At 41.8% G+C, this 71,609-nt stretch overlaps 3 protein-coding genes across 4 annotated transcripts; 2 read left to right on the forward strand and 1 right to left on the reverse strand.

The window, feature by feature from the left end:
* The first annotated feature begins 1,228 nt into the window (after positions 1-1,228).
* Positions 1,229-8,248, forward strand: LOC125320540 (purpurin). Its single transcript, XM_048292945.1, has 6 exons — positions 1,229-1,337; positions 2,231-2,348; positions 3,823-3,959; positions 5,429-5,541; positions 6,602-6,814; positions 8,007-8,248. Exons 2-6 carry the CDS (start codon positions 2,232-2,234, stop codon positions 8,015-8,017), a joined length of 591 nt encoding a protein of 196 aa, XP_048148902.1. The 5' UTR covers positions 1,229-1,337; position 2,231; the 3' UTR covers positions 8,018-8,248.
* A 2,528-nt stretch (positions 8,249-10,776) lies between these two features.
* Positions 10,777-56,913, reverse strand: IDUA (alpha-L-iduronidase). The gene is made up of 14 exons (XM_048292944.1): positions 56,725-56,913; positions 53,540-53,680; positions 24,453-24,535; positions 23,765-23,872; positions 23,031-23,126; positions 22,270-22,472; positions 21,669-21,848; positions 19,844-20,060; positions 19,016-19,231; positions 18,271-18,392; positions 16,917-17,042; positions 16,222-16,298; positions 15,365-15,465; positions 10,777-13,717 (listed from the first exon to the last, which is right to left on the reverse strand). The coding sequence occupies exons 1-14, from the start codon at positions 56,847-56,849 to the stop codon at positions 13,617-13,619; spliced, it is 1,896 nt and encodes a 631-aa protein (XP_048148901.1). The 5' UTR covers positions 56,850-56,913; the 3' UTR covers positions 10,777-13,616.
* SLC26A1 (solute carrier family 26 member 1) lies at positions 13,642-51,253 on the forward strand. Of its 2 annotated transcripts, XM_048292943.1 has the most exons (6): positions 13,642-13,731; positions 14,098-14,199; positions 31,421-31,524; positions 34,297-34,379; positions 44,364-45,014; positions 46,384-51,253. In XM_048292943.1, exons 5-6 carry the CDS (start codon positions 44,394-44,396, stop codon positions 47,902-47,904), a joined length of 2,142 nt encoding a protein of 713 aa, XP_048148900.1. In that variant the 5' UTR covers positions 13,642-13,731; positions 14,098-14,199; positions 31,421-31,524; positions 34,297-34,379; positions 44,364-44,393; the 3' UTR covers positions 47,905-51,253. The 2 variants fall into 2 exon arrangements, with proteins under 2 accessions (XP_048148900.1, XP_048148898.1); XM_048292941.1 differs by lacking the exon at positions 31,421-31,524.
* Positions 56,914-71,609: the final 14,696 nt, after the last annotated feature.

Here is a 71,609-nt window from a genome sequence, read left to right on the forward strand (position 1 = left end):
TAGCATGGACAGGGTATGTTCAGTCACCATGCTGCATGCAAAGTACCACTGCCTCCCTCCAAAGTGTAGATGGAAGCTGCACAGAGGCCAGATCAAAGTTTCCTCTGGCAGCAAGCAAGGACAGCGTTTTCCAGACAATGGCCAGCCCTAAATAAGCTGCCTGGAAAGCAACACAGTTCACACCAGCTACACAGCAAAATTGTGTGCTTCTGTTCAGGAAGTCCTGGGCAAGAGAGGGTAAGTGATCACTGGACCAAGCTGAAAACATCCAGAAGGCTTTAGCCTCACTCTGGAAGTCCAGACTGTTGGATCTGAACCAAAAGCTTCCGGACTTCCTGGGCTCACTCCACAGGAATAACAGGGTTGTCTCTAGTGGCTATGTCCAAGGCTCCCCAGCACTTAGCACCCAGTGTGAAGAGTAACTGCTAATACTGGGAACTCCTACTTCAGTGTCTGAAGTCTTAGAGCTCCCAGATGAGACTGGGACGAAGAGTACAGGAGCAGCCTTTGCATTTGGAGAAATTCTTCAGGTGCTTGAGAATGACAGGCATGGTTTGCTCCCAAAAGTACTCCTCTAGTGATTTCTGCCTTCTTGTCTTTTTGCGATGTATTGTATCCCCATGAAAGGCTACTAGAAGGAACATTTTAGGTAGGAGAGAGCTGTAGTATTTATGTAACTGGAAATGTTGACAAGATTAACTAGGAAAAATGTACATAAAACTGTTTCAGTGCACAGGAGAACCGACGACTCCCAAGATTTTGATACAAACATGAGGGCAAAACTGCAATTTTGCAACTTTTTGTCCCCTCTCACATGTCGGTAATGCGCAATGTCTTCCTCCTCTTGCAAGGATCACCTTAATTTGATGATGCCAGTATCGGAAGAGCTAATTATGTACCTGCTCCATGCAAGTTGTCAAACTTGAGCATGTGTCTATGCAGATGTGTGTGTATAGTCCAAGTGTCTCTCTAATTAATGCTCTGTGCTTATTCTCCTAACGTGTTAGAAGCAGAAAGACTTCAATGAGACAAAGCAGTGGTACAATCAAATCAGCAGATTTATTAGCTTTCTGGGCAGCTTTTTCCATTATGTAAAAGCTGTGTTTGTATTAGCATAGCAGTCAGACCCACCAGCGTGAGGATTACACTTGGTTTTTACATAATGGATTATCCAAGATTAAGTGTTTTATTCAGGCACATGAGCAAAAATAACCAATTAGTGACTTTGCAGATTCCTTATTTAAAGGGAGCTGGAGGACAATTGACACAAAACTCTCCTGCAGCCCAAAGACTGAAGCAGAGTAGTCTCAAGGATCTCCAACATCTCTACTCAGCAGGTAGGTCTCTCTTCAGCAGAGGTGGATCAGACTGGCATCTCTTGCAGCAGGGAAGTGCAGCTTGCATGGCAGCAGCTAGAAACAGAGTAGCTGCTTGGGTTTTTGGGCTCTGGGTTAGTAGCTCAGCTCGGATGGTGCTGACAAGCATCAGGTAACTGTTTTATCTTGGCATCAGGACAGCTATTCAGGGTCAAATACTCTGCAAGAACGTATCATGAAGGTGCTCTCTTCCCAAACTCTGAGAAACAAATATACTGGGATATGGATGAGTAGGGATACCCAACAAGAAAAATAAAGCCATGGGCACCTAGTGGTTGTGCTGCAGTGACAGACCAAGCCTTTAGAAAATTAATATTATTTGTCATGTTTGTTGAAGGAATGGTCAGAGGACAGCCAATACCAAGGTGTACTATGCCATTAGAGTAGGCACCTAGAAAAGGCCTGCTTTGGTGATGAGAACACAGATTTGCTGCTTCGAAAGCAAAGTGGACATTCACTATGAAATAATTAGAAAAAAACATCTTTACAATGTACAGTGCTTTACCAGAGCTCATCAGAATATTTTTCTTCTTGTGAAAACAAAATTCAAAACATTTCAATTTTTTACCAATTCTTACCAACCTTATCCATAGTCTGGCTTGATTTATAATACAAAAATACCATGAACTGCATTACTACTACTGGCAAGCAAAATACTCTTGCAAAGTAATTGTCACTGATGTTCAGTTTTGGCTGAATTTAGGCACCACAATGACTCAGTATCAGTGGAAGAGTTGGTTGTCTACTTAGCATGGAAAGAAACTAGTTTTAAAATGATGGACATGCATCTGTAGCACTAGCTACCTCCACCTACTGCATGAAATAAACCCCTCATGTCTGCTTTTGTCTTGCAGAATGAAATACGCACAGTATGTTTTCCTGGCCTCGGTCTTCTATACTGTTGAATACAGCCTAGCTCAGACCTGTGCAGTGGAGTCCTTTGCTGTGAAAGACAATTTTGATCCAAAAAGGGTAATTATGGTTATTTCAATAGTACATATGAAGAAGCTTTACATATAAACTGGTTTTCCAGGTTATGAGTTTTGTTCATCTAAACAGGTTCTTCACAAAAAAGTTAACTTCTTTCATAAGCTGTCTTGCAAATGCTGTTCCTGTTGTTTGCTCTCCTCAGTACTGTTTAACCTTCTGAACATTATGTTAAAACTGGTCTTGAAAGCCAGGGATGTTACTCAGTTAGAGGTCATCTTCTCTTAGCTCAGCACAGCTTTGAGCTTTGAGCAGTTCCGTGAAAGAAACAATTTAGAGCCACATCAGAGAGGAAGATCAAGCACAAGCCCTAGGGTACTTGCATCCACCACTAGTCATTCTTGGGAGTCATAGCAAAGAGAAATCTTACCTAGTCTGGTATCCTGAACACTGACTCTTGTTTAGACACATTATCTGTGCTTCTGAGGAGGAAATGAGGGCTAACTTGCTGTTGGGAAGGTCAAGACATATGTGTCAGTACTGATTTTAACTAATGGTCAGCAAACACTGACCACTGACCACCACAGCAAACACTACAATTCCAGGGGCAGCTGGGATGTGGCAAACACTTTATACAAGATTGGCTTTGCTGGAAACAAACCATGTCCAGGGAAAGCTTTGGGAATATCCCACTTTTAAAAAGTCAAAGTTTTTGCTCTGGCTCCTGTATTTGGAAATTAAGGGCTTGCAGGCTTAAGCATATAACTTGCCTAATAGATTTCATTAGCTTCACTGCAGAATCAAATTTAACATAGCTAGATCCTGCTCTCCTCAGCATTTCTACTGATAATGTTAACTTTTAAGGGTCTTCCTCTCTGTCAGTCATCTGTTCAGATCTTGTTTTCATTTCACTAGATACTTCTTGTATATTTTCCAGGGGCCATTTTTTGCATGAACATATTCTTTCTCTTAATCTCATCCGATTTCTCTCTGTTGTTACTCTCCCCAGCACATCATCTTCTTGTTTTGAATACATAGTCGTCACTTTCTGCCTTGCTGGGTAGAGCCTTTTCCTTGTCAGAGATCAGCTGTGGCCCCTGGAAGCCACAAAGATTGTCCCCAGCCAGCTTGCTACAGTCTTTGCACCTGCAATTTGATATTGTTGAATTTGGTATGGTATTTCATGGAAGAGCAGGGGCTTGAACAGGAACAGGGAAGAACCAGTCTCTCAGAAGATGTCTTAGGATGGGAGATGCTTTTGGTGTGGGGTTACTGTGACAGGAACGTCTCACTTGACGAGTAGACACACACAGCAGTGCAGAGCTGCTAGACCCACTCCCTCTGGCACAGAGGGCTCATCAGGCAGCACTGTAGGATCTGTGTGCTACATTCCCACCCAAACTCAGACTGGCATTTATCAGGCAATGGGAAGTTAGAAAGGCACTTTGATCACAAAATGGTTTTTGTGCTAATCTTGCCATGGTGATTAACCCAGATATTAATACACTTTTCATGACAGTATGCAGGAAAATGGTATGCTCTGGCCAAGAAGGATCCAGAAGGCCTTTTCCTTCAGGACAACATTTCTGCTGAATACACCGTGGAGGAAGATGGCACAATGACAGCGTCCTCCAAAGGCCGAGTGAAGCTTTTTGGGTAAGCTCTCTTGACTTTCAGCTCTAGCTGCTGCCATGAGGTACTGGATGAGGGGGACATGGATAGTGATCTATCCTGAACACACAACATGGCTGGGTTTTCTTCATTAAAAAGAGAAGTTTATCCAGGGTGTTAGTTTAGAAGCTAGAGGTTAGACACTTTTAAGTACTGAATTTCTTCTCAGCCTTGCTCAGGTTTGGGTCTATCACAAAACTACTGTGTAAAGTCAATTATTAAGTCAAATCTTGATTGATGGAATGGTTAGATAAATTCATTGCAATCAAGTAAAGGAGCTAATGAAGGCTGTGGCGCTGCAAGGGCAGGACAACCCTCACTTCACTGAGAGGTATGGGAAAGGGGAGGAGCATTACTTTCACAGGTATCTCAACACAATGTTGGACAGGTTTCTGAGGAGAACATGTGGTTAACTCTTAGATGTAATTGCAATGCCTGAACGGACAGATGGCAGGAAGCTTAGAGTTTTGCCTCTTGGTCATGATTACTACAAGGAATTACAGCATGTAAAGAGATTAAATAGCTTTCTGAGTGCAGAAAAGAAAATCTGTGGCTTCCAATAGGCTAGCACTAGCAGGTTGCTATGAACCTTTGTACATCTCAACAGTGCAGCACTCCAGGATATTTTGGGAATGGGCAAATGAAGCTTTGCAGGCATGCCACACAGTGCAAGTGGGAAGATTCCCAGAAGGACTCTTCAGAAAACAAGTGGGGTCTCAAGGCTGCTGCAAATTTTATTTCTGCAAAGCCAGGATAAGGGGAAGCACAGCCTGAGCAAGGAGGGGAATGAAGACCCTTCCACTGTTTCACAAATCCAGGTAATGCTTGATGAACAGTGTTGAAATATGGGTGGCATTCAAAGCAAACAGATACCAAACAGAGAAGGATATTGGAACAAATGGACTCCCACGGGGTGTCTCAAAGGCTGTGTGATGGCTTTTCACAAGCTTAGCAGAGGGGCTGTAACTATTACTGTGCTTGTAACAGACATCCCTGTGCTCATATTGCTGGGAAAGGTTAGACAGGGGAGAGCCAATTCCCTTCCTCTGCCTGGGGCACAGCTACTGACCCCAAGTGAGCCCAAATGCAGGTCAGCTCACCCTGCAGACTGCTAGCAGGGAACCAAGAAACCATGTTCATTATTGTTCTTGGTGGCTGTCTGCTTGTACAGAAATGGGTGGTAAAACACCCACCGAACTGAAGGAGGGTCAGGGCACTGCCCCAGCCACAGTATAGCCGTACAGCAGAGTTGGGGACCAGACAGCAGCAGCAACCACCAGCAGTGACTGGGGGGTGTCGCAGATTTGCATTACTCAGTGACAAAGAGTGACTTTGCACTATGGAAAACCATGCCCATGCCTGAGGCAGCTGTACCCAAGTCCTGAGTGTGGGACACCCATCTGAAGCTCTCATGCTGCCAAGTTTTACCTTGAGTCTTATGGATCTCATTGCAGTTTCTGGGTGATCTGTGCTGACATGGCTGCTCAGTATACGGTACCTGACCCAACCACTCCAGCAAAAATGTATATGACCTACCAGGGACTGGCCAGCTACCTCTCCAGTGGTGGTGAGTGAAATTCTCCAGCCCCCTGATGCTAGTCAATTGCTTACAGCTGTCCAGATGTGTGTTTCAACATACAAGCAGGAAAAACAGTTCAGCTCAGATTGCTCCAAGTGAAGACAAAACATCCTTTTTTGGGGTGCATGCTTTATCCAAGCAGTGAATTTTATGTCCACAGAAAGGGCAGCATCCAGAGACCTCCCAGAGATCCCTCTTATCCACCATGTATGTTAACATGGAGGCTCAGAGGCAGTGGGCCACACGCATGGATTTTGTACAGCCAAGTGTGGTGTTGAACCTGGGGAAGCAGTACTTCCTGCACCCCACTGTGGGCATTGTATAAGTGCTGAGGTCCATCATCCTTGTACTCCTCATAGCTAAATAGAGGAGACAGGTGGACCCACAACTGCACCCCAGCAACAAGACATTTCTCCTCAGGCAGACAGAGCTGGACTCAAGAAATGGAGCTGTTAAGTCCTGCTCTCAGAAACTGCTCATGCTGAACCTCATTTATGCACCCCTCAAAGCCCATCCTTTGTGCCTGAGTCTCCCATAGCTGTGGCTCTTCAGCTGTAGAAGTTGGGGAGGACTTCTAGTGTGTAAGAAAGAAATACATTCACTTAGTACTGCCAGATAAGCCACACAAAAAAAAACTTAGTTGAGCAAGGCTAGAACACAGGAGGAATGTTTTACTGAGGCTTCCTGTATAGGAAATGTAATCTGTACTGTATGTCCTTCCTTCCACCTATGTTGCTTGAGCCAGCAACATAGAGATATTTTGTCATTGAAAACCTAGAAAATCCTAGTCCTCCTAATACTTCTAGCCTAAGAAACTAAAGGTGAAAATGCACTGAGCATCATGGGGAAAAACATGGTCTCAAGATGCCCTGTGCTTGTCCCAGTTCTTCCCTTTATGGTGTGGAGACAAGCTGGATGTGTGACATGATTATAGGTTCTTTGGAAAGCTATCCTTGCCATGTGTTGAAATTTGTCATCTCCGTGCTGAAGGATCTACCTCTGCTCTGTTTTGCCCAGTGTGACAAACGCATGTGTTCTGATGTTTCAGGGGACAACTACTGGGTGATTGACACCGACTACGATAACTATGCTATCACCTACGCCTGCCGCAGCCTGAAGGAGGATGGCTCCTGTGACGATGGCTATTCCCTGATCTTCTCGCGCAATCCCCGTGGCCTCCCCCCAGCCATCCAGCGCATTGTGCGCCAGAAGCAGGAAGAAATCTGCATGTCTGGCCAGTTCCAGCCTGTGCTTCAGTCAGGTACTTGGGGCTACTTAGCAAACTCACTGAGCTGTACATTAGGTGATTGCATTTGCTTTAAATGTGACAGAACCACAGCAAACACAGTTGTTCTTTTTTAGCAACTGTTTCTTAATGTTAGATCTATTAGAAAAAGAGCTACAAAGGGAAATCCATGCAAGGGCAAGAGCCTGCTACAGGCTGGTTCTGCAGCCTTCAGATTGCTACTTACAGGAATCCTGTGTGTTGAAACTGGTACACTACCAGAAGATGATCAGCCTTGTTACTGTAGTAGACAGGACAGGGATAGATGCAACAAGCCAGTGTTTCTGCACTTGGAAACGTGTGTCTTGGCCACTTGCATAATAGTATCTTACCCTGGGTCTGTGCAGTGTCCTCCACGAAAGGATGAGAAGGTGCCTCCAGGAAGGACCACTCTCGCACTTCTTAGTTCCATCATGACTTGTGTCCTGTGCGGTCTGAGTAGCAGGGGTGAGGGGCTCTGAGCAGCATTTCTGACTGTGTCTGCTGGCAGTGGGAGTCAACAGTTGCACCACATACATGCAAACAGACCATGTCTAAGGCTCATTTTGAGAACATTTTTCCAGAGGTACAGGAATTGATCTCCTAGTTCAAATGCTGTCCATGAGATAGGCAGATACTTTTTCAGGGCTATGCTGGAGGCAGAAATTCCTCTTTGTTGGCAGTTGAGTACCCACACCCTTCACATCCTCAATTTCAAAGCCTTGCCTTGACCCTTTACTAAGCCAGGTAACACATGCATTCCGCACTGTGGGACAAGGAATGGCAGCTAAAACTTCCTGAACAGCACATCGTTGTGTCAGCCAGTCCTCCACTACAGAGCAGGTACTGGCATCATCCAAGGCTGTGGCGATGGCATGGGCAGCCCTGCACCATTCCGCTCTGTACTGTTCCCTGTGGCAGAGGGAAGGCAGCTGGTTTGCAGGGTCATGGCCGGGAACTCAGGAAAGCTGAAAGCCCATGGCTAGCTGGGAAAGGCTGCCTGAGTCTGTGCCAATAGACACAGAACAATGCAAACAGCAACTTTTGCACCCCACATCCTAGTCTTGTACTGTGATTCAGAAGTATCCTAGGAAGGTTGTAACTATAGATTCACTGGAGACTAAAAGGTTGTTAAAGCACTTTGCAAATTTACTTACACAGACTAAAGTTTACTTTTCTTTCATTGCAGGGGCCTGCTAAAAGTACGCTTCTGATCCTATCCTTAAGCACAGAAACCAGACCTCTTCATCTTGAAGTTGCCACTCAACTAACAATAAAAAAAATCATAGTATGGAATAGTGTGTTTTTCCTCAAAAACACATGAAAATATTGGGGGATCTGTAAACTGTGTGCAATATAATAGTAATATTTGAATTTTCAGTGGAATACCTAATGTGGCATTTGTCAATAAATGTTTTGGAAAAAAAGGCACCTCTGGAATTGGTTTTTATTATCTGCTGTCCTCTCTGTTGGGGAGCAGAAAGACTAAGGATGCTCACTGAGGACAGGTGAGACAGCAGCCAAGGGTGTTCCCAGCTCACACAGGGCATGTCGCTCCCCAGCAGAGGAGCAGGGCAAGGATGGTGAGAGGGGCAGGTCCCCTGATAGTGCATGTCATCAGACAAGAGCATGGTGACAGGGCAAGTCTGCGATTCACCTCGGAAGTCCAGCCAGCAAGTGAGGGGAACAAGGCACAGGGCAGGGCACAGGCACGCCAGTGAGATGGCTCCAGCCAAAACCAGGACTGGAGAGCATGTCTGAGGCAGAGCTACCTGCAGCAAGGCTCCCAAGGGGAGAAACACAAATTCAATAAAACAGATGCTACTTTCAATAACTCTGGACATTGCTTAAATGAGCAGGTGCTTGCATTTCTAATGACATTACCAGTAATTTGCTCCCCTCCACCTTCATAATCCAGTTTTCAGTATCTGAAAGGTATAGAACTGAAAGATACAGAACAGACTGGTTTTATGGCCAAGAATTTCACAGGTAGAGAACACCAGAAGAAGAGTACCTAGAAATCTCCAGGTAGAAAAAGGGTAACCCGAGCCAGCATTATTGAGATGTATTTCCCACTGCTTTTAGTAAAATGGCATTCACTTTGTGTTTCCTAGTAATAAAAATACCTCTAGAACACCCCAGCACCGTGCTGAACCCTGCAGTTTGTCAACTACACAAATTTTTACAAGTTATAATTACCAAGCACAGAGGTAAGACCAAGGTGAACAGCCCCTGCTGATAAGGCTTCCAAAAGGTGTGTGGCACGAGGCTGATGTTGACTGAAGACCTCCAGAGCACTGCACTGTTAAACAGCTTCTGCAAGATGCTTGCACAATCTTACCTAGAGTAACTAGAAAGAACATAGAAACCAAAGACCAGAGACACTCTCCAGGACCAGAGACATCATCCCAGGGATGCAGCAAATCTCTCAAACTAGTATTTCCCAGGATTTCCTGGCAATACTCGTAAGGCTCTCAACCCACTTGAACAAAGGTGTCCTTGCTCTTCAGGTCTAGGGAAATCTACCCTGACAGGGAACAAGATTGTAAACTACCACCTAAAGCTAAGGACAGAAACAGAGGAGCACTAGCAGGCAATGCTAACAAAAGCCCACACAGATAGAGAACTACTGAGCATTGAAAAAATATCAGCCTTTTCTGCTGGACTAAGTGCAAGGTCAGTGCATTGATTGAATGTTCTCCACTAGCACCCTTCTCCCAGAAGGAAGTATTGGGGTGGAATCTGTGAACTTAGGACTTGTATAACAACTGATTAGACAACACTAACCCTTAGCTGAAGAAGCATGGCCTTTGGCCAGAACTTTCAGACCAATACTACCAGTCTTAGAGAAGTGGGATTTTTAATGTCTATGGTTATGGTAATTGTATGACCAAAGCAGATGAGAGTTGTAGCAAGAAGAGACAATCAACATGCAGGAACAAATGCATCCTTATTGTGCTTGGTGTAGTCTGTCTAGATGAGATAAGCAGTGAAATTCCTCCTCAGCTGCAAGAGGCAAAGCCTGCAGAATCATAGAAACATAGTGGCAATTCTGGTTGAATACACCACAGAGTTCAAATGCCCCAGGAATTGTACTTGGGAGAGCATGTTTCCATCAGGACCACAAGCAGGTCCTCATTGTGATGTGGTGAGTTAATGAACAGATGGGAGTTACCTCATATCCATTTCTCTCCAATGAGTGCAGGAAATGTGAAAGACAAGGTAGGGTAGGGGAGGCAGCCATAAATGTATTCTGATGAGATTTACACTTCTCTTGAGATTCTCTTGAGTTCAACATGAAACATCTCCGGTATATCTAGAGGCAGACATCTTCTGTCTGCTGTTTGAGCTGGCTGATGAAAAGCAGTCTATTATTCCTGGGTTTAAGTGTGTGCATAGGTCCCAAGTCATAATCTCTTGTCCTGAACAAACTTTCCACTAACAAGACAAAATAAAAAAATTGTTTATGCATTAAAAGGACTGTTGTTTTGTCCTCAGAAGGTCCTTTAGTGCTGGCAGAAAGACTATGACTGCGCAACAGCAGGAGGGACCCTGCAAGGATATTGTCCTTCACACACCAGTGAACCTCCTCCAGCAAGGACACTGCAACTCCTGAGATCAGGCACTATGATACCACCCTGAGTTTGACCAGTTTTCCCCAGGTTGTGGTAACTGAAGCAATCTATGCATTTAGGTTTCTACTTCAGCCTTGACATTTTTTATGGTAAAGTTCCCTTTATGCTTTAGTTTTATGTAATGTTGGAACTTCCATGAGTCAAGCTACCTTTTACCCCTTGTGCTGGTAGCCACTGTGAGAAGCTGTGTGGTACTTGGTTGTTGTCTGAGGTTAAAACATGACAGTGCTTGAGAACAGTCTTCACAAGATTAAGTTGTTGACGTAAGAGTTTTAAGCAGTTTCTACAACACAATGATCAGATCCTGTTTTTACAGGGTTCATATGAAAGATTAAAAACCGGTTTTATTGACTAGCACAAAAGATGGTAACAAATGTAGCATATACACAATTAGACAATGTAAAATACTCAGTTGAAAGGTTCTTTCAGTTGCAAAATGGTTATATAGCCTCACAAGCTTTTGTTTGAAGCGCAGGCAAACAATCACATGTTGCAGTTGCAGTTACATATTCTTATTTGGATTAATGAACAGCAAGAGAAATACATGAGTGCTCTGCAGTCTTGCTTTGGTTATGATACTACAGAACACCTAGTGCTATGGATGATTGGCACTTCTGAAAACTCAAACTGTAATGGGAGGCTGATCACTACATGTAACAGAGGAGATTAGTTAAACATGCAATTTTGGAAACACTGTCAGAATCAGCAACAGATGGTTACAGAAATCTCAAGTTTCAAGTACTAAATAGCGTTTTTCTGTACACATTAAATGATAAGAAAAGAAAACGCCATTTCAAAACTTTTATACTTTGTTAGAAATAAACTCATACCTGGAAATAACAACTTCTCTTCTCTCTGTAATTGCTAATACATGTTAATTTCTTAAGGGCATGAGTTTACATCATAGCAGCAAAGAAGATTTTCAGAAGAAATCTTCTATTTTTCATGGTTTGCACATCTATACATTTTCATCCCTGCACAAAATCAATACTACTCACTACAGCTTTTTTTTTTTTTTTTTTTTTTTTTTTTTTCTGGTTTTGTTTTTTTGTTTTGGGGTTTTTTTTGTTTAATACACCTGTAACTAGTGCATAGTCCTCGGTTTGATAAAGACTGCTATATTCTGATTGCCAGGGTGGGAAAATTTTAAAGCAGAAGGGGTACTCAACTAGGACATCCTAACACACTAAACTGTCCTCTCCAGCTCCTGCATCTTCCCCTGCTTCAGACACACTAAAATCTCTCAAGACCCTATACTTAGTATTTCTGAAAATAATTTTATTCGTGGTTCCACCTCATACTAGCAAAACAACATGTGTTAACTGCTAGATTTTACTTAACTGTTCTTCACTCAGGGGCTATTATCACAACTTTAAAATGTATTTTTACTATCCCCATCCGAGTAGAATGTCTCAGTAACTTTTCTTAAATTGAGAGGGTTTTCAATTCTGTGGAGTCCATGGCCCTTTTCTGCTCTGCCTGTAGGGACAAGGAACTGGAGGACTAGGATGCAACAAGTGCCCCTTATTAAAGGAGACAAGAAATATTTCTTCTGAATTCTGTGACAGAATGCATCTTTTAAGGCTAATTTTCAGTACAGGCACAAGAACAAGTAACCAGCAGGTGAGGAGATACAAGGCCACATCTCACATACACTGCCTTTTTGCATATGCTTCTTTTCTGCGCTGTAAAAGTTGAGGGTATTTGAGGTAGTTCACCTCTCTCCTACTGTGCAAACTTGGGCACTTCTTTTTTCTGAGACCTGAATGTTTCATCAAATATGCAGTTTTTGTTGTTATGTTGCTGAGGTGGCTGATGTCAGCAAAGAGAGCAGTAGGGGACTTGTTTGTGTGACAGTCACTCCTCTTACGGAAAACACTCTGGCTGTTTTCACTGGCATTATCCTTCTCTCTGCAAGCCTGTTAAAGGCACAGCTCAAACTGTGCCAGTTGTGAAAAGCGAAGAATAAAACAGCACCCCCTGCAATTTCAGGGAACTTTGCTGTTTACACAAAGTGTTTGGCAGCTGCAAGCACAGCCAGTGGTGATCCGTAGCCCATGATCTAGGGCTGTCACACGCTTGTGCACATGCTTTGCAAAGCACAGGAGCTCAAACTGTTCTTTGTTAACTTCCTAAGTGTCCTAAGTAGCTGCCCTGCTACATTCAAGAGTGTGCTGTTCTGTCACATGAAAACACAAAAGGCTCTAACTAGTGTTTCTGCTTTCTCCTGGCCATGCAGAGCTGAGTGGTCACTTACATTCTGTGAGGGGAGGTGCTAGCTCTAAGGCCTGAAGGACACCAGGCTAGGTGACAGCAACGGAGAGAAAGAGGGACTTTCAGGGTTAGAGCCTCCTCCACAAAGAGGCAGCAGCTGACGGCCAGAGTCCAAACAGGTGACTTGGACAAAAACTAAAAAGAGAAAAGGCCGGGAAGTCTGGAGGCTAGGGCTTTCTGTGCCTTCTCCCCTCTGAGAATGAGCTGATAGCCCTTCCTCTGAGTATGGGAAATAGCTCTGGCATCATGTAATAGTCACAAATACTGAGAGAGTTGGGTGGAAACCCCTCTGTGAGAGAATGAAGTACCTCATACACCTGAAGACATGGCAAGTGTTCTGAAATAACCCACTGTGACTAACCAGCAGGGAATAAGGGATCCTTCACTTCATGCTCTGAATGTGTCTGGTTGCCGTGCACTTTTCCATCAAACCCTTATGTCACGACAGCCTGGCAGCTAAGGCAGGCAGTTCACTCTTAGACAGGTCCTCCATGTGCCTTTGCTACCATCCTCACTCACACAGTGAAGCAATGGTCTTGTTCCTGTTACAGTCTGCGACCTCTATAAATCTCAGCTTGCCCTGGCTGTTAGCTCAGTGTAATAATAGGGAATAATAAATATTTATCCCCGTGATTCCTAGTTACCAGGCTCAATCCCTGTCCTACAGCAGCCTCCTACCAGCTGGGTTGGCAGTCGTGGTTGTTTGATAATGCTGTCTTTTGTGCTGTGAAGAGTTAATAGGGGCAGTTGCTTCTAACTTGCATTCCTAACTTCATCAGGTCATTTCCATACTCCCTCCTCAGGTTGGGAGGAGTTTATTTTTCTGGGGAGTTGTCATTTGCAAGGAACATACACCACTCTGACACCAAGCCAGGCACCACTCTTCAGGGTCACTTGAAAGCTTCAACATACCCCACGGGAAGAGAGGACAGGCCTGCCTTCCCCCAGTAGTCAATGGCACGCACTCTGTAAAAGCCGGAGACTGAGCTTCCTGCAAATGAAAAGGTTAGAAATGGTCACTGTGAAATGCTGACACCTGTGGTACTTGGAGGATGTGAAGCAGACATTACTCCTGTAAAATGTAGGTTTGTGGAACGGGCTGGGGAAATCAGTTTTGCACCCTAAGTAAGCGTGTCTGTGCCTGTCTGATTAAAAATTATAATAAATTCCTCAATTTATTAGCCAAGTACTGGCTTTTATATCTTGTTTCACCAAGGATGTCCTCTCTACTTATTAGGATTTGCAAGTACAGCTACAGGACTGCTTTCCCAGCAGTCCATTTGGAAGAAGGCTGTGACATCTGCTACACACAACTAGTTATCTCCTTTTTTTCTGACTTACTTTTCTGCCTGAATTGTGCCTTTGGAACAGGTTATGTGGGGCCAGGTTCAACAAAGAAGCAGAACAAGAAGTATGCAGGCTGACTGAAAAACCATCTGCTCTACTCAGGAAGCAGCACCACTTACTTTAAAGGTATGTGAGTTGACGTTCTGTGGTTCTGCTGCTTTTTATCCTTGATCCAGTTCAAAGAACTAAAAGATTTCCTTAGCAGAATCTTTGAACCCACAAGCAATATAAATTTGGGGGTATTTTATCTATTTAATTGATTTTTATATGTGTTTTAGTGTTTTTATTCTGGAAGAAAAAGAACGCTAGAAATAATGGGTGAGAAGTTCCTAGCAATAAGGACTACTGAGACATGGTATTTTTTCAAAACAGTCTTTTTTGTTGTTGTTGGTTTTGAAACAAACAATTAAAACCGGTATATAATATTATAATATAATAATGAATAATAATTTCAAAGATTGGCCATAGCCATGATTTACAGTTTTTGCTTGCCTGTGTAGCCTTTATATTGCAATAATAGCTCTGAACTTTTATTATGCAACCACTGCTGATGTTAAGACTTTCTCAGGGTAATATAAGCCTGTATTTCTGGTAAAAACACTTCTCAATTGCTTTTTAATACTATCAGTATGAGGGAAAGTTTGTCTGTGTTTCACCCAGCTCTCATCAGTGCTTATTATCAATATTTGTTGGATGGTCATGTTGCTGACTAGACTGCATTTGCTTAAAAAAAAAAAGAAAAGAAGAAGAAAAGAAAAGAAAAAAAAATGGGAAAAAAACCCCCCAAACCTGCAACCAACCACCACCACCCCACACCCACCCTCCCCCCCCGCAGATAAACAAAAAAATACCCAAATAAAACATCACTACCTTCCATCACTCCGATGTCTTATCTGAGTAAAGTAAAGCATTCTGTTGCAAGGTCTGGTCATGGTTTTTTGTGGGGTTTTTTGTTATCATTTTTGTGTATTTCTACACCAGCTACAGAAGTGCTCCTTAACTTCTCAGGGACCTTGCCAGGCCTGCAGCTGGGTGACAAGTGACTTTTGTGACAATTACCCTTGGCATACTAGTAATAATGTCCTCAAGGCTATTTCTCAATCACTGTTCGTCCTTGAGAATAAGGCTCTCACTGAGAATATGATCCTAAAGCAAGGGATGAGCTCTTATTTGTGATGGGACTGTTACTAGCAAGTGACCTGCCTTTAGTAGTTACTAAACAGTGTTTCACATACTCATGAGTGGCAATATCAACATGACAGATTATCTAATACCAGTGTTCTTGCCATACCTGGACTGTAGACCCAGAGAGTGAATATTGTGTCTTTGGCATTAATCCGCTGGTACGTTTTTCCATCTGGTGAGAATTCCACTTCAAAGGTCTTTATACATCTAGAAAAGAAAACCAGAGAGGTTTGTAAATACAACTGATAATGTGTTGAACATTCAAATACTAGTCTCAGGGCTATTTCAGCAAGAAGGACAAAAATAATAAACATTCAGTTGACTCACTCCTACCAAAAGTAGGATGGCATGATTTTCAGTATTAAGAAGAACCAGGGCTCCAATAGCCCGCAGAAGAACACCTAGACTGACTTGCTACTTTGGATATATGCAGCACCACAAAATGTCACTCATCTTTCACTCAGACATCAGGGTTATCAAGGATGAAGAATCTAGGGAGACTGGCTTGAAAAGGAGCTAAGTCACTGCCTCCTGAGGCAATCTGGCTGTACACTGTAACACCTTTCAGAGTTCACCTACAGAGGGTTTCCAGTTGAGTCCAGCTTACCAAAGCAAGCAACTGGAGATTTTCTATTCCAGTTCACATCCCTTACAGAGATGTGCAAGATCCCACTCAGGCATCTGCTGATAATATAACTTTTACCATAAATCTTCCTGCCACTGAATGCTGGTGAGGAACAGGCAGATTCCTTTGGTCAGGCAGCAAATTAAGCAGGGCTCCTCTTCAAAGTTTCTGCATGCAGGTCCTACAGTTCGTTTTGTCAGACAAACACACTGTATCATCTATCAAAGAGCAGTAATTCATTAATTTTTGAACTTGTTTTACTCTGTAGGGCTTGTGGAAACCTAGGGAGTAATATGTTGGTAACTCATTTGTATCTATTTTATTTTAAAGCTACTTACTTTGACTTTACACAATCGTCGTCCCACAGCACAACGACCTGCCCTTTTGTGAGGGCGATCAAACGAACACCAGTCACCTGTCCAGAGACAGAAGCCCATGTAAGAAAACTGTACAAACCAATCAGCCAGGTCACATTTCTGTGTTCAACCTTCCTTACTAATTATTTGCTTTGATTTTTTTTCCCCATTGAGATCAGGTGTTAAAACAAAATTCTTGGCTCTGTAGCTTTTTGTAGCCTATGTCCCCCACTCATCAGCTGTGCAGAGGACCTTCAGAGGCTCTGGGTACCACTATGAACATGGGTGAGACTGATGAGCAGATAGATGTCTAATATGGCAGCCATTATTCCATTTTAGCTTTAGCTATCCATTATTAACTGGAGAGCTCTCATCAAGCCTTGTAGCACACCATGTGATTTTAAAAAAGATACTGCAGTTTTCAGTCCTGCATTACTAATTTCCCTCCATGGGAACTTCCATTCATCTCAGTGATGGCTCCTATCACTTGCTATGTAGTATTTTCTCTTGAATTATATCTTTGAGAGCCTTCTCATCAAAGGAGAGAAGAATTGTTTATTTACTAATTCCTACATGGTACTTTTAACAAAAAATTAACTCAAATGGTCTTCTTCTAAGATTTAAGGCAGGAAGCAGTTTCTGTTTCAATGTGTCTGATAGCAGAATACAACACATACTTGATCAGGAGCTGATCTGGGTCGTGCACAGATGTGGATAAGAAAGACTGAGGGAATGGGAAGGTCTTGCTTCAGTGTCAGGATGCCATCTTCAGGAAATGGGAATGGGCCTGTTGCCAGTGGGTCCTGTGGAGCCAAAGAGTAGTGTTGCGAAAAATCTTTCATTACAGCACTAAAGACCAACTGTCAAATCAGTGTAAAGTGCCTGTGTATTTACTGTAGGACTCTAAATTTCCAATAGAGTTGATACTGCTAATGCTTACAGGCATCAAACCTCTTCACACTGGGAGACTTAATGCTCACCAGTTTTCCAGCTCTTCAGGAAACAGAGGGTTTGTCCATCTCACAAACTGGGATGATCACAAATGCCCTTAGGCACAATCTGTCACTTCTGGTAACCTCCCCAGTATGTCTTTCAGGCTAGAGGTCTTTACAAACCATGCCCCCATCTCCTCCCAGTGTACAGAGCAAGCTACTGCTAGCTACGACAGCTACAACAGCTACGCAGCTGGTCTCTGGGGATGAGGCTGTACCAAATAGCCACGAGCATTTAAAATCTTGCTGCGGCCCTTTTCAAGGAAGAGCTGATGTCTCCTACAGTATCCAAGAGGCCTCAGCAATAGCCAGTTATGGTGACTGGAAAGAGAAGACACAGTACTGTATACCAAAGTAAGAAGGCAAGTAGTGTCTGTGGGCCCTGAATGGGATAAAGATGACCTCTTTTTTTAACCTGGGAGTCATGCATAGAGGAAACTATGGGAGAGGGAGCTGAAGTGACAGGCTGTTCAAACATGCTCACATATGGTAAGTAATCTTCACATGGCTTTCATCCATAGGGACGAGAGGATTTCTCAAAGACTTATTCTTTAATTATCTCTGTGGTGCATTCAGCACTAGTGAGAATGAGGGAAAACTGTAGGTTTCCCTATGAGCCCCTCAGAGGTTTCCCCTCAGAGAGGTATTTGTTTTCTATTATTAAGGGGGTTCATTCCAACTCTCTAATGCAGCAATTTGTCCATTCTGTAATATAAACAGGGCCATGTGACTTATTTGGGGAGATGGAACAGAAGAAGTCTCAAAGCTCACAGAAGATTCAGGGAGAATCTTCTTCCCCAGGAGCAACTGTGCCTCCTTACTTTATGGGTAGGCCCAGAGCAAAGAGGTTGTATAACACAAACACAAAGGCGTAAGTTGTGTATCATCTGCACTTTTCTGCAGGACTACAAGTGAATTTTTGTGTGCATATGAAAAGTGAATGACTGTGGCTAAGGAAATTTTGACCACAGGCCTTATTTCTCGTCTTTTACACAAGCACTTTACCCGTACAACACTTCAAACAAACATATAATCATACCTCAGCATCCCTTATTTGCTGGAACTGTTCTGGAGAAGGAAAGTCAGGGCTTCCTAGGTTTTTCCACTTCAGATAGGGATTGGTTTGGTTGTTATCCATGTAATACGTCACATACATCAGCCCTGAAGGAACACAAACAAAACAAAGTAAATTCTTTACTTGGATTTAAAGATTAACAAGAATAAATTCAGCAGGTGTGTACCTGCAGGTGTGTCTACCTTTTCAAAAGTGATTTCAGAACTTTGGAGCCTGACTTCCACTAGAAAAGTCCCATGGCTAGCACTCTTATGAGGCTCTACAATTTACATTTGCCAAGTTTACATTTCAAACTATTACTTCCAAAACAAGAATTGAAATCCTCTTTTTGCACAGGTGCTGCATGCATTTGTTGGGTAACTGCATCAGCTGTGCAATTGTGTGTTTGCATTGGCTGTCTTGGAGCCATCTCATTAAGGGAATTGCTTGGCAATATCCAGCCAAGGATCAATAGATCAATAGTTTTCAAACAAGGTAGCACTTGGCAGTTGCCATTAAAGGCAGGGTCAAAGTGTAGGCATTAGGAATTAACCTTTCAAAGAAGAACATGATTATACCTGAGAAAATCTAGGAGTGCACAAAAGATAAGAGAGCCAGTTAGCAAACTAAATTCACTCTTGCAATGAAAGGCAACTCAGTAGAAGTTTTCCAGCTGTTGTTCTGTCCTAAAGATCACGTAACGTGAGCTGCCTACATGATATTTGTTTACCTCTAAGTTTGGGGAAGTGGGTGGCATTCACTGTGACGGTGCTGATGTTGGATGAAGTCCTGTTATCCTCACTTGAATACATCAGTACAGTAGCTTGCCAGCTGTCTGAGGGCTGTGTCTCACTTGGGGTGTGCACAGATGCCAGCACACCAACTGTGCTGTTTTGAGCGCTTTCATCTCCACTGATCTTCACTTCCGCTAAAATCTGCTCTTCTCCTTTAAAAAATGTAAAATGTGACAACTGTAAGCATCACTGTTAGTCAGTCCTGGATCAGAAGCTGCAGGGTGAAAGCATGCAAATAGGTTGAGCATAGGTTGAGCTATGTTCTGCCTTATTTTGCCAGTTACAGCCTTCAGTCAGATTTATTTTACAACAGCAGAGCATGCACATACTACAGCAGTTCTTACGCTTAGCAGTTCAGCTAGTAACATGCAAACAGGTGACGGTGAATGAGGTTCTTCCTGTAATATGCTGCACGAGTCTTCCAGCTGCAGGGATTTCTTAAAGACAGTTGCAGCCTGATGGGATGTTACCCCTTGCATCACAAGAGGGAAGTACCAGTCAACAAAATATGAGTGGTTGGCACACAGAGGGTATAAACAAAGCACTAAATTAAATTAAACAGATAACAGATTCTCAGCAATATTTTATGAGCTATTAATCTCTCTGAGGAAATGAAGTTTCATTTTCTTAATACAGCTAGTAGACAGTGAGTAGGAGAACTCCTGCTTTTATGAACGGTGAGATGGCTGGAACAATCTTTCTTAGGCTGGAAGCTTCTAGGTAGGAGGGGTCATTGATGTGTCTTTAATCAGTGGTTACTATACCTAGCAGTGCCAGCAAGCCCATAGCAGTCAGCACCGGTTTCCGCACCATCTGGACATGAGGCGGCTTTGTATTGTTCATCTGGAAACGTGCTGTCAGAGTCCGCTGTGTGAAATAATGGGGGTAGTAGCTCAAGAAGGCATTGTCATTACTCAGCAATGAGTAGTTGATGGTGTTGTTGGCTTTGGAAATGAGCAGGTTTTGGTGCTGGATGATTACCTGAAAAGTCATAAAGAAAATGGACCCTCACCTTGGAGAAAAACCAACAAACACACAGTGCTTGTATTTTTTCAAAATCTTCACAGCATTCTGGAAAGAACTGTCACTCTGCCTTTTAGAAAAGACTGAAGAAAAAACTGTTCATCACAATTCTTAGAAAAACTATACTTTAGGTGATATATTAATCACTGTAAAATCTGAAGTATCTACATAGTTTTGACAGTAATAAGTCTCTGAAATAACTCTTACTAGTACTCTCCATAAATAATGAATACATTTCCTTGTCTACTGCACTACAGATGATGCTCCTCTGTCTTGAATACTTAATTAGCAATCAGGATTTACCATCTGAATTAAACCTAAATGGTTCTCCAAATCTGGAGTTACTTTGTACCCACTACACCAGTGTCTGTCAGCTGGTCCCGGGTTCTCTTTCTTAATTAATCATTTTTCCCACTTGGTGCTAACTTGGAATTAATTCTCCTGATGTTTCACTGATTGCTGTGCTGCTTTCCTGCAAAACATCACAGTTCCCAAGCTCTCTGTTTATTAGATTGTGCCTGAGTAGCAGAATCAAGCAGAACTTCAGAAGGCCGACAACTGAACAGTCTCACAACTGTGTCCCTGAAGGAGCACAGGGCTTCAACTTCTATACACCCAAGTGTTAATTTTCCACTGTATTGTCTTTCTTTCCCCCTTCATATCACCACATCATTATAAACACTGTTATTTTGTCTTGCAAACTCTCTGTGATGAAGTCAATGGCTTGCTGCCTTACAGAAGACTGCTTGTATATGCAGTCTCAGAGAGCTGGGAGCCTTTGTCTCCCCAGGAGCAGCTGATAAGATAAATCTTTTTTCTGGGTGACATACATGCTCCTGTGTTTGGGAATTATTCCTTTACACAGCAGCACTTGGACTCTACGTGCTGTATAAGGTAATGGCTCACAAAGCACCAGGCGCGCCGTGGAAATTACTGCTATGCAGGGGAAAAGCTGAGTTTGCCCTGGGGCCAGGGTTCAATTACTGCAGAGGCAGGAATGTTGAGCATTCTCTTCTTCTGCTTTTCTGGTCAACATCAGTAATTATTAGCAGTAATTAATAAGACCATGTGTACAGCCAGTATCCAAAACCAAAGAACAGATCTATGCTGAGAGCTCAAGGGACTTCTTAATTATGCCTGATATCTCTTGATGAGATAAACTTACAAAGGAGCTGGGAAATAATGTCTCACATACGTGAGTACTGACACCAGAGCAGTAGAATTACATGGAGATGGCATGTGTGGGAGTAATCTTATCAAATGGATCTATCTGGGGGACTGTATACATTCTTCAACTCAGTTCTCTAGCACTTCTCTGACAAGTTCTCAGTTTGGTTTTGAGTTGGATTTTCTTTTTTTAAGGAAAGATGAAGAAAATTAATACAAATTAAATTGAGCTACTAAAACCAGACTATTCAGACTCCCTACTTTATCAGTAGGGAGCTCTCCTTTTTTAGGATCTATTAGTCTGAGTAGCTGCTTAAAAATTAACTGTTAAGTCTGTTTTTCAACTGTATTAACACATCAGGAAACACTACTGTGCCAAAACTACCAACGAATTCTTACCTTTACAACCATAGCTGCATAGGTCACATCAGCTCGCCAGAGCTGTGGAATGGACCATCCAACCATTGGATCTGCTTCATCATTGTATATGGCAACCGAAGAAAAACTTGGAAACAGCTTCTGAATTTGTTGAACTGCTTCCACTTCTTGTTGCAAGATGTAAAGAGAATTCCCACCTCCCTACAACAATATTTCATATCTGCTTAGTGGTAGTGAGAAAACAGTGGTAAACATACAGACATAACCCAGAGTCATAAACATAAAACATATCCTGGGTCATCAAGGTGCTGTGGACCAACAATATTAGTATTTTTACCTCATCTACTACAGCATGTGCTGCTTGCATGAGCTCCTCCTAGAATATAAAATGGAACAGAAGTAGAGGAGTTGTTTTCCCTTGGGAATCAGGCAAAGGCAAATTTGCTTTGAGTTGAAGTCTTGTAACTAAACATCACATAAGTTTTGCAGGAATAGGTAGCCATGCTTCCTGCTATAGGCTGGACACTCATCATGATCATCATCAACTTCATAAATCAGAATAAAATGTAACTTTGATTGAACTGATTGATAAAATGGCTTTAAACTGAAATCTTGGACTAACCTTCCTATGGAGAGAGATGTAATCCAGCCTTACACCAGTCTCCCCTGTGAAGAAGTTGGTCCCATTGTAGCAATGACAAAGAAGACTCCAGCATATGGGTGACTTGGGTAAGGGATGGAAGGAATCCCCAGGCCCTCCAAATTTTAGAAGAGGACTGGCTGCTCTTAATCCTTCTGAGCAAGCATCATAATAGTTGAGAAACCCTGAAGTCCAAGCAGATGTATATATCAAAGATGATAACTCAAAACAGAAACTGGATCTAAAACTACAAGGAGATGTTATAACCCTATTACTTGATTTATTGGCAAGACCTCACAAACTGGGTCTACCCTTTCCTATGCACGGACAACACAAGAAAACATCAAAATCTCAGCTGCTTTCACAAGATTCTTCCAAAGATTTTGTATGAATAGGTTCCCAAGGCATGCAACCGTCAATGAAGAGTTTTCCTCTTATTCCACCCTTCACCCCCTTCCTGCTATTAACTGTATCTTATATCCAAGTTAATGAACTGCATCTTCTTAGTGTAACTCCTGTTTTGTTCCTCCTGTTCTACTATCCCTGATACCCCAGCAGGGAATAAAGTGTAGCCAGTAACACAACCTTAGCAAAACAGATTTGGTGTACCTGTCACATTCCTTATCACACCCGTCTACCCTACTTCTTTGTCAGTATAACTTACTTCTCTGTGTCACCCCTCTGCTCACCCCACACACCTGCCTCTCTTCACCACACTCATAAGTGCTCCCAAACATGCTCACCTTTTACTGTCATAGACACATTGTCAAAGTCGTGGTGGTCTGGTTCATTCCATGTTTCAAAATTCCACTTAGCAACATGCTCCAATCCATACCTATCTGTAGGAGAGGCCTCATTTATCAGTGAGCTGCATATCCAGACAATACTATCAATAAGTGACTTATACAGACAGTTCCATTAGTTAGGGCTGCAGGTGAGGCTCAGCACCCCGAAACACAACTACTTCATTTCCCTCATTATTTTTAACAATGAGGGAAATGTGATTTGGGAGTTTCAAAATGATCTCTCATTTTTGATGAAATGCAGGAATACTTGAAAAAGATGGAAAGTGAGAGGGAGATGACTTACAGCTTTGTGATTAGGGCACCTACCCTTAATTCAGGTTGGGTCTTCTGCCTTGTTAGAAATACTTGAAGCTGGCATGCGAGAAGTATTCAGGTTGTCATGCTTCAGTGAAAGCTGGTGGTTTACAACCACAACAATGTAACAAGGTTAAAAGTCCTTGCAGGCCAAATGTGCTACCCAGAACACTCTACTCATTCTGGATGTCAGCCATGGATCAGTAAAAAGAGGGACTATTATCCCATGGTCTCCACGGTCTGTTCTGGCATGGGTTTTTTCTGGTTTTGTGTTGAAATCCAGGGTCTTGAAATTGATCAGAATACACAGAACTTTTTCAAGTAGCTAGAAGGATTACAACAGAATACATAACAAGGCTTTTATTTTTTTAACTTACCTATGTATCTCCTGGCCAGAACCGTAATTAAGTTTCTCCACTGTACTACATGTTCTTTATCTTCAAAATCTAAAAAGTATCCTGATGGATTCCCCATCAGTTCAAATCCTAAAAAAGACATAAGAAATTGGTCTCCTTTTTTTGTGAAGGGGTTATCACATCATCTGAAACAAACTTGTTAATGAAGAAGCATCATTAAATGGGCTCTCTTTCCTGTTTTCACATGTTCCCACCAGAAATATTTCAGATTTGATGTTGTTCACTTGTTACTTGTCAGTGACTATAGCAATCAAAAATAGTAATTGCTAACATAAATGCAAGGCTCAGAGGAAACTTAAAACAGTGGATGTTTGCATAAATTTACGGGAAGTTATACCTTGAGTATCTGCTTCTCTGGCCCCTTTAGGTACATGTCAATGAGTACAAAGTCTTCTCCTCTTCAAGACATCTAATTTACAAGTCCATCCATCTGAAACTACCTTCAAACGCAGTGTAAAACCATTTGTGTTGCTTTAATTGCTATAATATCATTTTGCTCACACTGTTTTTCATGGACATGATGTAAGGCCAAGTAGGTAAATAATGAATTTTTATCAAAACCAGCTTTGGAAAAGCTCTCTAAGAATATTCTAATGATTGTACAGTATGGGCAAACAGATATACTAAGCTGTGGAGGCTGTGCCCTTACCTGGAATCAGCTTATTTTCCCACAGGAGATCCATAAGGTTATCCAAGGCAGTAAAATCGTAGTTAAGTTTGCCATTCACCACTCTGAAGAGCAAAGAAATAAAAATTACAAACGCAAATATTATAGCAGAGCTAGGACTTGATTAGTAGATAATAGTCAGATGGCTTCCTTCTCAAAATTTATATGTGACTTAGGTTCTTGGAATTGTACACAAATTTCCTTCCTCTAAAGTAACAAGTGTTCACCATAAGCAAGTCATGTCTCTTGACCAATCCATGCCCCCTTCCCACTTCAGCAGCAATAGAAGCAATATAATGGATTTGCTTGCTGAATTCTGATTTTTTTAACAGAATATTAACATTTCTAACTCTTTGCTGAAGTAAAATTTACATATATTTTCTTTTTTTGGTTAAGCTGTTTTTTCAATTTCCATTGGATTACCCACTACTAGGCCAGCTCTTTCCACATTGCCCCATATGCAGTCTTTCTCAATGTACTCCTAATTTGCAATATATAATATAGATTTCTTAGTAGCACTTCTTATGGATTTAGGTTCAGCTGAAAAATAACTTCGTGTTTTTCAAAGAATGCTGAATTTATGTACACAATGTCTGTAATTTTTACTTCATTGCAAGCATTTGCTTAGTATTTCTCCTGTACTCCCAAGAACAGGCTGCTAATCTTTTATCCAGCTTTAAATAAATGCATTCAAAGACTTAGCAGCCCTATGATGCATCCCTTTGTGTCAGGGAATCTTGCAGGAACACAGGTACCAAAATTTGGACATGCACATGCATGGGAACACAGAATTCTTTTATCCAGGGGATGAAAAATGGCATTTGCAATTTATATGTGATATACTAGAAGATTTACTTTAAATTCCTGAAAGGCTTTCTTGCCTGGTAAACAGTAGAAACAAATACAAAGTACTGTGTGGTCAGTTTCCCGTAACTTCTGAACTTAAGGCCTGATTTAACTGAAATATGAAAGGGTTGCAGAATTTTTGCCAGTATGAAGTGCCAAATAGGAATTAACAATGAACTTCTGTTGAGAATATTCTGCTCAAGTAAGGGCAGTGGCCCAAGCAACAGCCTTGGCCTGGTGGCCAAATTCTGGCCTCAGTATGACCTGACCAAAAGACTTTTTAAGCACCCTTGACGTAAGTCCAGCCGCAGTCACACAGCAGCGCTGAGCAGAGTCTTGGCAACCCCTCTCAAAGCTGATTTCTCTAGCCATGCCAGGGCACAACAACTAATTTTTCTGGTACAGTGCAGCCTGACCACTTCTCCTGAAATCTTGCCTGCTCTTTCCTAGGCACTTTGCCTTTGCTTGGATGGAAAGCTGTACAAGTGAACTACTGATCCAATTCCCTCAGTATGATGGAAGGAGGAGAGACAATTACAGTTCTTGCAACTGATCAGTGTTAGCACACCATGACAAGCACACAGGATTTTACATGAGAATGGAGCCATCAACAGAGCTCTTAAACCAATGCTGGACTCTGTGCTGAGAGTCACAACTTGCTTCTTTCTGTGCCTCCCCAGGCATTTCTGAGCCTCTTTGATGGAGGCTCTTCCTCTGTGCTTTCTTGTCAAGAAAAGGTTTCAGTGAAAAAACTGTAATAGCAGTTCCAAATTCTCAGAGAATTAAAAAAGGCTGACAGAATTTCCTAGTGCATAAATAAGGGAACTGTGGAATCTGGAGAAGACAAATCTCTGACCAGGGTCTAGAAGAGAACGACAAGGCAGGCAAAGTGTAACACAGGCCATAGCCACTGTGCCAGCTCCACGTTATGTAACGAAGAACACAGTCTTAGCCCCAGCCTGGTCACACTCTTTTACCAAAGATCTGAAGCAGGCTTTTTATTTTTAAAGTATATCCTACTACCATGACAGAAATTGTCGTGTATGCAGACACCGATAGGCTTAAAGAGTTCCTGCCCAAGTCAAATGGTGCAGCTGTAAAAGAAGCAAATAGCAGAAAGAAATTTATTTGCTTTAGTATACTTTGAAGTATTTTAAAAGTCACTGTTGAACTAAAGAACAGCCATTTGGAACCAGGTTTTTTTTGCTTAGACAAAGGTTTTTTAAAAAGAAGTCCTATTCCAAAGTTCAAACACAAGTTTCAGGTTTTTTTGCAAAAACTAGTTCTGCTCCCTCAGATCCATTAACTATTTCCAGTTGCACCCTGTGTTCTATTGAAATATTTGCTTACATGCACACTTACAGTCAGTGTGTGTAAGAATGATTAACTACACTGTCTTGTAAAAAGTTAATAATGCCATTTAGATAAAAGCAAAGGAACTAGGGTCTTCCTGACTTCAATCTAAGGTCTACACAGTATTATGTGAAAATACATGCATAAATAAAACCTTCTATTTGATGCCTGTACACTTAGGGTCCCAGCACATTTATATTTTTCCTACTGCATCAATTAAGTAACATACTTAAAACAGAGTGCCATTGCCAACCATGACTGAGTGATGGTACATGAGATCTTGTTGTGTTATGTGTGTAGGTGTAGAGGTACTTCTTATGTTCTTTGGCTGATCTTTATAAGAATCTCTTCTTCCTTCCAAGTGGACCAAACAATACGCTCCCATTAATAAAATGATTACTTGACTGACAGGATTGACACTTCCTCAGATTTTGATCTTATCCTAACCCCATACTACATTTCTGGTGTGAGATTGATGCATTTTTTTACAGCATATACAGTACTGCTAGAGCTTGCGTTGCATGGCTGCCTGCCATGTAGTGACTGGAAGCCATGCTGACTGTTGCACTTGAGGCACAGAAACTGGTACTATTAACAAACATTCTGCATGGAGAAGATTGGTTCAACTGCCAGGCCCCTGCTAGGAGTGCTCTAAGACAATTTTAGGACACTGAAAGCCAGATCGAAACTGTTAACAGGCATGTGACAAGGTAAATCCACAGCCCAGGATAAATCCACATGACATTGCCAAAGTTGTTCAAAACATCAACATCGTTCTACATCTAACCTGTTGGTGCAACATCTTGTACCTATGATTGGGCTCTTGGTTGCAAGCTCACAGAATTTTACAGTCATTTTTTTGCCTGCTCCTCTTCCAATCTTTCTGTCATGGCTTCTAGACACCACCGCCTTCTTTTATAAACACCCAGAAAATTATGTACTCATCATTTCATTTGAGTACTTGCAAGACTGAGATCGTTCATTGGTTGCTGTTGGGTATTTTAGATGCAATCGCTGTCCTGTCTGTGCCCAGCTTTCAACTGCTCCTCAGCTGGGATTTCTCTGGGAGACTTGCCAGATAGACGTTCTTCATCTTCAGTCATTATCAACAACTACACTAAAGCACATTTGCTGGCATCCTGGCACCAAGGCCCACGGAAGCACCAGGCTTGAGGCTGCTATACTCCAGAAGCTGTTGCCTGCTGGTGAGGCATCTTTCCAGTCTGTGTCATGGTCTCAGTTCCAGACCCATGTGCTGCCACTTGGGAGCAATGATCATGCTGTGAATATGAAGAGCAGTGATGAGTACAGAGGGGTGTCTGCTGATTGTCACAAAATCTGTTTGCTCCCTTCCTTGAAAAGGCTTGCTTTGTGGGTAATCCTTTGCTCAATCGAAGGTTACCGGCCCATCTTAATGGCTTTCCATTGCCTCCTATAACTGAAGTAAAGTATGCAGGGAAATTCTTTTCAGGTGCATAGGTAGCACTAGACAGCTTGCCAAAGTGTTGTAAGATACTCATGTTGTGCTTCTTATCCATGCCACTTTCAGCCTACTCCCATTCAGAAACTTAATCTATTGGGAGGGCAGAGGTAAGATAGCTTTAGCTGTCAACACCTTGCATCACAGCCAGATCCGCTCCAGTTAGCACAACTGCAGATACTACTACTTAGCCTACAGCTATTGCTTCCCTCCCATGCCCATCTGTTGCTTCTCTTCTGCCCTGGGTTGATCCTGTCCAGGAATATAGTTGCATATCCTGGCTAACAAGTGCACACACAGACATTGGACCAAATATCTTATCTACCAAGAAGAGAGAACAAAAACCACAGGCAGAGAGTGTTTCCTTTCCAGGTGATCTTCAGTCAAGTACTGAATATCCGATAACACGTCAAGCTAACTTTATCAGACTTTATTGTAATGTACTGAACTAAATCTCCTGGGATAGGAAGTCTTGTGCCTGACCCCTGTTATAGCCCATTTAGGAACTCAAATGTATCATGTAGGGTAACCATCAACAGAGACCCTCTGTTGAAGAGAGCCTAGAATTAAGATGATTGGGAAACACCAATATACTGGAATAGTACTCATCCTCATCCTGACATTCTCACTCAGCTGGTGTGGTCTCCCTTTTGTATTTCTAGTGAACACAGTTACCACCCACACCAAAAGCTGACATAATCTGGATTGCTCTCATCAGTATCTGACAACAGCCTCTCTTCCAGCAGACTGGCCGTAGGGGCTGGCTAACACCACTCCCATGGCAGCAGAGCCTGCGTACATCCTCATTGGGAACCTCTACTTGAAAAGACTGCCCACCTAGTTGCAAAAGTAGCCAAGAAGCAGGGACAAAAAACTGGCACAAGATATTAGCAGCGGAGAGATGCAACTCACACCTGTGAAATTTTTCAGCGGACTATTGGCCAACCTCACACTTGGAAGGTAGACTCCATGAGGGGGCCACCTAAAAAAGACCCGTCTCCATTGAAAGTTTTCTGTGTTAATCCTAGAGAAGCAACAGTGTAGTCCAAGATACTACCCTGCTACAGCAGTATCTAGTATCTCTGCTGATGATATTACAGCAGAGATACTATATTGATCATGTATGTATCATACTATTACACATCATACTATGTAATGATCATATTACATACCACTATTCATTTGATAAAGATGCTTAGCCGTGTGCCAGACCATCTTTGCCTGCCCTTGTAAGGTGGTTCCTGCAATCATACACTCTCTTGTCCATGGTGTCCAAGTCCAGGATGTGGATCAATGGTAACACCGTCACCATTGCTCTTAATGAGTGTAAATATGCATGACAATTGAATTCACCCGCTCAAGACTAGATGAAGTGAAAGTAGTTCTTGAAGTAAGTGACTATCAAGAGCATCTGTAGATACAGCATCCCAAGGAATTGCTTACCACCTTTCTGGAATGCATGATGCCATTTTAGGGATCATAAAGCTCCAGAATACGCACAAGTATCTATCTATCCTGGAAAGGAGTTCAGTGTCCAAACTCAAGGTCTTCACTGAAAACAAACAACAATAAGCTTGCAAATGTTCCCATGGTAACTGTTGGGGGAACAAACAATAATAATAATCTGTGCCATTTCAAATTCTTGCTGCTACCAGGTCCTCCAGAAGGAATGGTCTTCAGAAGTACCTGTCCTGTTTTTTAGCCAGAACAGGCTGTTAAATGTTAAACGTAAGCTTAGAGCAGAGAATCTACAAGATGAAGGTCAAAAGCTCTGGACAGAAAATGTCAGAAGTTTATTTTTTCCAGAAGGGAAACTTATTGCCCTCCAAGTGTCTCTTACAACACAAAAGGATCACGCCTCCTTGGTTTTTCTAATTACTTTTGCCGCTATGATGAATGAAATTAAGCCAATTTAACATTCAGGTTTTTACAAAGACCTTGTTTGCTCCAAACCTACCAACTGTCTACATAAGCTTCTTGTTCTGCTGAGTACTTAAAAAAACCTCTGGACCTTAAAAGCAGATCCTAAGGGACTGTGAGCACTATTGAAATGATACCTCAGAGTATATGAAGGGCAGAATAGCACTCATTAGCATTCACCTTTCCAGAGGCTGAATTCTCAACAGTTCTCTCCAAGTCTCTTCAGTGTCAACCAAAAACCCTACTAGTCTGGTACTTCAGGTTTAAGTACAAGATCATTAATAAGTAACTGAGAAATCGGTAGGTTCCTGGGTTATTAATAAACAACACTTGCCCCTCCTGAATTGAGTGGAAGTTAACAGTATAGCACTCACTCACACTAGAGCCGCTTCTACCATGTTCTTGCTCCACTCACTCTCATTTCCTATGATCACTACAGGTAAAGTAAATTGGCTCCTGCTCATGAAATCCCCATACTCCAAAATAACCGTGATAACTTGATATTTTTCAGGTTGATGAACACTGATTCTTCCTCCCTGGTGGTTCCCAAGCAAAACACAGCCTGTGCTTTTCACACATGCTTTGCAGACCAAAAACCCTAATTCAGAGGCTTTTTCAAAGGCCAAAGACTACCTCACCCACACTAACTAACTTGTATATTTTATCACTTCTGTGTCTATTTATTAGCATTAATATTTTTCTGCATTTGCTCCTCTGCTCTATCATTTGTGCAAGCAGGGTTGGAAAATCTGCTTGCTTTACAATTATGGCACAGCTTCTGCACAGAAGCACAACGCTGAGAACTTCAGTCTGTGCTGGCCCACACTTCGCATAATTCACTCACCCTATAGCAGGAATGAGTCAGCCCAGCAGTAATGGGAGGATGCATTACAAAACCACAGAGCTAGGCAGCATCCAGCCTTTGCTGATGTCACAGCTTGTCACAGTTAATCCATCCACACAACCAACCAGCGTGGTACATGCGCAAAAAGAAGGATGGGTAGAATCTCTGTGACTTAGGAATAAACTGCTTCAAAAATGAAGAATACATCAGCTGTTATTTACTGGAAATCACTGCCTCTTCCAAAAGCCAGCCAAGAGGCTGTGCATTCAGCTGAATCTTTTTTCTTTTTTAAAAACATAAAAATAGAATTTACTTTGATTTATACAGCATTTTAATATGCTTCTTTGCTCTTTGAAATCAGCATTATCTGAGCTTCACCCTGCAAAGCAACTCACAAAATCCTTGCTGTGATCTGGCTGAAATTCACAGGCACAGAAGTGCAAGCAAACAATGGATGTTTTCAAGCCAATGCTAATCACAGCCTATGATTTTCCATTTCTTACTCAGCCTGCTTTTGTGAGCATAGTCTCAGTCCTTCTTTCAGCAATGAGCGTGCTGTGTGTGGGGGGAAGAGAGAGGCAGACAAAGCACCAACAGCTTCCTGTGTCGAGGTGAGTTAACCTCAGAAAATATTGTTAGACTGTTGCATCTCGTCTCCCCCCACGCCCCTCTTCCCCTTTAAAACAAATTCCAGATGTAAAACGGGAAACAGGCTGTAGAAGCAATTTAGGCAAAGGCATATGCTATTTTAGTATCTGACCTCTCTAGACATAGCCAATCAGATCACCTAAGCATGGATAATTCAGTGTTGCGAGACCCCGAGATCCCTTGTTGAGGTTTGTCATGTTCACATTCATTTGCAAAGGGAACAATTAAATAATAACGTGAAACAGCAGAAAATGCTTTTCGGCTGATTCTTCGCTACAAATTTAAAGGCTTTGCAAGTGATTGAAAGATAGGTTCAGTTACTGTATATGAGCTGGACTGCTAGAGGACACCTTTCTGACTGAGTTTGATGGATGAAACTGATGCCCTTCTGCCTAACACTTGGCTACAAGTAACTTGGCTACAAGTAAAATGTTCATTGTGGTTTGATACTGCCCTTGATGATGGAACTCCAAATAATGTCACCTAAAAGCAAAAGTTTTGAAATGAGGTGACAGGGAGACTAAATCAATAATGAAGATTAAAGATGCAGAAGGAAGAGAAATTGTGACCAAATGCTAAAACTAGCTTACTTCAAGCACATAACACCTTTTGGCATTGCCTGAGAAAGTTGTAACTGAACTTTTCTTTCCAAGCAGTGACAGAACAGTTCTCTGTATGCATCCAGCATTCTAACTCAAGCACACACAATACTGCACCTCCTGTAATGAGCCTCCTTGGTACATATTTGGACTTGGACTTACTGTTTTCATTTCATGGTTCTGTTATTATCACTCCTTCATGTTCACATTTTTATTTGCTGTTTATGCTCCATCTATTCTTTTGCCTGCTAGCTGTACGAGGAAATACAGTCCAAAAGTATGTGAGTCCAGCTATATCACGGAACACAGCTTATTTACTATTGTGTAAATCATAACACTGAGAGGGAACAATTGCCCTCCCTGGTGCCAAATATGCAACAAGAACCAAATTCAGCAATGCTTCACTTAATGTGCTCTTGCAAGCAGTTTGGTTGCTCATGGACATACTGTAAATGGACCTGAAATTCTGCACTAATGCACAATGTGCTACTTTTACCAGATACTTTCATTTTTTCCATCTCATGTTCTCAAAACTTGTTTCCACTTGTCAAGATGTGTACTAAGGAGCATGTGATGGATGAACCAACAAACAGCCTAAGAAAAGAAAAACATGGAGCTAAATACTGAAAGTGTGAAGATTTGCAGCTAGATTTCTCAGCTGATGTACTTCTCTTATATCTAAAATACAAACAGCACATGGTGTCTGGTGAAGTCCAGCAGCTGCTGGATTTATTTGCATATCAGATGTAGTTTCAGGTGTGTCTTTCTGTATCAATCCTTGATTCTCCACAGGCAACTTTATGTCTAACTTGACTATGTAACTTACTTGCAAAATGATACTGAGTTTATTTTCTAATTTACTAGTATTTAATAACTTCTGATGGTGAAAAGGCACAATGAATATGTCATCCATGTCTTGCTCTTAATCCTGAAGAATTTTTGTGATGAGTGGTTTCTGAGTACTTCAGAACTGACATGACCACTATAAGCTAATGTGGAAAGAGCAGCTTTTTAAATGGCAAGCCAGTGTCTGCTACTCACTCTTGAACATAAAACCTCTTACAATTAAGGAGGTCAAACTAGCCAGTTACATTTATAGAGAGTTTTCTATGAGATGCAAACCTACAAGTGTCTACAAACTGAGATCTGATAATTCTATTTTGAACCTAGGTTTGGCATTACAATTTAGACTACTGGTGTATTATTAAATACAGCAGTGATAGGTCTTCCATTCATGGTCTTCATGTTCATGTGCTACCCTTTTTCCTTCATTCTTTCCCCATCCTAAAAAACTTCCATTAATAAGAAAAATATCTCCCCTTTCAATATAAAGATGCATTACATTGTGTGTTTATGAAACAAGAAAATTTACTTCACAATGTAGTAAGAAATAATCTATTTTCTTTGCACCCAGAAATGGGTTTTCAATATCCAGTTAAGATTACACAAAATTTCAAGGAATGGGTGAACAAGATTCAGAATTCCAGCAAGACTATCCTTGCTACATTAAATTTGCCTCTAAGATATATAAGTATCAGTAGTAACATTCATCTTCACCAATAAGCAGGCTGTGGTTCTACAATTCTGGCTGTCTGGGGTGAAACAACTGGCAGTTTTCTCTACAAGGCAGGAAAGCTCAGACATTTTACACTCAATGTCAGTTGACATACGTAAATTCTTCCTATATATAAGATTTATCAGCTAGACTCCCTTCATGATTTATTTTAATAAAAATCCTTTTTCAAAGGACAAATCTCAAGTCACATGCTAAGTGTAAAGACAGTTCCACACACTTCCTGCCCTAACCTCATCTAACACAATAAGAGTATTTTTTCATCTAATTGAAGTAAGTATACAAAACCCCTGAAACTGTTAAAAAGCCAAGTCAGTACTGCAATTCTATTTGAACTCCACACAGTTCAACCAGTTCTATTAAGGCAAAATAGCAGAGATGAGTAAGAAGTCAGAGATTACCAGCTAATGTAATGACTTGAAGTTTATCTTTTACCTGTGATTACACTCTACAGGACAAAGATTTTTCCAGTGCTACTGCTTATTTATATTATCTCACTGTAAACATTATTAGAGTGATACCCAATTGGAAAGGCCCACACAATTTCTAATCTATTCTTACAGAAAGCTGTGCTCCTGAGGTACTGTGCTACTGTGTGCTGATCCAAAAACTATTGTGGAACTACTGCAGCTACTTTGTGCCTTTGGTAAGTACTAATCCATTGGTTCTGTGTTTGTAGTGGGAAATGGAAAGGCGCTTGCATGCTGAGTGACAGCCTTCCTCAGTTTTGAGTATACAAATCTGCACTGAATCTTGTAGATCTCAGTTTCTCCTACAATAGGAACTACAGATCTTTTTCATTTAAAAAAATCAGCAACATGACTCTGCATACATTTTCAGCTGCACTGGACACTTGCTACAGCTAGAGAAGGAATGTGGGGTGCAGTGCATAGTGGATTGGAAGGGAGTGGATGTTTACCTTCAGTGAGCCCATCTTTCCAATTAAATTGCAACCAAATGTGTGCTTTTTAGGCACATCACCTGGTCGCTATGATAGAAAGGTAAACTACAGAGAAATTGAGGCTTGAGGGCATTTTAAACAATGCAGGCATTAGGCTTAAGAGGTTTTTTTAATTCACTGAATTTATGAACTTGAAACACTTGCATAGAAGGAAGAACATGGCTATTACATTTGGACTTTGTACTTTTGAAGATTTGGTATTATTGACTGTGGCCCAGTAAACAAACATTTTTAACTATGATTCTGTGATTCTAAGATTAACTGTCCCTATGTGACTAATTCAGCACTATTTTTTTAAAGTACATAGTTAGGTTACCAGATATGAATTGTGCATAGCAATGCCATGAATTTTTCTGAAATAATCTGAAATCCTCAAGTAAATGTGTCAACAAAGTCAAATATATTTTATATCTTTAAAGCATTTATTTCATAAATACCTGTGTTCAATTCTGCTTTCAACCTTTTACAGTTTTTTAACCAGTTAAGGGTATGCATCTGTTCATGAAGATAAATCATCTGTAAACTCAGAATTACTGGTCAATGATCATCATTCTTTTCTACTGTAGTTTCTATTCTTAGCAACAGGTGTTTCATTGTAGTACCTCTTTTGGTTATTTTGGCCAGTTACAACTGTTTCACAACTCAGCAGCCGACAAGGAAAGACAGCATGTTTAGAACTGAGTCTTTTTTGTTAGTGTCAGTGGAATACAACCAGGATGCCAGGACCCGCCCACTCAGAATTATTGCTGGACTGAAGCCTTGATGAATGACTTCATGTAATGGAGTGTGAACTCTCATTTCCATAATCCACTGATGAACCTTCTGCTGTCAGTATTTTTGTAGGTTAAGTAAAACTTTTTCATCATAAAACACAGTTTTGTCAAAATGATATAATTTTCAAAATTCCTAGAGACAGAATGAGAGATTGCTTCATTTTGTCACTTTTTTCCCGTGTGGAACTGTCCTGTCCAGAGACATTTAGCCTCACTTGTACTGTGCTGTACCTAAAAAATTGTTCAAAATTATTATTTTAAGTTTCTTTCTTTAGATTTCAAAAAGTGTTATTTTTAGGCTAGCTTGAGGCAAAACAAAGTTACAACCATATATGGAAAGGGTCAAGTGATAATGATACAGTAATATCCTTTCTCTTAGGAGCCTGATATTGGGAAAAGTGCTGTTGGAGAGAAATGCAGAGAGGTCTTTGTCAAAAAAATGTTAAGTTGGGCAAACCCCAATTATTCTGAAAATTCCAAGACTGCAAATACCAGAACTCAGAGAGTTTCCAAATATTTAATGCATTGTGAAGGACAACAGAGTGGGCAAGCTTACTTTAGTACTGAAGCAGATGGCACACGCATTTTAGGAGGTCGCTAGACAAGATAACTCTTGTTTCTAACAATTAGACAGTAAAATGGATGAAAGGATGAATTTGAGAGACTTGAGTTTAAGTCACTTGATTTTTAATGAAGAAATACTGCAAGGCTAAAATTAAATTAACAGAAGCAGTGAAGTCTTCTATTCTGGAGAGCACAAGACCAAAGAAACACACCGTCTTTCTGACCAGTGTGCAAAATTCGTTATGCAGTAAGGCATCCCCTTTCTTCTAAGAGCTACTTTAGCAAAGGGAAAGGGATGCGAGTGGTTGACAAGACATTCCATAATAAAGAAGCAAGAAACAGGATTTTAGTAAGACTGAAATTACCCTCTTTAGAGTTCAGAATATCACAACTACTATCACCGAGTCTAAGTCCCTGGTAACAGCCAGTAGTTTTAAGAATCTATGACCAGTTTAACACCACAGAAGTCAGATGCGAGATGCTTCCCTTTCTATTCCACTCTCACCTAAGCTTTGACGTTTCATTTACATAATTTTTATGTTTCCTTCTTACTTTTAAAGAGCAGGAAAAAACTTTTTGCACTGGGATAAAAGACAATGCTGGAACCTAGCCCTCTCTAGTTGTGCTTGTGCACTGCACCCCCCCTGCACCTCTCCGCAAGCCAGCAACATAGTCTTTTTGTGGCCTTGAAACTCCCATCTCAGATTCTTACTGCATGCCTGCTCATGCTCTTCCTTGGCTGAGAAATACACATATCCTCATCCCTTAGCTCGTAGGCCAGCTGAATACAGTTCCTGCAAGTCATGGCCTTGTGCCCAACCTGTTATCTTCACTGCTTAGTAACCATTAAACATTACCTATCACCTTTGTCAAGAGGAGGAGATAGATGTTTATTTGTCATTTGGATAGCTCTGCACTTATACAAAGATCTAAGATAACTGAGAGGGAACTTGGTCATTTATATACTTCAAAAGAATGAAGTAGACTTTCAACAGAAAAGTCTATCTTTGTCCTGCTGGTCTGCCTACATTTTACAGTCTTTGGTTTACGCAAAAGCAACAAATCTTGTGATCTGAATGTGCTGGCATGTAGGAACAGAACTCTGACCTCCAGCCATCCCATCCTATGCACTGAGTAGAACAGTACTTATTCCAGACTGCAAAGTGCACAGATCTCAAGCAAGACGGAAATTCTATTCATACACCTTGAATATGTAAAATCAAAACCTAATGCTACATGAGGATGCATAAACCAGATCAAATCTCAGATGAAAAGTAGCTTCAAAGGTCAGAGATGTGCTAGCCTGAACTCAGCACAATTTTTGGATCAGTGCTAGTTAATTAATAATCTTATGCATTATTTAAACTCAAATCCTCAGCTAGTGCTACATATATATCCAGCTTTACAAAAAGATAGAAGTGACAACACACTACCAAACAGGAAGCTTAAGATTCCATAACTACCCATTCTTACCTTGAGGAATATTTAGCTAATAATTATCCTTTACACAAATAGAGAAATGTCTGTCTGAAGATTTTCATTCATTCCAACGGGCAAAAACAGAGCTGGTACATTCCTGTCAAAAAGTTATTCAGGTAAGAGATTTGTCTCCCTTCCTGTGCCTCTGAATTCAGGTTAATTTTTTCTTTACCTGTTCTCAAAGGTGCAGAACTGCCTCTTTTGGCTTACTTTGCTCGTGATGGTTTTTTTTGGTTTCTCATTATGTTGTTGTTCATAAATATTGCTAATAAGGTAGACACTGGGCAAAAGTTTGTAAAGCATGCAGTCAGCTGTAAATGGTACAGCAATTATCTTTCCTGCAACCCTCGTCCAAGAGTTCAACCATTTGGCTGGTTTTTAATTCTATTTTTAATAATAGCATATACTAGGCTTATCTGTTTCTCAAAGCACTACATTGATACTGAAACTGAGAGCATTTTCTCAGTGCTTAAGTACAAAAGAGTGTTTCCAAAATACTGTCCTTATTGCATGTAGTAAACACAAGATGCCACAGAAGACAACAGGAAAAACCATGAGAATGGACTATCAATTTGGTTTTCTCTATGACAGCTTAGTATGGCTAAACAATGTCCAGCAAAACCACAGGGCAGAAAGCAGAGCTCAGTATTTAACTTTGTGAATGATGACCCGGTCTTGAAAAGCTATCCTGAAAGACTTTTTTTTTTTAATAACAGACTTTCACTTTGAAACAGTTACTTTTCCAAAAGCAAGAAATCTGATTTTTAGGAATGTTTTTTTGACTCCACAGGAAATGCCTTTTCAGTGGTCATGTCCTAAGACTCTCCAGAAGAATAGTGCTGTCTTGCCTTCAAATGCATGTCAATAGTTAGAACAGCATGTTCTGGAATCCTTGAACAAAACCCGTCTCTTGAGAACAAGTGAAACTACTTGATCATTTAATTGCATATATGATCATTTCCAAAGATGATCTGATGGGCCAGCCTTAACAACAGGTGCTGGCTGACTGTGTGAGTTCCACTGTCGCCTGCTCATCAGCTCTGGGATTGTTACCTGCCAGTGACTGTCACCTTACTCACTGGGATATGGAACTGAGAATCCTTGGGAAAACAAGATTTGAATCATAGCTGGTGGTGAATGCAAGCATTTAAAAAAGAGCCTAACTTGCCTGGAAAATCCTAGAGCAATTTACAGTTGGGAATAAAAATTATCAATTGGAGATTTTATTAGAAATACACAAATCTAAAAGACTCTCAGAATAAATCTCTCCTTTCTATAGCAGTTTTAATCTGCAGAGGACTTGATCTGGCTTTCCTGACTTAGTAGAGACCACTAAGCTGGAATGCAGTTTCCTCTTACACTTCTGAATTAGCGTAAAACTGAAATGCAACAAAGTGCTTTGAAGCGACAATATTTTGCCCAAATATAGTGAAAAAACTAACCAAGTCTATCAAGTTTCACATAATTTTCCTAAAGGGCATTGCCATGTTCTGTACCTATAGTCTGACACCTTGCTAGGTCAGTGTATAAATAAATGGTTTTGGTTGCTGGCACCTTGCTTAAGTCTGCTTGCAAGTACATCTTAGTCCTGAAGATGAAAATACAACAGCTAATGCAAAACAGGGAGAAACATTCATCTTACTTGTTCTGTTTTAGCACTTGATCACTTCTAAAACATTTAGGTTATGCTGACATATCTAAGCAACCCTGCAGAACAAAAGCAGATAAATAAATCAAAGCAGTACATGCCAAAGCAGTATTGTCTTACATTACATGCAGCTCAGGGGATTTATTTCAGACTAGTCAGTTCTCACAAACTAAATGTACTCCCCACATCTGTTCAAATATGTCCAAAGCACCAACTGCTGGCTTAGGTTTTTATGCTACCATAAAGGGTCAGAGTGCACTGGGGCATAGTTTCTAGGTACTTTCCTCTGAAAAAAAATCTGGTTTGCAAGAATAACACACCTCTGTACATTGAATCTATGCACCATGAGGCTGAACAAGGAGATTTTTCAAAATTGTGCCATTGCTCAAAACCAGAACAGTAACATAGTCATAGCCATTAGAGCCAAGAAAGGTTTCTAATATGAAAGATGAGCAACATGAACAGTTTAACTCAACACCTGTGCTTCCAATCAAATGTTTAACTAAACTGATGTCTCTCATGTTTTTCTGTGAGTTATGCAACAATAAATACAAAACCCACCCTAACCACATTCGTTTTTCATAGTTCAAACATGGAGAAAACAGTGAACATCACTTGGCTCGAAGTTTTTAAATGGCTCTATCCCAACTTACACTTGAAGTCAGTATTTCAGCAAGCGAGCAATTATAGTATAGAGTTATGATACTGTCTGACTTCTGTTCTAAACAAAGAATTTAAAATATATCCTTAGCACGGGAGACAGGCTCACCCTCGCTGCTCCCTCCTGGGCTTTCTAGAGACACAGCTTCAGATTTTTTGGTGGACAATCAGGATGGGGAGGCAAAATGATGGAAAAAAAAAAGTTTTGGGGGGCTGTGCTGTTTCACAAAGAACAACTCATCCATTCAGAATGGTCATACATGCAGCAGCAGAAACTGCCTGCCAAAGAATCCTCAAAGAGAAATCCCACATGAACATACTGTGATAAACATTTCTGACCCTGCTGAAAGATTTTGTCAGGTCACAGGCATGATGAAAAGACAGGAAGAAAGGCCAGTTGGAAAGTCAGCAGTTTGTTTGGCTTGAATGGTTCTTTCCCTTGTTCCTTTTTTTCACAAAAAAATGTGAGTCAATGCATTTAACCTGAAAGAATGAGTTGTTCAGACAAGGTTCTGCTCAATTGTTTTTGGTCATATGGTCAAGGGAAACTTGAAAAAACTTCACTGTGAAGATTCCAAACACAAAAGTACAATTAAAAATAACCAAGACCACTTTCCATTCTAATTACATGAATGTTAAACATATACATGACTGTGCACACAAGTAAACTTTCACTTGTTTTAAACAGTTCTTCCAATACCAAAGTCAAATACAATGAACTAACATGTTTTGTGTTATGTGCTGCTTCATCTGTACAGCCCTGCTAAGAACAGCTCTTTCAGCAAATGATGACTTGAATAAAATGCAAATATTATGTTCTGTGGAGCTCTGGAGGAAGAAAGGGAGAGTGAAATAGTAGTTTTCCATTTGATAGTACGGCCTAAGCTGAAAATGGGTCATTTGGTGAACCAGTAAAGGAATCCACTTACTGACACCGCTAGGGCTCCTGCATATTTCTCAGGTATTACCACTTTGGAAGGATGGTGGTGTATGTCAGTGCCGGAATCAGAAGGCTGGAGTTGGCTCATGAGCACAGCAGCAGACAGATCTCGCCACCATTTTGTCTTTGGAGATGGCAAGAACATTGGAAGCTCCAAGCTCTGCTAGGCTGCACAAGCATACAGGGGATAGCACATATCTGTGGTGGAATCCCATTTCCTTCAGGTGAAGCAATGAGTTAGCTGACAATTATTTGGTTATACAGCTGAAAAATGCATTGCTGATAACAATGTCCCTTCCCTTACTTGGTGTGGCTTTACGGTATTCTAAAAGCAACAAGGAAACTTTAAATATTAACAGTTTCTGGATACCAATATAGGTTGAGAGCTGAGTGCATTGCAGCTACCATGTTCATTTGACATGGAATCTGAATGCATATATAGTAGAATAGACAGTTACTTACAGGAAGGAAACCTTTATTTTCAGGAAAAAAAAATAATTGAAGAAAATTACTTCCTGTCAGCTTGAACACAGAAGATACATACTTTACTGTGCTAACTTTTTTTTTTGGGGGGGGAGGCGGAGGATTGGTTGTTTTTTTACAAAAAGCTATTATTCTGATTATCCAGTAAGGCAGTATAGCTAATAGATACATATAACTAAACTATCATTCAAACACAAGATCTCTTAATAAATTTCCAAAGAAATTATGTTTCAATCATGTATTAAAAGTCACTATTATCCCTCAGGGAGTTGCACAAACAATACACACATCTGAATTGCAATGGGGTTTTTTTTTTTTTTGGTAAATGCCAAATTACTTCCAGGTAAATTGTATGAGATTAGAGAGGGGCAGACAGCAACTATGCAATTAAATATATGAGCCTAGTGTACAGAAGCTGATGCAATCTTTTTTATGTAGCCTATAAAAAGCACTCATTGGATATTGAACTGCCCACCAGCTTTTAAGTATGTAGAGCAAGGGCACAGTACTTATTTCCTGGCTGGCTGAATTCACTCGGCTGTAAGAAGTGAGCGGCATTTGAATAAGGACTTGCTGTCCTCATGCACAAATTTCTCATTCTCCAAACTAATTTAGGTAAGACAGGAAGTACTGAGCTTTTGCCTTTTAAAAATGAGTGTCTTTATTACATTTGCTAGTATTCTGTATTTGGTAAACTTCATTCATAAGCTCTCAAATACTTCTCTTGGTGTTGCAACTTCATTTATCTTTTCTGTCACCTTTGCATTCTAACAAAGACTAGATACAACCTACTTCCTGTACAAGCAGATCTCAGCTAGCATAACTGTGCAGTACATTAGGGTCTAAAGTAAACTTAGCATTGAAAAAAAATAAACATTGATCTTTCTAAATAATTACATTAAATTGTAATTAGCGTTCCCTTATGATGAAAATAAACCTTACTTACAAACACAAAGAAATGTATGTAACAAGCACAATGGGAACTAAAAATGGGTTTATTTAATTGGGATGGATAAAAATCTACTGATTTTGTAGAATGTATTTAGACTATTATGCAGGTCCTTTTAAACCTGGACAATCAGTCCACACATTTCTAACGAGAATCTCTACTGTGCCTTTTACAAATTTATAAATTACCTATAACACCTAAACATCCTGCTTTGAATTGCGGTTAAACCTCGCATAGCCTTAGAACTCATACTGTATCATTTATCTGTATGCTGTATCATGATATCTGAGAACTCGCTTAAGAGTTCTGAACTAGTTACAGATATGTATCTTATTATTTTCAATCTGGTGGCAAAACGTAATTATTAAAATCTTGAAAACTACTTCTAAGCAGGATAGACAAAAGACTTTCTAATAAGCCACCCTCTATTTGGACCGCTCCAGATCAAAAGCGTACAGGCTATTGATAATCTATTTTTTTGGTTTTCAATTATGCTTCCAGTCAGACTCATAAACACTTTGCTTTTTCTAAGCTTGGAATTCTACACCTTAACAGGCTGTTGCCAAAAATTAACAAATCAAAATATTCTTCTTAACAACAAAAAAATACATTAAATTTACACAGAGAATGATGACTTCTGTCACTACCATCTAAACTACGTATTAATTGTTAAAACCATTAAAATTTACCAACAGAATACTGTGCCAGTAAGTGTACTTCAAGTTTTATGAAACTGATGGGTACAGAGTCTGTCTCTAAACATTGAAAGAGGAAAGAAACAGCTTTTACTTGTAAGTGAAGACAAGCTTTGACATTATTGCAATGTCACTCCTGGCACCAAACAGCTCTGATGTAGAGATCCTGGCTGTTAATGACACTGGGAGAGGCTGAGCCTAGTGACGGTCTGCTTTCCTAGAAGTTCTGCATACAGTTGTACTAGTACATACTATCGTCATCTAGATCAGTATGAGTCACTCCTTATCTCCCACTACTCATATATGGGCATCCTCACGTGGAACTCTCTTCTTTCTTTCCACTGCTAACCAGAAGACAAGATTTCCCATTTGGCATAGTCTGTTTAACATTTTCCACTTGTGTGTTCCTATTTTATTTTTGGAGCTATGTAAGTTAGGGCACTTGCATGTTTTGCCTCTTAGTCATGTTCCCACCTACCCCAAAACTACTTATGAATGCACTAAGCTAATCTCAATTTAATTTGACAACTGAGTAAAAATGCAGAGGTTGAGTTTGGTGAAAACAGTTGTGTCCATTGAAGCAAGAGACATTGAAAGCATCCCCATCAGGGGCATACAAATAATCCCAGTCATCATATAACAGAAAACAAGCAGGAGAACCATACGAAACACTGCTGTGTTTGTTTGGCTGTACACATAATTATTTTTTGTATCTCGTTACTGGGAGAGCAAAGTTGGGTAACTATGGATTTAAACCCGAAAATACTAACATGTAGCACTCTTCTGACATGGTAACATCATGGTGCTTGGTCCATATGTTGCCAATGTGGTGGTATTTGTGAGTAGGTATTTATTACCAGAAGTTGCACATCAAAACAATCTACAATTCAACAAGTTCATGTTATGTAGCAGCTACAAAGAGTCCATCAACGGTTTGTGTGCATATCTTTTATGTAAGACTAAACTGTTGCTCTCCAGAAAACTCTGCTTTACAGGTCCGACCAGCAACATTTTCCTCCTCTGCATTGACAACAACTGCAGTGACAGATCATTATACCCCATGTGAGTGACAAATCAATGACTACAAGATGTACTCCCTATACAGAAACACTATAACCTACCTCACTAGTGCATGTTTATTTCACACCATCAAGTTCTGCCTCTGCTCACAGAGACCTTTATGATGGAACATTTGGAATAGATGATGGAAATCTTTGTCACACAAAGAAATTACTAATTTAACCCCATTTTTCTTTAATAGAACAAACTGGATTCAATTGAAAGTACTCTTTAATGTCTGCAAGAAAGGGCAGATTTATTTCTTAGACTTGAGTGTCACTGGAGCCCTGTTATAGTGTTCTTGTTGGGATGATGCTTCCTTAAAAGCAAAATCAGGTGACAAACTTACAGTGTTAAGCGACTGTGCTAAGAAAACCTTCCTGAATTGCAACCTAACAGAGGTTTTCTTCACTTTGCAGGAACACATAAATGAAGTAAACACTGGGAAAATGGAAAGACCACTTGATGCTACCAGAATGGAAAACAACACCTCATCCTGCTTTCTCATGGAAAGAAAGCCTCACATCAAGATTAACAGGAAAGAAGTCATCCTAGCTAAGCTGAGAAAGAGCTGCTCCTGCACACCACAGAAGCTGAAGAACTTTGTTATGGACTTCTTTCCTGTTTTACGATGGCTTCCCAAGTACCAGTGCAAAGAGTACATTTGGGGGGATGTTATGTCTGGGTTAGTGATTGGGATCATTTTGGTGCCTCAAGCAATTGCATACTCACTGCTGGCAGGTCTGAAGCCCATTTACAGCCTTTACACATCATTCTTTGCCAACATCATCTATTTCTTAATGGGCACATCCCGTCATGTCTCAGTTGGCATTTTCAGCTTGATAAGCTTAATGGTGGGACAAGTTGTGGACCGAGAACTTCTCTCGGCTGGGTTTGACTTGAATGATGATGCCCCACCAGCCCCAGATGATGGCTCTCTGCAGAATGACAGTCTGTCCAACACAACTGCCTTCAACCTTACCATTGTGGGGATAAATGCCGAGTGTGGGAAAGAGTGCTATGCTATCGGCATTGCTACAGCCTTGACATTCGTGGCAGGAGTGTATCAGGTAAGTGGTTGCTGACATCCAGAGGCAAGGTATGAAGTTCCTGAAGCTTTTTTGCATGACCTAAGCTTTGGCTTGACTGTCTTTCAATGAGATACATCATCAGTTCATTTGAATGTACCTAGGACTGTTTTCCCCAGGAAACCTAACTGTAGGCAACTCAGAGACACCATGAGGCTAGCAGTTTTCTTAGCTACTAGCAAACACAGGTAAAACAAGAGTCTTCTGAAAGACCATTGTTTTGATACTCTACTGCTTCTTGGCCTTGTTGCTTTCATGAGACAATGAGCCCCAATACAGATATAGGAAATTCCCAGGTAGCTGTGTACTTCAACAATGAAGAAATAACTCTCCTTCCCTAGATATATTAATAGAGGTGTAGACCTACTCATCTACTTCTACAAGTTCAGAATGTGCAGCTCAGTGTTTTGCTAGGGGTGCTATTTTCTAACAAACTGTCCAGAAGATAATTCAAAGAAAGGACAAGAGGAGAAATCGACTGACTAACCTACTTTTCAGACAATGGCTGTGCTGGACTCCTTGACACTTGTCAACATGCTGCCATCACAAGGATATCAAGAGAACACAGAAGGAAGCATCATGAACATACTTATCTATTAACTCTGTGTGTGTGTGTGCGTGTGTGTGTAAACATACACATATATATATACACATATATATATATCAATTAAGAAAGAGCTAGCTATCTTCCTGTTGTAGTAAGGAATTTCAGGTCATATTTATGAACAAAAAAATGCCCTTGTGAAGTTCGATTTTCCAAAACCTTCTAAAGAAGGAGAATCAACTAGTTAAGGACAGAATCCTGGAGTTTGTGAGCTGTTCTGCCACTTCTGGTCTTAGACATGCCATAAAGGCTGTCTGTGCTCCATTTTCCCTCCTGTCCAGAGGGCTAAAATTAAAAGCTGTTTAATACAACAGCTAAAGTAGGGATCTTATTTGCTGTCATTCAAGTTCTGTTTACAAAAAAAAAGCCATACATTTTAACTTAATTCACTTTAAGACAGAGAAAAAAGAAAACTGACTGTGGTATAATAGAAGTATTTTGGACCCACTGCTCTTTTGCATGGGAAATAAAAATCAGGCAAGCCACTTCAGATAAATATTTGACTGACCCTGTCTCAAACTCCTCATTCACCTCTTGGGTTTGTAGCATTCCACAACAGTAAAAGGAATCACATGTTTTAAAAGCAGACTGGAAACAATAAAGGATAATTCCTGTTTCAAGATTGAAATAGCCAAAAGCTATTGACCTCCAGCTAGTTCTCCCCCATCTGTACTTAATTATTTGCAGCAATGGTTACAGCTCATGGTTTATTTGTTGTTTTTTTTTTTTCTTTTTCTGTTTCCTCAGGTTCTAATGGGGATCTTCCGTCTGGGTTTCGTATCTATGTACCTATCTGAATCCGTACTAGATGGCTTTGCAACTGGTGCTTCCTTAACCATTTTAACAGCTCAAGTGAAGTATCTGATTGGAATAAAAATTCCACGTAGCCAAGGGCATGGGATGCTTGTTATTACCTGGATTAACATCTTCCGGAACATTTCTCAGGCTAACCTTTGTGATGTCATCACAAGTGCCATTTGTATCGTGGTGCTGGTCACTGCTAAGGAACTCGGAGATCGGTATAAGCATAAACTGAAATTTCCTCTTCCCACAGAGCTGGTAGTTATTGTTGTGGCAACATTGGTGTCACACTATGGTAAGTTAAATGAAGTGTATGCATCCAGTGTTTCTGGAGCTATTCCAACAGGATTTATCCCTCCAAAGGTACCAGAGTTCAACTTAATGCTCCGAGTTGCTGTAGATGCTTTGCCTCTTGCCATAGTTAGTTTTGTCTTCACTGTATCCCTTTCCGAAATGTTTGCAAAGAAATATGCTTACACCATCCGAGCCAATCAGGAAATGTTTGCTGTGGGGTTCTGCAACATCATTCCTTCTTTCTTCCACTCTTTTGCAACCAGTGCAGCTCTGGCAAAAACACTCGTCAAAACATCTACAGGCTGCCAGACTCAAATCTCTGGAGTAATCAGTGCAATGATGGTTTTGCTGGTGCTGCTCTTCCTGGCACCTCTATTCTACTCCTTGCAGAAGTGTGTCTTGGCTTGTATTATCATTGTCAGCCTTCGGGGAGCCCTGAGGAAGTTCCGAGATGTGCCAGCACGGTACCATGTGAATAAGGTGGACACACTTGTCTGGGTAGTTACCATGTCTGCCTCTGCCTTGGTCAGCACAGAAATAGGGCTGTTGGTTGGCATTGTTTTCTCCATGTTATGCATCATTGTTCGGACCCAGCGGCCACGGACAGCCCTGCTTGGTCAGATCCAAGACACAAGCTTTTATGAGGATGACTTAGAATATGAAAATCTCTCTACTGTTCCAAAGGTCAAAATATTTCGGTTTGAGGCCCCACTTTACTATGCAAATAGAAACTACTTCCTAAAGTCTCTGTACAGATTGACCAATTTAGATCCTAACCTAGAAGCTGCTAGAAGGAAGAAATATGAGAAGAAGGAAAAGCAGCACCTGAAAAAGGGAAATCACAGAACTGCTAATGGACTGGGCATTGGAGAAACCACTATGCAACTAGTTCCTAAGCAAATTGATTTCCAAGCCCTTGTTGTAGATTGCTCTTCCATCTCATTTCTGGACACCACTGGAGTTAATACTTTAAAGGAAATCCTGAAAGACTACAAGAATTTAAACATTTCTGTTCTCCTGGCTTGCTGCAATCCCTCAGTGATAGACTCTCTGAAAAGAGGGGGTTACTTTGGAAGAGATTTTGGATGTATGCAGGAAATGCTATTCTACAGTATACATAATGCTGTGCTGTTTGCAAAAGACCAAAAGCTTTCAGCAGATTGCTCAGTTTAACCCTGCATCTTCGCTGATGATTCGCTACGAAGTGACAGACGGAGAGGGGCAGTTTGCAACAAGTAAATTATCAGACACACTGTTGGCTGCGTAAAGCCATTCCCCCCTAAGAGCTTCACTTTATGTCATATGTCACATAGAGCAGCTACTGGAGAGACAGTCCAGGACAAGCGTGGAACAGGTTAGACTACCATTTTCACTTTAAAATGCAGGCAAAGACAATTTGGGATTGATTTGTCCCTTGTACCATGATCATTGTGACCCAACATGGATATCAGAGGACTGTTGTGGTGGAAGGTCTGCCCAGTATCAGCTTGTTCTCCCAGTGATTTAATGGCTTGTGTCAAGAAGGCTAAGCCACTTCCATGAAAATGCAATCAATACATCATTCTGGACACATAATGGTTTAAATTCTGGCTTGCAAGGCCCTGCCCCTTCCAAACATTCTAGGTGTACTCCTAAAGAAGTCCCCACTGTTTGCATACAAATAAAATGTATAAAATATTGTGGAATGTAGAATATCGCTCCTCCTTAACCACACAGGCTTAACAGTATAACCTGCCACAGGAGAAGAAACTACGATCCATCACAGGTTCCTCTCAAAACAACCATTTCCAAAAACTGCTGGCTTTGGAGTCACAGGAGTCATCTGTTTTATTGGATCAAATCTGTCATAATTAGTTACTGAAGACTGTGATGCCCCTAATTATCCCGGAAGAAATATGACTCTGATGCACAATCTTGTAACTAGTAAGATGATAAACAGGATTAAGAAAAATTAATGGCTTTAACTGGCAGCTACCCAGCTAGTTGTACCATCCTGTAAAATAAGTTGCCTCTGGTGGGCAGATGCAACTCTAATTCAGGGATACATAAGGACCATCAAACATAAAACCTCAGAGCTGTGATGCAGCACATCTTCCTACAAATGCCTGCCTGGGTTCAAAGAAAAACAGGAGAAAATAGGGTAGGGTGGGAAGGTAAATCTGTGAGTTTTCTTGAAGGGGATTGATGGATCAGTCAGAACTGCCTGGCTGGTCTTCTCTGATGCAATGCTAATGAAGTATTACAAGTAACATACATGGGTCAAGTAAACAGAGCAATGCTTTGTAACTTGTGTATCCCTCTATGTTGAAGAACTTTCATCACTGTACATACTACACACATTGTGGGGGTTTTGTTTGTTTTGTTTGGCATTTTTTTCCTATCATATTAATCTTTGATTTGAGGTCTACTAGACCATGTCTTCTAGGGCTGGTTACTTTCTATAATAATTTGCATTAACTGCTGTTCATTATGCTTTATGTCATGTGATACTCCCCTCATCAGTTGTATTGTTGTATATCTTTACAAATAAGAATAGACTTGGATTTTGATTGTAACACAATTCGTGTTCAGTGTTCAGGCCCATGGCATGGGCAGAATATCCTGTTTCATACTCAAGTTTATAACTACCTTCACAAAAGGTAAGGCAGTTGTGCTCGCTGTCCCTCCTTTTTCATGTCAGGTTCACACAGCATTAAGCATGGAAGGAAATTCCATCACAGCTGTGCCTCTTACAACAGACTCTAAAAACAGGTTCCATATATGCAGAAGCCATTTCTTTGCTGTCCCATTCAAAAAAAAAAAAAAAGTCAACACATCATATGACTTGCTCATTTCAATTTTTTAGGTCACTGAATGAAAGAACAGTCAAACTGAGGTTCTCCAAGTGCCCCAGAGCCTGTCTGTGTCTCAGAAATAAGTATTTTCTTAGAGGAAAAGCAGTGCACTCCCAAAAGACAAAAAGTATCTTCACTGGGACTACAACTAGCACAGTATTAGGTTATTCAGTGCTGACGTTTTCATGCACTCATTACAAAAGAAGCCTATCAGCTGCACGCTGTTAGTACTGCTAAAGCAGTAAAACCTGACAGATACACCTGACACGAGATTAAAGGGTTGACCATTAGCAGTATTTTCCTGTCACAAAGCAATTCACATTATTATTTAAATTGCTTACTTGGTATGATTAGCTTCTTTCTGTTCTACAAGCCAGTGAGCAGGGCCCAAGGACAAAATATTGCTTTGTGCCTGCTTTTGTTTGTAACCCTTCTTTGATCAGGGAATACCTCTTTTAAGGTCCTGTTTGGGCCTAACAAGGGGAATGGGTTTATAAGAGTTACTGCCAGACAGTATCGATATAGACACTCTTAGGCCATTGTGCTAAGCAAGCTGTCAATGGAAGTCAAATAAAACTTCCTACCAATCAACACTTTCTTTAGCTTTATGGATCAAGCCACCAACATAGAACATAAAGAAAAAAATATGCAAACATACCCTTAACTCTAGATTAATCTCATTTTAAAAGACAAAAAAGAAAGAGAAATCCCAATGGAAGGTGTATCCTTCCAAGAGTCTCTGGAGAACAATGAAGAGGATGAGAAAGTTAGGAGTGGGAAGTCTCTTTTTCACCATATTTATTTTAAGTGTGGTACCAAAGGATACCTAAGCAAAGAAAAGACTATGCATAAGAGAGAAGGTAAACTTTACAACTTATACTATGAAGAAAGAAACTATTGGTCAGAAAAAACCGTAAGAACAATTTCCTGTTTAGGTTTTACTGGCAGAGCTGGCTCATAATCAACTGTGTTGGACAATGTCGAACTCAGCAGGGAAACAGCTTCAGTGCTATGATGTGGGGATGCTGGCAGACTGTGAATTATTTCTATGGAGTATGTAAAAGGTAACTAAAAAAAGCAAGCCTTTTTCTGGTACATTTATGTTTGCTATACTGAGTTATACTAAGATTAAAGATATGAAGATTGAAAATTAACAAAAACTGCTGATTCTCTTCTCTCCTAATCTACCAGAAATTAGCTATCACGTCTTGGAGAGGAGCTGGGGATAGGCTTGTAATTCCAACTAGGTTAATACTAATATTGAAATAAAATCATTATATGCCTTTTAGAAAATGTTATATGCTTCATGTAGATTGACTATATTTTTGTTCACTGTGATGCCTTGTGATTTACCATGTATCATGTATCTGACAGAGCTTAGTACTGCTACATAAGAATGGGAAAGGATTCTTAACTTGTGGACTCTGTGTGTCCCTTGGAACTGGGCAAAGAGCCACAGTCTTCAGCTCAAAGCGTCCTGTCTTGTTGACTAGTGAAGCACAGCCAGAATGTGTGGTCTAGGTGTCAAAATAGCTCTATTTACTGGCACTGGTAACCAACAACCTGGAAACTTTCCAGTCCATGAAAGACACCTTGGGTTCCCCCACAATCATGAACATTCCTGTGTCACAAGACCAAGAGACAAATGCATGCTTTTGGTTGGAAAATAAAAAACAGTTCTCTGAAAACAGTTTGCTTTGTGGTATCCTTTCACAGGTGGTGAAATAATGGGCTAACTCAGAAAAAAGAAAAAGATGAAGAGGGGGGCTTGCTGTACTAGAAAAAGTTAAAATAAAGGAATGCACTTGGTATTGGGGGATTATAAAACATAATGAGAAAGACCATTACAGAAGTGAGGAAGGGAAGGTGGCAGTCTTTTATTTGAGCACATCTAGTTCTTGGGAGAAACATGGTACCTTTTCACAGATGGCACAACTGTGAAGAAAAGCAAGGTCTCTGTTAGACTTCCACAGAGGTGTTATCTCCTGGTCCCCTGTTTTTTCTAAGTACTGTTCTTCAGTCAAGTGCCCATCTCCACATTTCAAGAAATGTTCTCTACTCATCAACCCCATGACATAATACAGTTCCACACTCAGATGGTTGCACTCAAAACCTCTTTACATCCTTCTGGAAATCACTGGTTCAGGAAGAGATTTGCACATGCACAAAATCAAGCATCAGCACTGAACTTCTCTGCTTGGACTTCTGTTCCTGCTTCTGTTGGTTTTTTCAGTCCCAGTGTTTGTCCGCAGGCTCCATGCTCCTTCACCTTCCAAAACTGCTGACACTTAGTCCACTGGTTGTCCTTCCACAACTTAAATGTCTTCTTGTCTTTGACAAATACACATTTTTTTGCAAAATGAGAAGTTCTAGCTTGGTTCTAAACAGCAGCAGTTTCTAATTTCTACTTGTCAAAGCTGGGCTAAAGATTGAGGCTAGAAGGTTAGAATCCTACCTTTGAGACACTGCAGGTTTTTGGGGGACTTCTTGATTGATTGCTATGTTTACATGGTCCTAGAATTTTGCTAGTGTCAAGGATTTTATCCCACTTTAAAAGACTCAGTGCCTCAGTTCCCACAAATGCTGAGCAGAATCCATGACACAGGATGCATTCCTCCCCCTCAGTCATTTGGAAAGTCCAATTCAACACATGCCACAGCCATGACAGGCTGGCAGAAGGGATTCTGAGCTCCAAGTGTAGATACAGCTATTTTCTTTCCAAACGTACTCATTGATTTTTCCTAAGTGAATTGGTTACAGAAACCTGAAAGACCCAACCCATCCCCCAGGAGAAATCTCTTAGACGGGGACTCCAGTAGTGGTGAGCAGTGACAGTTGTCTTTGACAGTGGGTCACTCCAAGAGGACATACTCCACAGACCAGTAAGAGAAGGAGACAGACACATGAAAGTGTGTTTACTGGAAACTTCCACAGGGAAAGATGAGAGCAAGGAGCTCTTGTTACCTGTTATACTCATAGATGGACTAACAAAGAGAGGCCACTCTAGGGTACTGATGCAACACTTACCTGCGTGCAGGACTTCTGACCACCCTCCTAAAAAACTGACATACATAAGCACACTTTAATGAGGAAGAAGAAGTCTGCTCCTAATGCACACTCTGAAACTCCCTACTCCTCTGCTCACATGCCATTTCAGAGTCTGAGCTCTCCTTCCCCGTTGCTTCCCTACAGTGGTAAACTCCCATCCTTCTGTGTCTGGGACAGCAGATGCAACAATGATGTGGATTGTAAATATGCTCAGCTCAGCAACAGTCTGAGCCAGGCAGAACTTTTAAGTGCTATTACAACTTTTCATGGGGTTTTTATGGTTTGTCTTCTCTCATAGACCAATTGCTCCCGCTCTAGGCATCTGGCTATTTGGCTATTCCCACTGGGCATCTTGATATGAGTGTTTTCAAACTGAGTTAAAAGGGACTTGAAAGGCAATGAATTCCATGTGTCCTCCTAAAGTCTGACATGTCTTTCCCTAAAACCAAAAATGCCATTTTGTATATGAAACCTTTTGGAACAGGATATTAACTGGTATTACCTGAATTCACCCTGTTTTAGTTCTCACGACCTGTCAATTGATGCAGTATACAGGAGGGTTCGGGATGCAAAAAAATAACTCCTATGACAGGCAGAAGGATTAGTGGCACCTTTCATTTGGACCTCTCAGTAAGTCAGGCCTGTATCAACCTTTGTTGGACTTTTTTGCTGTTTCCCATCTCCTGAATTAAAGGACTAAAAAGTAAGCCATCTTTTTAGTCCCTCAGCTTCTCAGCAGAAACTATGTCTTTCTTCATCTCATAAAGCTCCAGAATAATCCCCAACTGCTGGAACTTAGCTGACTTCCATGGAAGCAAAGACATGCCCAGCTTGCAACTAGGCTAAGATAAACATCAAAGTGAGCACCTGTTGGACCCTTTAATGTGTCACATTTTCCTAGACTTTGACTTGAGGTGTTTGCTTACCTAAGAGCAACTAATTCCAGTAACCAATGAATCCGAACTTGTTCAATGCCGCCATGTGGAACAGAAGAAATGTAGGCGAGGTTCAGCTCTTGGTCTTTGCTCAGGTCAAACAGGTCAGCACGGCTATGAGGTAAAGGAGGGCTTCAGGAAAAGATGGACAGAAAAGAAACACATCGCAATATTAAATAACAGCTCCACTGGGCATGCAAAGATTCCTATGCTACATCCCTACACCACCTGCACATTCCTACATGGCATGAGCAGCACTGCCTAACATGAGATGAAAGCAAAATGGAGCTGCAGGTTATTTGGGGCCAACTGGCTGTACATGTTGCTTGGCAAAGTAGAATATCACCTGGGTGCGTCTCAGCAGTCCCTGCTGCACAGACAGCAATCTCAGGCAACAGTGGCCAGAGGAAACAATATAGTGACATACGCCTTGTCTCTGAGTAACTAATCATAAAGGAGCTCACAGTTTTAGGCTTTTCAGTGGAAGTCAGACTTGCTGACATAAGAAAAATATGGGCTTGACTTTCCTGCTGAAGTCCATGCAATGACATCAATTCTTTCTCTGCTGTGGATGCTACTACACTTGTTAGAAGCAGAATTAGATGCTCTGAGCCTTCACACTCTTCAGCCATGTTCAGCTAACCCTTAAGCATAAGAAAGCACAGGAGTGTGCAGTTTGAGGTTTCTATGCTTGATTCTGCAAGCACTTTTACAGGTTCATGGCTATACAGCAACGATCATATCAACTTGACTTTGATGCCTACTTATTCCACTGAAATTAACATTACACTGTGGCAAACTTCTGTTGTTCATATCTCCATAGATAAATACTGCAAGATGGAGATCTCAACCCCACCCTTCACAAGTCAGAAACTTAGAATGCTGCACGGTTCACTGGGTTTGGGCACCCTCAGGGACTTTGATTAAGCCTCCCCGTATGGTGCACATTTTGAATGATAAAGTATTTGTGTTACAAGGATAAAACAATACTGTCCCTCTGGCTTGGTAAAATATATCCATGTCTTCACACTGAAACAAGAGATGACTTGTGTTCTGATGGCACACTATATACATATTGTTCAAGTCTGTGCCTTGTAGTCTGTCTCCTACGATGCCGACCAGACTTGTGCTGACTGTAACTCTGCTGGGAAGAGACATTTATGACATCCTTGCCTACTCTGTACCCATCCACATAATCATCCCACCACTCAGGGCTCTACGGATTTAACCTGCTACTATATAACCATCAGTGCACAAAGGGAGAAAAGCCTGGTCCCATCTGGACAAGAACTTGACACAACTGAGATACTGCCTATCTATTATCCCATCTCCTGCATCCTTATCTGAAAGTTCAAGTCATCACACAAACCACATCCACTTATAATGCTGCAATTTCGCCAGCATACAAAGCACTTAAAAACCATCTCCATAAGATAGCTTCAAATCACACAAGTGATACTGAGAAATTACCAGCTTCACTCTTAACTAAAAATGTATCAGCCATCTGGGTATTTTTAAACGTTCCAGTGAATGAGGACAACGTTAACAATCAGATTCTGATGGAGTGCTTTACTACTACTCTGAAATTCAAACTGGTTTCCATTCAACAGTGGCAAAGACACTTATTTTTGCTTAGTCCATGTTGAATAACCACTATGAAATTCACACCCTGTTAGAGAGAAACCTTGCAGAAACTACAATGAGATACAAAAGAAAGATGATGGAACAGTGGGTTTTGTTAGTGGTGCTATCAGTATCTGTCCTTTCCTATTCTGAGTGCCAAGTGCCCATCCAAGAGAACCTCAAGCCTTGCTCCCAGGCTTTCTCAGCTGCTGATCCACAGCTGTGCACTTGCCCAGAAAAGAAGCTTTAGCAGCTGGAACTCAGTTGTGCCACTGCATGAGCTTTCAAGGGATTTTCAGAAATACCAGTGTTAGTCAGGTGTTATAAAAGAGTAACTGCTGACCCATGGATAGCCTCTGCCTCTGCTACTGCTCCTCTGTCTTTCCTTCACACATCTTTCACATTTGCAGCTCTCCAAAGTTTTGGCACAATTAAAACCATGGGTGTTTCATGGGTTGCAGTTTAAATGGGCTAAACAAACTATTTTAAAGGCAGATTTTCATTAATGTTTCCTAATATTGCAATCAAAATTTAAAACAAAAAATTGAAACAACAAAAGAAAAAAAATACCAAAACCTGAAAGCCCAAACATTTCTTTTCATCACAATGTATTTTAGGTCCTGTTCTGTTTTCCCCCCCATGGAAAACTAAAGAAAATCTTGCAAGTTGTGTCTTAGGGGACTCTTATGCATTATACAAAAGAAATACACAAATTCCTTTTTCCAAAGTACATTCTGATTCAACCCCTATTGCAACTCTTTTCCATATAACTGTTATTTAACCCACTGTATGCCTAAATGAAGGAGATTATAATCACTTTAGAGTAAGATACAACCATAGCAGTAGCATATACCATCGCTTGCTTTCATGCCTGCTAGAAGCCTTTAGCAGTCTCACAAAACTTGAAGGCTGTTCCAACCCTATTTAGCTGAGCAAGACCAGGCTTTCTCCGAGAAGCAAAGCATGACCAGAATACCGAGTGGTGAAGCTGGGATTTCTGCATGGTCACAGCCTTCCCTCTAACTTAGGTCAGCCTGACCCACGGGCTGCATCGGAAAGGTGGTGCATCTGGAAAATGTCTGTCAAGAAGAACAAACTCCTAGAACTACCAGTCTTTTGTCTGGTAGCACTAGAAATATCAGAAGTTTTGACTGGGGCCCTTTAGGGGCCTTGGCAATGGAAACACTGAAAAGTAAAGGGAAATAGAACATATGTACCGTGCTGGGGAAGGACTTTACATGTTCGAGGGGGCAAGGAAGCAAGTCAGAAAGGGAAGGAATGTCGACTAGGCCCCTCTTTTGGCCAGCTCACGTTAACTGGCCACATCCCACATCCCGCCCTACACTGGTGGAGCTGGTCCAGCAGCAGGCTAAGCAGCAAGCGGCGCAAGGGCCCTCTGATTCCACAGCAGCAAGCCCGGGAGAGCCTCGGTTGCTCCTAAAAGGCAGCGTCCGCACGCCCTCGGGATCGAGAGGGCGGGATGCAGCCGAGGCGAGAGCTGGAGAACCTCTGCCCAGCGGCTCGGGGCCCGGAGCCGGGCGGTGCGCGCTTACCAAAAGCCAGTGCTCCTCCAGAAGTGCTGCAGGGGCCGCTCGGCTCGCCGGGCATCCACGTACACCTCGTACGCCGCGGAGCCCGCGCCCAGCGGCACCAGCAGCAGCCACAGCAGCAGCCCCATGGCGCCGCGAGGGCCGCGGGCCGGGGAGCGGGGCCCGGGAGCGGGGCCCCACCACCGCCGGCTGCCGACGCGCCAGGGCACGCCCAGGGGCCGAGAGGCGCCCGCCCCTGGAGCCCGGGGGCCCGGCGGCCTCCTGCCCGTCGCTGTGCTCACGACCTCGCAGCGCTGTGGCCGCTGTCCCAGCGCCGCCGGTTCCCGGGAGTCTCCCCCGGCGGTGCCGCGGGGCGGGCGGCGGCGGCTGCGCCTGTCCCGCGCCCCACACGGGGTCGGTGCGCACCGCCACGCCCGCGCTCCCTGTGCCAGGCCCGCGGGAAAGCTGTTGTGACGGGGGCGGAACCGCCCTCCTTCCCCGGAAAAGCGTAGGGGCAGGGTGGGAGTTGTGTCCGCCGGCTACGTGTAAACCAATTTATTGATCTCAGCATGGCAAAGAGGAGTGTGCGCTCTCAGCCCATAAAGCCAGCCGCATCCTGGCCTGCCTCCAAAGCAGCGTGGGCAGCAGGGGAGCGAGGGGATTCTGCCCCTCTGCTCCTCTCTGGTGAAACCCCACCTGGAGTGCTGCATCCGGCTCTGGGATTCACTACAGGAAGGACGTGGACCTGTTGGAGCAAGTCCAGAAAAGTGAAGTTTATAAGGGGACTGAAGAACCTCCCCTACAACTACAGCCTATGGAAGTCGGGGCTGTTCAATCCTAGTGAATAACGGGTACAAATTGAAAGAGGGGAAGTGTAGCTTAGTTTTTGGGAATAAATTCTTTACTGCGAAGGTGGTGAGACACTGGAACAGGTTGCCCAGGGAGGTTGTGGATGCCCCAGCCTGGCACTGTTCAAAGCCAGGCTGGATAACGTCTTGATTAACCCGGTCTAGTGGGAGGTGTCTCTGCCCATGGCAGGGGGATGTTGGCACTAGGTGATCCTGAAGGTCCCTTCCAACTCTTAACATTCTATGATTCCATGTTTCTGTGAAAAGTGTTATATGTGCTTTATCACAACCAGCCTGTAGCTTGATTCTCTCAATGCTTGTTTGTTACCATGTGTACCTGAGGAGCCAGTTTTCCAAGGGGTGGGACTCTGGTCCTCAGGATCATTCTCGTTTACCTATTATTGTGCCTTCAGGAGTCTTATCAAGCCTTCCAGGGAGAGAATCCAGTTCTATGCTGCTAGCTGCACCCTGAGCTGGGACAACACAGGTGAGTGCTGCTGCATGGGCTTCAGTGAGGGCTGATAGCATTTTGCCAGATGGAAAGGGTGATCCATGAGAGAAGGACCTTGCACCCACTCAAATTGGCTCTTTTGTTAGCTTCCTCTCCAGAGGGATAGATTGGAGGAGATGAACACCCAATAACCAAACGCCATACACTGATTTTTTGCTCATTAACACCAACCCTGGACCTCACTTTAAGTGGGGAGGGTTCGTTGTGGGGCCAGCACAAGATGCCAGCAGCTCCAACACCCAGCTGTGATGGACGTGGAAGCTATCCCTTGCAGAGGAGCCAACAGCTCCGTCCCCAATCAAAGACTTACCCACAAATTTCAGCAAAAAGTTCCTTGCAGGGGAGAAACCCCCTGAACCCCATGGGTTCTACCACAGACCATTCCTATTGACATCTGGAAGACCAAGACTTGAGCCTTGGAGACCAATCTGATGTTTCCTCAGAGACTGCTGAAACAGAACGGGTGCATTCAGCTTGGCTGATTTCAAAGTCCCGTCTGGAAGACAAGGTGTCAGACCAATGCTCTTTTTGGCCAGGAAATTTTGGCTGTCCTCAGATGTGTTGTAGAAAGTCCTGAAACACTGCAGAGCCACGGATAGAGATGGTGCTCTGTCGACATTTTAGAGAAGTCTCTCTCAGAGCTCCAGGCAAGTCTCTTCCCTGGAAGTCTGACAAGAACATGACCTCCAGAGCATTTCCAAGAGATTGGGGTAGGACCTAAGCAGAGCATCCCCCTTTTTTTCTGCAATTTATCCCAAGGCATGGGCAAGTGCTACATGTAGCACACCAGCAACATCAGGCCTGAACTTGGGAGACAGAAGTCAAAACCCCTGCTAGAGGAGAGACTCGGCAAAAGGCTCTATCACCCGCAGGTTTCTCCTCCATGTCTAACAAGATTTTTCAATCTTATTACAAGAACTGCAGTTGCCCTCAGGAAATCTTTTCTGCTCACCACAGCTGCTCTGGTGCCTTCTGCCAGAGAAAGAAAATCCAGCAGAGTTACCTGCACCCTGGGAAGGAGCCCAATACACCTCGGTTCCCAAAACATCTCAGGGCTGCTGCAGGGAGAGCAGCTGGGAGCATATGGCTTGCTTTTTCCTAATCAAGGTAGTCAACTGGATCAACATGTTCCAGCAGCATTTTCAGGTCAAATGCCAGGCTACACTGGTGAAACTCAGTGGTCTGCTCTGCAATTCTTCCAAGTCTCTTCTTCCAGGGGCAGCACAAATGCCAGGATTACCTCAGATTACATCCAATATGCAGTTTGCCATGTTTAAAAGTATGATTCAGAGCTAAACACATGTGCTTAGGTTTCTGTGAGTATGGTTCTAAAGACGGTCAGGCAGAGCCGTGATAAAGACCCTGGGACATTCCCCTTTTGCCTTTGACTTTCTGCTCCTCCAAGGACTGGGAAGTGTCCAGCAGCGTTTTACTGGGGAGGTTTCCCACAGCTGACACTCCCACCCAAAGTACACTGGGGATTTTACAACAGCCTCTTCCCATCTCCCTGCAAAGACTGAGTGAGAGTTCTTCCTATCCTGAGGCATTTGTGGGGAGGCACACGGGCATGGGGAATGGAGAGCAGCACTTTTCACTGGCCCTTTCCAGTATATGGAGGCTGACCCTTCCCAGCTGTCTGGCCAGTTTAAAATCCTTCAATGTCTCAAACTGGGCAGATGAGAGATGTAAAACCTGTTACTCCTGAGCTGAATCACTCCACTGAGAAGGACTGTTTAAAGCATTTGGTCCCAGCAGCTCTCCCTGCAGCATCCCTGCAGATGTTTTGAGAACACAGACGTTCCAAGCTCCTTCGGACATGTCAGGGAGCTGGTAATTTTCTGCTGCATTTTCTTTCTCTGTGAAGAGGTAACTTCACAATGCACAGGAAATGTGGGTGTACGTGTTGGTGGGGGGGGTAGGTATCTGGGTGAGTGAGTGTGTGTGTGTGTGTGGTTTTCTGTTCAGATGCCTCCAGCTCATTTAGCACTTAATTGAATTATAAACTTGGCTTCAAAGAGCATCCCTGGAAATGCCAAGATGGCTTTGTCACACAGCCATCTCATGCCACATGGCAGGAACAAGACTTTTGCTGTAGCATATGGAACTTGAAGCCTAGAAAATCATCTGGAGTTATCTGGATATTTTTGTAATAACTAACTACTGTTGTAAATAACTAACTACTGGTGAGGCATTCCAGGGTTTATGACAGCCTTTGCTTCTTGGATAACTTCACATTCCCACATGGTAGCAGCTGGTCTTTGGGCAGATGGACTCAGCTGAACAGTTTCAATTTTCATGTTACATCTAATCCATTCTAACCAGGACTTCTGTCTTGCTCTTTTTCCCTGCCACTGCTTGCTTGTTGCTGCTGTTTCCCATGTGTCAGGTCCAGCAGCAAGGAAACTGAAAGGAGGATAATTCATCCAGCTGACTGCCTGGGAAGCATCTCCTTTTTTATTTCAGTTTGTTTTGTTGTGCACAGGTAAGCTGCAGAGACGTGACACTGTGTAGCCTGGTAGTCCGCAACAGAAGAAGCACAAGGACAGAGGCAGGAGAGAATGAGACCAGCCCTGACTGAACTGCCTGCTGGTAGGGTGGAGAAGGCATAGTATGAAATTGTGCTCCAACTTGTGCATCTCCATGGCTTCCATAGCGTGGTCAGCCTTGTAAAATCTAACTCTGAAGTGATCCTGTTTCTTGCAGAAGTCTAGCAGTTCTATACACCCTTCTCAATCACCACATTGCCACTGCTGTTATAATGTCTCTGCAACATACTAAAGGTATCAGACATACGTATCACACATCAGGAGTCTTACCAGCCACAGAGCATGGATCTTAGTCTTGCTATTCCTATGGAGGGCTTGTTTTTAAAGCTCAGCTTATGACAATGTTGCAGCTTTTAGCCATGATCGGGTGGGCTTTGTGAGCCCCCAGATTTCCTTCTTCCTCAATTTATTTCCAGCCTTTGGGATGAGTAGTTGAACTGAATGTGGCCTGCAGCTATCTGTTGCCTTTTCCCTCAGTGGGACAGTGCTATGCTGCCTCAAGACCTGCAATACCTCTAGCACTAGGTTTCTACCATAGTAGGTTGCAGACAGACATAATACCTGCTCCCTGGCGGTGATTGCCTGTGCTGGACTTGATTTTCTTGCAGTGATCCGCCCCAGACAGAAGTGGCACATGATGCAGGAACATGGGTGCACTCCTGAGGGGGCTTGAAAGCTTGAAGGTGCCTGGGATATATCATCCTAGAGTTGCATGGAATTATCTAGGGTTGATCAGTTGTATAGGAGAGAACAGGGTGCATTTGTCTGCTGTGTAGGGTAGGATGTGCTGTTTCCTCCCAAGGGCTTCAGATTTTTTTGTTTCTGCTTCCTTCCTGGTGTGATGCCATAATTGTTTTTCCAATTCCCACCAATTCTGACAAGTTGAGAAGTGTTTCTTGGCTTTTCCAGTGCACTTTCTAGACTTCATAGCTAAGGTGGAGGTGTTCTGTGCCCTGAGGAGATCAAATGCTGGTATACAACCTAGTCTGGGTAGATGCAAACAGACTCAGTGATGAAAATACTTCTCAGCCCTTTACGAGTGCTTTCCTCATCATTACTTTGTTTACCTAAGAGGTGATTTCCTAATCACCTCTTGTTATCTTGTTAGTCTTGTTATCACCTCTGCTGAATACAACGGATTTAACAAGTATTATGTGAATGCTTGAAATTCTAGATACCATCCATGTGCATATCTCTAGTATCCCAAAACTGGCCAGGATTTGGCGTCTCCCTGCATTTGTGATACCTCACTATAATTCATCCAATGCATATAGCCTAGGGTTATGTCTTAAATGCTCTCTCATTTTTCCAGAGACATGGACCTTATCACCCAGATGTCACCTTCTATTCCACCATGGTTGAACATGACTCAAGGGGGTTGTTTTGCTGCAGTTCAGCCCTGTACAACTATTTTTGTCTTCAGATGTAACCTGGTAAATCTAATTCTGTCATTATGACTGTTACACCGAGGGCTTCACATCAACCTGACAGTGTGTTGTCTCAGGGCTTGTCTTGGCCCAAGATGGTTGTAGCTGTGGTAAGGGCTGTTTGATAGTTGTGTGACTGCTGCCTACAATTTTTCAGCTTAGCTCAGTGAATAGCATCCAGGGTAAAACGTGACAGGCCGCAGCAAAGGGCCAGCTTATCCCTGAGGAGACAGGCTGCCTCATCGCCGGCCTCATCCACTGCTTCTGAGCCGAGGAGCAAGGCAGGTGCTGAGGGACAAATGTGGTCAGCCCAGAGTCCAGGTCATTAAATTTGGATCAGGCAAGTATCGTGAGAGGACGGCTCTGGGGCTGACACTGAACTGTGCTGTAAATCAAATCTCTCCTGAAGGGAGAGGGTTTTAAAGTTCTTGCCAGGAGTTAGCACAAGAGGCAAATGGAGACTTTTCCTGGAGTTTCACTGCTGCCAGATAGTTGTTTATTAAGTCTTATCAGAGAAACAGAGTCACGAGCGGGACCCAGGCATAACACAGAGCCGAGAATGCAGGAGAAAAGTCTAATTATCAAGATTTACACAGCCTTTTAAAGATAATTTAACCAAATGGTTACTAAAAACTTATATTATTTTCACTTTCCTACCAGTTATTCAGTAACACGGACAGGAACTGCGGAATTCTTTGCCCAATCATCCCAAATTACTTTTACTGCAGAATATGGAGTAGTAGTAGTAGAAGAAGAAGAAGAAGAAGAAGAAGAAGAAGCTTTAGAGAACAACAACAATCCTCCATTTTGATGTTTTTTGCTCTTATCTATTTACCACAAAGAGAAGCCTAAAACCTCTAAATTTTTCACCCTGTGACAATCTTACATAGTAGTCTATCACCTGATTCACACCATTGTATTTTCTAGTTCCTGTCTGATCGTTGGTAATTTTTTCCAAGGTTGGAGGTCAAAACAGTGTTGTTCAGGGGCGTAAGAACCCTTAAAAACAGGCAGAGAAATATTCTCGGCACTCTGGGTTCCTACAGAGACCAAACTGGGAAGTCAGTCTATGAATCAGTCTAGATCAAAGGTCTGTGGCCAGATGTAGGCAGTGCTGAGATCAGCACTTGTGCAAAATAGCTTGGGTAGTGGTTGAAGCCCCTCTGAAATGGGGCTCCTGTACTAAAGGGGGAAGGTTCTGTGTGACTGCTGCCTACAATTTTTCAGCTTAGTTCAGTGGCAAACAGTGATAATACTTTATTCTCATAGATAAAAATGACTACTGTAAAGGTGCAGTGTTCTTCTTATACTGGGTTAAGTACCAGTTCCTCCACTTCAGGAGGATTGGGATGTTGGGCCTGAGGCTAGTATGTATTCCATCTGCACTTAACTTGGGAGGGAAATAAATCTGAAAGATTTTACTTCCAGTTCTAAAGTTCTGGATTTACTCCACTGGCCCTGAGCAAAGAGAAACCCTACATCTGACTGTCAAAGTTTAGATGGGAACTAATGGAAGCAAAGTAGATTTTATTAAGAAAACATCCAAAATAGCCCCAAATGGGGCTCAGGTAACCACACTACAATGACCAAGAGCCTACATTTGATGAAGAAATTGGCATGCCTAGGACTCAGTGTGATACCCACTTCCTGCTTGGGGAAAGCTTATGTCCTCCCTGAGTCTTAGGACTCAGAAGGACGACTGCAGGCTAAACTTAAGGACAGAGAAAAGGGATAGATAGTAGAAATTTAATGTGTATTAGTCTCACTCTTATTTTCAGAGTGTTAATTCTACTGTAACTGAACCAATGATAGTGATCTCCTGTATTTTAGTTAGACTGTGGAGACCCTAGTTAGACTAACAGTAAATTCTGAGCTCCACATATAATCTGTATTCCCTTTTGCCCATAGCAAAATTTATTTTAGAATGTAGGAAGAGTGTTGCAGAGCTACCAGAGAGAATGGCATTGATGTTACATGGCAGTCACATCTGTTATGACTGGAGCCAGCTAGAAGAGGGGCAGGACTATGTGGTTAGCTGAGGATGACGCACTGCCTTGCATCCTTCTAACAAGCCACCTTATCTCCTCAGTTCCCTCTTTGGCTGCATCAGCTCCTCAGGGTGAAAATTACCATGTATTTGTGTGGCACCCCACATAGTAATTTCTCTTACAACTCCTTTAGGTCCTTTGGTGGAATTAGGATTTGCATATATTTACCTATGGCCAGAGCATATTCCACCTTTTGCTTTGAGGAAGGGAGGCTGAGTGTGGAGGAAAGAATAGATTTATCCCTCAAACCTCAACAGTCTTTGGTACTGTCTTTGCTCCTAGAACTGGCATCAGTACACAGGGTGGACAGGGTGTGGGGAGTTGATTTCCACAGCTTGCTCTGCCAAGCTCATTTAAAAAGAAGTCAGCATAGACATCAACTGCTCTTCCCTCATTCATCCAGGTCTTTGTTTCGTTGTAGGAAGTCAGGTTGGCCAAGCATGATTTCCCTTTAGTGAGACATAGCTGACTACTCCTTATACCTTCTTGTCATCCATGTGGATTGAGATAGTCTCCAGAATGAGGTGCTCCATCACCTTTCCAGCAACTGAGGTAAGGCTGACTGGCCAGTAGTTCCCTGGGTCCTTCTTCTTGCTCTCTTTGAGACTGGGGTGACATTTGCTGTCTTCCAGTCCTCAGGTACCTCTCCTGAACCCCATGGCTTCTCAAAGATCAGCTGACAACAAGAAGGGAAACTTTCAAATTCTGTGGTTCAGCAGTGGTAGTGCTGTGTGCTACCATGCGAAGAACATTAACCAGTGGATCTTTCTCAGCACTGAATTGCACTTCATGCTACTAAACAAGTGGCTGTGATCAGCCACTGGTAGCTGGGCATGAGCAAATTCTTGCACTGTGGTTACAGTTTCCAGGTACTCCCAAATGCTACAAGGCATGCATGCCAGCTTTTATTTTGCAGCTGAACCAGATGGGAATATTTATTATTTATATATCTATTTTTAATTATCACTTAACTTATCATTTGCCATAATGCTCAGTAAACAGAATCCAGAAGACTTTTTCTCTTTTTCTTTTTTTTTCTTTTCTTTTTTTGTGAATTACAATTAAAATCCTGTGTATTTGGTCTGAAACCAAGTTTTGGAAATCTGTGATGCTGGTTGTGCTAATACGAAAGATGACTCATGGATGCAACTTTAGGTTCAGGGTAGATGCCAGTCAACAATTAATAAATACACGTTTGGAAGCCTGCCCCCCAAAATGGAGAGGCACAGGATGTACAAATTCTTACTTGTTTGTTCCACAGGACATGGATTGTAACTGATGTTTTGTGTGGGCTGTGGAGAGGCAGAGGCAAAAATAATAACAAATCAAAGAGTCCTCTAGAAAAATCAGAATGGCCACTCTCTGAGTCCTCTGGAAATCTTACATTGGCTCATTTTGTCTAAACAAGTCAACCCAGATGTACTCAGTTAAAAATATATCTCCTTTACAAAGCTTTTGCCACTTTGACACCAAGTATGGCCATAATTTCTGTGTTAGACTTCCTGTGGCTATCACATGAGTTTGTGAGTCAACCCATTAGAAGCTTTTGCAGTTATGAACCATGTCAATAACTGAGAACGTAAGTACTCTCACTGCGCTGTGGTTGTGAGGCAAGTAAAGAAAACTAAGGGCATTGGGCCACTACCCCTTTCAAAACAAGGAATAAAGATGTTTTCCTCTGCCTTTGCAGCTTTATTGCTTATAACCAATCAACCAAAGTTCAAAAAGAAATGCTTTCTTTCTACCATTGCTATAGCAAACCTGTGATTTGTCTCTAATCCCTTTTATGTCTCTCTAATATAAGCCCTAATTAATATTTAATTCCTTACTGAAGTCTTCCATTAAGGATTCACTTTATTTCTGGGAGGCATGGGGCCATCACAACTAACATGTATCATTTGTTTGACAGTTTTATGGTTCAGCTGGACAATTTGCAGAGCTGTCCATCAGTATCTTCCCCATAGCTTTTCAGCCTTTCTATTTTAGTCATGAACTGCAGAGTAGAGCAGAGTAACAGGCCACTAAGTGATACTTAGAAAGTGAAGGAATAAAGTTCAGAAAAGCCACTGGAAATATTCTGCCTAATAATTTATTAAGTTGTTTTAGTTGTTTTGCAAAGGTTTAATGCTAGTGCATTAGAGCAGGAGTTGTGCTTCAGAGGTATCTTCTCTGCAGTGCAGGACTTGCAGTATTTTTGTTTCGTGGTTACACAGTTCTCTCCATCAAGAAGTAGCACTAACTGTCACTTCTCTGAAGCAGTAGAGGGGATGAAAGACACCTCTGCTGTCTTAGCATGGCCTTGGCAGTGCACTCTGAAAGGCTGGTAAAAGCCTTTCTGTGCTCTCCCAGTGTTTGGGCATCATCTGATAAGGTACCAGCAGGGAGAAAGGAAGAGATGTCAACAACTTCAGCTGTTGGGCAGCTCTGCAGGTGCATTGCCTTGCAAGACCAGAACAAATCTATGCACTTAGCTCTCCAGAGCTGGGCAGTCTCAAGTTGCCTGTGAAATGGCTGGGCATCTCCTTTAGGTACTTGCATATAATTCTTTGACATTTATCCTCCCCTGCACTACTGGTCTTGGACTCATAACAGATACTGTATCTTAATAGGTTTACCTGTGGTCACAGTTGTACACAAGCCATAAATAAATGGTGACAGTTTGTGATAACATTCCCATTTCATTGCCATTCCAAATGATAGTGCAGAATATTCATGCCAGTATTTCATACAGCTTCCCTATGAAGCCCATTCTTCTACAAGAGCCCCTTGCCAGCTGCTTCACCATTTTATACAGTGCTCTCAACAGGCTCTTTCTAATGGCAGGAGTCTGCTAAAACACACAGTACTGTCATGTGAAAAGCCCAGGGTTTGCACATCAGCCTTATGGCCACGCTTAGACTATGCAGAGTGAGAGAAACAAGTACTCCTGAGAATATGTGGGTGGGCACAGTGATACCCAAGCTAAAGTAAGGTGGACTTGTTGCATGGCTTGAAAGATTGTTGCTGCGCTTACCCCCGGGTTTCCATTAAAGGAGAAGGTGTAGGTTATAATTGTGGGTAGATAATTAATGGTTAAACTTCTCATGCAAGGTTTTCTCATTTGCACAGTAGAGGAGTGGGTGTGCTCAAATTCACTGAGTACTCTTTTTCAGGGAAGAGAACTCTTAAAATAATGCATGTTAAAATGGGCCGTTTTTGAAGTTCAGACAACATATTAAAAGAGAGCACAAGGTCATTCAGCTTCAGGGGTTTGCAGCTGCTTCCCACACAGAACATGTGAATTCTTCTGCACAGTTAGAATTCCCAGTTTTACCTACTGCTGAAAATGGACTGGTGAACTCACTGAACTGGAGCACAACTGCTTTCCTCCAGAGCCCAAAGCATATTTAGCAGCTCAGCAGACATGAGCATTGCACACTCATCTGGGATTTAAGGGATATATGCGTCTGTACCTTTGCATGCTGTGGTGCAGCCTGGACAGAACAGCACCATTGGAGGGATAAGTTTAACACAGTGCATCCATTTCAAGTAGTCCTTGCACTTATCCTTTCCTACCTATTGACATGAGTAGTAAAAATGTATATGCATGCGCAGACACAAACACACAGATAGATATTCCTCTTACCAAGAGTCAACTCTCAATTTCTTGTCAATCAGTTGTTGCTGTCTGCAAACATCCTACATTATGCTTTCCCTACATGCTGGCTTCATTTTTCTTCGTGGGGCGTATTTTGCTGCTCCCAGATTTCCATCTGACTAAACCTATATTTTCCAAACCAGATCCTCTTCTTTGGCATCTATTTTGCAAACTTCAACCGTACTGATAAAAATTGCTTTACAGTTGTTGGAACTTTTTTGGTTGAAAGTGGAAGGATGAAACAAACTACAGAAACAAGAGCAACAAAATAGAACTGAGAAACAGCTTTGATAGCTATTTTTGTAAGAAATAACAAAAGTATTCTGTGTGTACAAGCTACCAAGGCACTAAAATTTAGAGTGTTTATCAGACTGGCTTTGATTTTTAATAGTTTTCCCTTCCTAAAACCGACCATTTTCTTTTCAAGATATCAAACTTCAAAAAACCCCACAAATTAGTGAACTTAAACACAAATTAGTTTACCTGAAAAATTTCTACTGGCCCCAGAGGTGACCATGGAAAATGAGGTGCTCTTTGCAAAAAATGTGTTTTATTTCCTTTTTTGCCTTCTTGCAAACTTTGACCTTTTCTGAATTGCAAGGCTTCTAGCCATCTCTAAACAAGGGGATCCTGTTGGCTGAGACAGCAACACTTTAGTTCCAGCAGATGTTAGCTGTCATTGCTGCTCACTTCTCATGGGTCTGCTCAGGGAATTTCACCCTTGGCTCTTCCTTGTCAAGCTGCAGCTCATTGACAATGTAAATATGTCAGACAATCACTGACACTCTTGCTTGTCTTGGTGCTGATGTTTGCCATGGCACCAACAGGCTGTGATGCCTAGCTGACACTGTGTGTGAGTTTTTTCTCTTCATCATGTTTTCCCCATAATGTTCACATTTGTGGCCCTGGAACATTATAGCTGAACTTGCACTCTGAATCCAAGGGGTATCCTGCCAATTTATATTTACCTTCTTATCCTTTGATTCAAAACTGCTGCATCTTCTCTAGTACGAATGAATGACAGTTAAAGTTTGCCTGGCCTTTTATGCACATTCCATCTCAACACATGCTCTGGCTTAGATTATATTTTCATATTTACATCCCTCCTTAAGCAGGTAATGCAGGATGATTTCGGAAGTTTTTAATAATATGTTACCCAATGCTCTGACGAAAAACAAATCACAATACTTAGTTACAGCACTCAGCTGCCCAACTCTATTGGTGATTGTTATCTTGTTTTGCACCAGGTTTTGATTCATTAGATACTAATATAGATGAGCCATGAGCTCAAATACCATAGATGTACAATATTACTGGTAGAATGCCTTGAGGCATCTATCATATAAAGTTAAAATGGGACCTGCTGCACAGCCTCGGAGGCCTGCAAAGGAATTGCTATTTTTTTTCCTCACTTCAGTCACCAAGTTTTCTCCATAAAAACAAGCAAATTATTATTATTATTCATGTAAGTGTACCCTGATTATTATCCATCTGACCGTCTTCCTTGTTACTGCCTATGTTTCAAGTTTTAGAGGGTGTTGATTGGTACAAGCATACAGGGAATGGATTCTGTGCCAGTGTCAGAGCCTAGAGAAGATCTGAGAGGCAAAACTTTGTTATTCTGTTGTGCCAGATGAAACAACAGGAGGAAAAAGGATAGGATCTAGCTAGCCGAACCTGAACCACCCAGAAGGCAGTTAGCTAGTCCCTGCAGAACAGGCTCTGAGATGTCTCTGTCGGAAGTCAAGCTCTGCAGAAGCAAATCTTCATTTGCGGATAGCAGAGAAAGCCTTGAAATGTACGCCTCATTTCTGGATAGCTAGGGCTAGATGGAATTAATCCCCATTAATCGGGTTATCTACTTCTGCCTGAAGCAAAGACAGGAATATCTCAGCTCTGCCTAAACCTAAAATTGCATCACAAAGACTGTCACATTGGCAACAGATCACCAAACACCCCTGGTCTAATCCTAATGCTATGTACAAAACTTATACTTCAGACACTGCCTTGCTAGATAATAGCCAGTGGCAATACTTGTGTAACTAAAGCAGATGATGTTTTAAATTAATTTTTCCACTTCCTCCCTCTCTCAGTCACAATGCCCATTATGAGGCTGCTGACATTCTTTCCAAAAGCCTTTTCAGACAGAGCACAAAAGAAAAGATGGTTTCTGACCATAATGACATCAGGCTTTCTCCTCACACTTTTTGGCCAGAGGCACAAGAGGTATTGATTGCTCAGCCTGTCCTAGAAATGTCAGAACTCATGTGGTTCACAAAGCCATGCATTAAATGAAGTGTACAGGACTCTAGCTGCCAGACAGTAATTTAACAAAAATAAAGCTTTGCTATATAAAGAAGAGTCAGTCAGCTCTGCTGATGGCCTCATGCCTCCTTCACTAATACAAAGTTATAAGGAGAGATGGACAAGTCCACTGACCCTCCAGAAGCAGGATCTTGCCACTTGGTTGTTATTAACCTGAGTGCTTCCATTTGTGCCTTCAGTTACAAAATGACTGTTTTGTTAGCAGGATTGCTCTTCAGTAACAGAGGATGAGGCGTTACTTTTTCCTTTCTGAATTACCCAAGATTTGGATCTTAATTCATTATCCGTTTAAATTGTAATGGGCTGCTGCTAGTCTCCTTTGGCAGACTTGAAGTGCTCTCCTTCCAATTGCAAACTTAAGCCAGCCTCAAAAGGTTAAAAAATTATGTTTCAGGACCTCTGGAGCTTTGGTACTTACACTGCAGTGTCTTTGTTCTTTATGCTGCTGCCGATTTAAATTCTGTCAGTCCCACAGCAATCTCTTTCTCAGCACACTTCATTTGAGAGCCATCAATTAAGTAAAGAATTAAGGGGTTCCAAAATCAGTTTTTAAGAGGATTAAAAATATTCTCTGCTAAGGAAATGGATTTTTGTCTGAGTGGTTCTGCTTATAGATGGATGGCACCATTTTCTAAGGATAAAAGAGTCCTCTCCCTGTCCCTCATATAAATCAACTGACAGCTGAAATATTTTGCAGAGGAGATATGATGAAATTTCATGGGAGATGTCACTTGGTGCTTGCTCTTCTGAAAGTATTGTATGTCAATGCACTCATAGCATGCTTCCCCTCCACAGGAGCTCTGTCAGGGAGTTTAGGTTTGGCCAAATACTCTTTTTGTTAATTTTTCTCAATTTACCTAAAAGGAAATTAAAATTTCTTGTGAGAATCTGCATGATTTTCTGATAAACTGTAGGAATGGCTCAGGTAAATAGCTTTGGGGTATTTAAACCAGCACTACTAAGGCTTGTTGGCACAATCTGAGTACAGGTTCTATGGCACAGTGCAGACTCATTTTTAGCACTGAGGTAACAATTTTCTCTTTCAAAGAGAACAAAATTCTCCAGAGACTCACACAGTTCCTTCTGGAGGGGAAAAATGTCCCCTCAGAAGAATTCTGACAAAGGTCTCAGCTGGTGGGAAATCCAAGCACACTTAATGTGCTTTATGGCATCTGTTAAGGATCTGACATCAGTGCTGCTCTAAATTTGTGTGCTTTGATTGGTTTTTATGGCGTCTAAAGAAAAACATTTACACAATTTTTCAGTTCCACATGGAATCCTTACAGGACTATTGAGGTCTGACTGACTAAGTTCCTGCCTGTTTCTGTTGTTGATCTTGCTCTAAAATTTCTCAGGGACTTGTGTCTATAGTTTTTGCCAGAAGGGCTCCTCCTGACCAATTTCCAGTGAAATCTGATGAAAAACAGAAAAAGAGGCTTATTTTCAGATGACATTATGATTGTGAGTATGCCTGATTGTCCAGAAAGTATCTCTTAGTGGTTAGTGCATTGAAGCCCACATTTTCTTGTTCAGTTTTTGTTGACTCCTCTGATTGCTCAGTGCTTTG

The sequence above is a fragment of the Corvus hawaiiensis genome, chromosome Z (genome assembly GCF_020740725.1).
Source record: "Corvus hawaiiensis isolate bCorHaw1 chromosome Z, bCorHaw1.pri.cur, whole genome shotgun sequence".
In the NCBI taxonomy this organism is placed as follows: domain Eukaryota; kingdom Metazoa; phylum Chordata; class Aves; order Passeriformes; family Corvidae; genus Corvus; species Corvus hawaiiensis.

Coding starts and splice junctions, on each gene's coding strand:
- SLC26A1 (XM_048292943.1), top strand. CDS start 44,394: ATGGAAAGACCACTTGATGCTACCAGAATGGAAAACAACACCTCATCC. Junction 45,015..46,383: donor TCGTGGCAGGAGTGTATCAG/GTAAGTGGTTGC, acceptor CTGTTTCCTCAG/GTTCTAATGGGGATCTTCCG.
- LOC125320540 (XM_048292945.1), top strand. CDS start 2,232: ATGAAATACGCACAGTATGTTTTCCTGGCCTCGGTCTTCTATACTGTT. Junction 2,349..3,822: donor ACAATTTTGATCCAAAAAGG/GTAATTATGGTT, acceptor TTTTCATGACAG/TATGCAGGAAAATGGTATGC. Junction 5,542..6,601: donor CAGCTACCTCTCCAGTGGTG/GTGAGTGAAATT, acceptor CTGATGTTTCAG/GGGACAACTACTGGGTGATT.
- IDUA (XM_048292944.1), bottom strand. CDS start 56,849: ATGGGGCTGCTGCTGTGGCTGCTGCTGGTGCCGCTGGGCGCGGGCTCC. Junction 53,681..56,724: donor TGGAGGAGCACTGGCTTTTG/GTAAGCGCGCAC, acceptor CTTTTCCTGAAG/CCCTCCTTTACCTCATAGCC. Junction 22,473..23,030: donor TGTGTCTATGACAGTAAAAG/GTGAGCATGTTT, acceptor CTTGGACTTCAG/GGTTTCTCAACTATTATGAT.